Here is a 72,089-nt window from a genome sequence, read left to right on the forward strand (position 1 = left end):
ATAATATAATTTATTTAACGACGGTATTCGTCCAATTTTGGCTATTCAATATTCATAAATCGCTGTATAGATCTGCGTATATGTACTAGGGTGCTTGTCAAAGTGCAAGGTAATAAGTGTAATTCTAATGAAAATTAAATTGAGTAGGTGATGGACCGTGTTGCACAAATAAAAATAATATATATTGTTATTGACGGCGGAGACGCGACAATCGTGACGATAACGACCGTCGGATAACGCTAAATCTCGGATGCGGGGTGCAGTATGTGTGTGAATAAGATTCATCACGGATGCAGGATGCACCGCACCAAACTTGCAACGAACACAAACACACAAGTGCATAAATATTTACCATCACGCGATAAGTATATAATATCTATCATTACGTGCGTCCGCGCTTTTAGAGCAACACTGCAGTGGCGTTAAAGTCTCCAGAGCTATATGCTATAGGTACGCATATACCTTATAAATTATAATAATAATGAATATAATTGTAATAAAGTCGCGTCCGCTCGGGTTTGTGAGGTGGGGTGTCGAAAGTATGATACGTCGTCGTTTTTCTCGCGTATACACGAATAAATCGTCGTATATATATATACGTACTTTCACACGCCAAGCGGACTAACAAACCGTGAAAATACGAGAATAAATGCGGGTGATGACGATCATCTGTCGTCGCGGTGGACGTGCACGTCGTTAAACGCGTATAGATAGTGTGTCTCTGCAGCACACGCGTGAGTATCTTGCAGTATATATGCAAGTGGGTAAACTATATACCTACATATAGAGCGTGTGATGTACATACGACGTGGAGAGAAAATGGACGCGGAGAATGCTATATATATATATGATGATGATAATAATAATATTGCTGTAAACGCACACATATTATAATATTATATCGTATATAGGTTATTATAATATATTGTATAAAGCGATGCACGTCACACTCGGGCACGAGATCAAAACGCCAAAGACCAATAATAGGCAAGACGGTGTACGCATTATATATCCTGTGTATACATTTTATATATATTGTCAAATAGAATCTACAGTAATACGACGAGTCATCGCTTCTTTTCTCCTATGCACCCTGCGCTGCAGCTGATGACGGGCTGCATCGCGGTGACCGACTGATCTGGAGCGCCAAACTGCTGCCTGCTAATATACATATATAGTTATTGTAAAATATTGTCGTAAATGTTGCAGGCGAAGACATATTTAGAATCTGTGTGGTAACAACCGAAAAGGACGCCATTTCCAAGACTTATATAATATTATTATTAAATCAGATATCTATACCCTAACCTTTGATATCATATATATTATAGAACAAGCGAAATTAATTAATATAGGTCGTATCAGTAAGCCACGAAGGATCACTATAGGAGCCTATACATAGAACCAACTTTGGAAGGAACAATCCGATGACGTACGTCAATCGATGATCATATAGAGTAATACCAAGAGGTTAAAATCAAATGGTAAACTATAGATGCTAGTTTTATCTAGTCAGATAAAAATAGACATAGAATATTCAAAAAAAAAAAAATTTTCCCCGATGAATAAAATATACCTTCGATCGAACGACGGTGCATCGATTAATTTTCTATATGTAATATGTATATATCATAAAACCTATATACATTATCGTATTATATAATATTACAATAATATGTGTAATAGCAACGCAGACTTGCAATTATATCGATTTACATATTATTATTATTACAGCATTTACGCACACGTTGCGTTTATTCGAGTATATATGGTGTAATATTGCAGCAGCGTTGGGCTTATATTATGCGGTAATATACCTCATAGGTACGAAAAATCAAATTGATTGATTCGATTATTATAAATTACAATATTATAATATAATATACTAATTACGTTATAATGATATATAATATGTATCATAATCGTTCTCGGAGGCGGTCATAGTATAATACTAATTATTGTCCGTGTAAAACGCTAAATACCGGAAACCGAAATATAATCATATTTTTATATATAGGTATCTGCCAAAATCGTTTCATGTGTGTATGGTATATCACGCACTATTGCGCAAGACGTGTCAATACTTGTCCGAATAACAGGATGTCCCACGTCATATATCTGTTCCCGTTCTACTTCTACGGTGAACTTTGAACAATTTTTTTTGTACGGTTTGCAAGATTGCAGAGGCCAAATTTTAAAATTTTAGGTTAAATACGATAAATTTGAACGTTTAATACGTTTATAATTATTTATCGAAATTCAATTAATATTCTACTCATTGCAAAAATACGATTCATCGTCACATATACAATTATTATATTATTATTATTCATAATTTGGTAATTTCTTTACTTATTTTTTCTCAAAGCGTGTAAACGCACACAAAAATTAATAAAAATAAATATATATATATATATATATATAAACAACGTTATGACCGATTTAAAATTAATTTTCAAAAACCAGATTTAAAAATAATGAGTTGGGAAAAAGTTTTTGACGAGACACGTCAAGACAGCACACGTGAATATTACAACATAATATTACTGTGGATTACTTTGCAGGTGAGGTTAACAGAGTCGTTCACATTTGACGCACAAACGACGTAAAAACGCATACTTGATAATATGGATTCTCGTAGATCATTGCATAAGTTCGAAGAAACAGAAACCTAAGTTCAAAGAACTTTGTTCTTAAAAAAAAAAAAAAAAAAAAACGTGTACGTGAAGTATCGTGTACGAAACGAATAACGATGGTCATAGCGGTCTAAATAAATATTATAATTTTATTACTTCGGGGAAGTCGATAATCGTTATCTACCTATACGCGAGCTTATCTGCTGCACGAAACATATTATTTTGATTTCGTAACAAAACCATAATAATATTACGATATAGCTAGGTGTTATTCCTCAACGCCACCGCTCGTTATTGGCAAACGTTGTTCGTTTATCATAATATATTTTCATTTTTTAAATAAATCATCGCACTTTAATATTATTGTCGATTTTTTTCCACTTTATATTGGTAGGCAAAACGATTTGTATACGCTAAAACTTCACTTATTACCATACCCAATCGGTTTTTCTATTTAATTCACACGGATATAATAATAATAATAATAATAATAATAATACTCCACGCACGTTCCCATAGTGCCTATATTTGTCATAAACCACCGTTTTCGCTAGAACTGTCATCAATATCTTCCGGTTTTTTACGACGCTGCACAATACATTTTAGTGCATGTGATTTGATACACCGCAAAGTGCTATATAATTATATTCGTTTCTGTTTAAAATCCGTAAAATGTCTACACCGAGTTACTTTAATAGGTATATGCTATTAACAATAATAATCATAAAATCATTATTTACGTACACTAAATCCGTGTGCAGTTATAAAATAGTAATATTATAATTGTTTCGTGTACACAACGGCGATGATAACAACGTGAATATTGTGATAGTATCAATTATTTATCAATGTTAATAATTAGATTCAAATTCAAATTCAAAACTAAAAAAAATAGTTATAATGTTTCAACTTTACGGATAGTACTAAAATAATCAACACACTTTTTCATTTTGTATAACTGCACTATTCCTAGTTCGTACTACGACCGCACTATAACAGTGTCGTATAATGCACACTTTTTTGGGCTGTGACCCCGTGAATATTTCGAAATTTGACGTAACACTTTTTTCAACTCCGATAAATTATATTATTTCCATTTTGTTTTCATTAAATGTCGTACCCTTATATACATATAATAATATATAATTGAATTAAATCAAAACGCGTGTGTACACAAACAGATTGTACGTATGTGTGTGTGTGCGTGTGTGTGCGCGCACGCGCGTGTAGAAATATTAAACTAATTTGTGTATGGTCTGGATTAATTGTGTTACGGTGAGTAGTTTCAATGTTTATTCATTAAGCGTTACACAACAACGTCACTCTGTATATCCTTCATACTTGATTTAAAATAACATTTAGTAAGAAGTTATCGATGCGATAACTTATTATTGCACTACAACTATAGTGCTGAACGCAGACACACTGGGACGGATTTTCGCAACTGTAAGAATTACACAAACCGATATTGAACCGCAGCCGTCCGAACAAATGGTATAAAAAGAAAAATCGATAAATGTATTAATCACAATGTATAATAGGTACCTATCTATGTAGATATAAAATATAATACTTGCTACGACGGTGTCAACAACTCTGATGAAGATGAGTGTGGGTAAATGCCCGCCGCGGCACCGTGTTCAACTCCGTAAAGTGCCATATTTAATTGCGAATCGCACAACGAGTATGACCTAATTAAAAAAGAATTACACACGACGGTGTGTTTTAAATGTATCTATATACTTGCGTATATGTAACATGTATTGGAGCAACATGTGAAATACCGGAAATTTATTGTCATTTCGAATCGATTCGAATTGCGAATACAAACAATTGATGATTTTTGTGCAATAAATATCATAGTGAATAATTGTTAATAATAATTATACAATTACGATTATATAAAAAAAAAAGATAATGTAGGTAGGTATATTATTAATAATTTTATTCCCAATATCGTGTGACCTATAAGTTGCAGTGTTATAGGTATTATGAATATTTTCAAAACAAACATATGCAGTAATAATATTATAGTAATTTCATACTTATGCTGATGGTACAACGTATAGGCGTGCGCAAAGGGTGTGTCAGGTGTACCACGGCTGTGGCTATTTGTACGACTTTTATTCATTCTGGGGCTCTACAAAATAAACAGTACCTACAAATGAGAGTCCACAAGGATGAAATATAAACAAATTTAGATAACCAGTCAAATAAAACTGCAACCACCAATAATGATATAACTTATCATTTCCGCCCAATGCTTGAGATTAGAGTTGTTTACAACATTATTGTGATGATATTAATTTTTATTCTAAGGCGTGTATTTTAACTTAAACCAACAAAAAACTATAACTTTGAACATTCTATATTATTAAAAATTAATTTTATGTTAAGTGATGTAATTTAATATTCTAATGTACCTGCAACGGTGATATAGTTTACTATTAAAATAAATCCGTAAAATATGATGAAATATTATGATATACATTATGTTGTTTTTAATAACAATATCTATATTTGTTGCAACGTATACAAATATTTTCGTGAAACATTAGTAGATACGATAGTAGTTACTGATATCAATATGAGTTTTTGTGAATTTATATTGTGTATTTTTTTTTATTGATGGGAAGGGGGGATAAGGGTGAGTTTTTAAGGCCTATTTAAGGGAAAATGGCACAAGGTGCGCTTTATACTAAATTGAGTCTGATTACTGATTATGTAAGTACGTTTAGATTATTTAGAGTTGTATCGTTGACAGATGTTACTTATTACATATTTTATTTATTCAAGATTTACTTGGCTACACATATGATTGTAAATTCTATAGTCGTAATTTTGGTGAGAGGGGGCGAGGCAAAACTAAAAACCTAAAAGATATGTATGAATGAGGGTTGTAGTTATAATTACTTAAATACTGATAATAGAGAAAATTCAATCTATTCAAATATTTAAAAAAAAGTATAATACTTATACAAAGATTCAAAACATACAGGCACGTCCTAATAAAAAAAGTTTACGTAAAAAGGGTAATTTTTTTTCTATCATATATTATTATATACACAATCTGTAAATATGTATTATTTCACAATAAGCGTAGGTGATGGAGGTGACATGGCTTGAGTGTCAGGAGATAAGAAGCCGCCCATTGGAGGCACTTAAGGTTATGATGTTAGGCTAGGATTTTAATGTGCTAGCAAGAGAGAGAATACAAGATTAAGGGGAGGTAGAGGTATATACAATTTTAGATGAGTGGGTCACGAATCACGATACCAAGTACGTTTAAGACGCCTTCTGCAGGGGTCACTAGGAATAGCGTTGGTGGATAGCTCGGAAATCAGGGAATTACGATGGCTGTGGAACTTGTGTGTGCGTTTGTAGAAAGTTTTTGCGACGTTTTGGACTGTTGGAATGGCTAGATATCTATGTAGAGTATCGTTAGATACATAGTAGGAGGCTTTGGTTACTTGGCGGAGACATTTCGATTGGATAAGGCTTGGATTTTGTTTAAGTTGGACTTTTTGGCTGCACCCCTTGCAGAGTTGGATACCGTATATCCAGATCCGTTTGAGTAGGAGTTTTTATAATAGTACCTAGTTATTGTTTTTTAAGTTGTTGTGTTGAGATGTGAGGAGATAACTTAATTGGTGAGAGCGATTATTTAAGGCAAATCTTTTGTTGTGGGTGTGAGTTGCTCAAGTTAAACTTTAGATGTAGACCAAGGTATCGGACATTTTGGCTGGTTGGGAGAGGTACATTTTTGAGGTAGATGGAAGGGCAGACTATTTGCCTTAGTGTGAATGTACAGCGGATGAATTTTATTTCGTTGATTTTTATCCCCCATGCAATCTTTATACCAGCTTGATGAGAGATTGAGATGATTTTGAACGAGGTTCGAGGCTATTTCAGGGTCGGCATGGATCGCTATAGAAGCGTCTTTTGTCGGCAAAGTCGTCAGTTGTAGTGTTGGAGGGTGGTAGAGATTCTGTTACAGATCCTCGGAGTACCCCTGCGTGGATTGGTGGATACTTCAGATAAGGAGAAGCGAGATCGAACGGTAAAATATCAACAAAAAAAAAAGAAACAAAAACAGTAATAAATTTAATTTTAAATTTTAAACTTATGACATTGGGAGGGAAACGCCATTGCCCCCTCGGTTGATTATCTAATACTAATACTTCCTATTAACCGTTTAAAGTCTAAATAAGTATACGTGCGTATCGAACATTATATATATTATTGCAATTTATTGTGACGATGAGATATATATTTTGAACATTTAAATTGGATATAATAATTATTAATTTTTATAAAATTAGATTGATCTACAGTGCACGTAGTTCTCCGTGGAATAACGAAATGAAACTGAAGTATCATCAGTAAGCAGGAGTCTGTAAGTACTTATTATTACGTGAGCGCACTTATAAAAAAAAAAAAGAAAACGGAATTTAAAAATAATAATCGATAGTCGGACGTATAAAAAATATATATCTATTTAGTAATATAGGCATTCACGGAATAATCATATAATCATTATAACCTTTTAATTTTTAATTTTATAATTATTATAATTATTATTATTTGAGCCGAAAAAGCAATTACATTCAATTTCGTTTTGTACATCCGCATGCCGTTTATCCTTACCAACAACATCATATTATATAGGTACCCAAAATTATGTTTATATAATAACACCATTATCTATATATTATGTAGGTATAATAGGCACCGTATACTGTAGAGTATAAAGCATATAAAATCAATATTACAATAAGTGGACGGACATAATACGAGTGTATAGGTTATCAATGATTTGTATTACGTGATCAATCAAAATATGTTTATAGACGTGCAAGAGATATACACTATCTTATATTATCCTGAACAAGGATTTTGGGAATGAATAATAATTATTATTCTTTTTGTAAATGTACTCAAAACTAATAATCTGACAAAAAAAAATGATAATAATAATAATAACTATTGGACATGTCACAAGATAATTGCAATAAGTGTTATATATAATGTAGAATATGGTCATACTAAATAGACTTAGAATTGAACACACGCGATTCTCCCATGGATACCAGATGGGAAAATCCGAACCCCCCCATATGCCCGTCTTGCAATAACTTAATCGTCACCGTCAAACACGTACTTTTTACCCAGAGAAGTACACGCAATTCCAAACAACCTTTATGAAGCCATTGGACCTTATACAGATCCAGAAAAAAATAATTTCTTTCCAAAAAAAAATTGAAATGTACAACATAATATAATTTTAATCTATTTTAAATATATTATTTATTATATATACCTAATCTATAACTTAGGATATTACTACTGAAAGCTAACAATTTTGTAGTTAATGATGAAACCATAAAAAAAAAAAATCTATAATACATAATAACATATTATACACTCATTCACCGACGACCACATATATTATATATACAGGGTGATTCGCTAAGCATGCTCAGTTCTCATCCATTGTTTTTTCTTTAACAATGAAGTTATTCAAAATCTTATTTTTGAGATTTTTTGTGGCACTTAAGGAGTTTCTTGCGACCATACAAACATTTTTTTTTCAAAGAGTACTCACTCCCCCCCTCTTTTACTGTAAATCATTTGGTGAATATTTTTTTGTTTAGAATTTCGACGAATCGAAATCAAAATTTGAACGAGTAGTTTCCTAGTTATTAAAATGTTTGTACCAAGGATAATATAATCCTTAAAATCGTTTCACAAAAGTATAAAATATTCCTACTATTGGAACTTGTATATTTATGATACTTTAGTCGTTTTTACAAAATATTTATGTTGAAAGATTAATATTAATGACTAATATTTTCAAATCCACCATAGACCACATATCTTATAAGCCTAAACCTGCATAAACCTTTTATCCTTAGAACACAAAGTTAAATAACTCAAAAACTACTCATTAGGATTTTGATTTCAATACATCGAAATTCTCAAAAATATTATCCGCTAAATAATTTTCAGTCAAAAATCGGAGTTCTCATTTGAAAAACAAAAGTTTGTATCGCCACACGACACTATCCTTAAGTGATACAAAAAGTCACAAGAATTTGAAGTATGGTCTTGGAGTATAAAATTACAAAAATCCGGTTTTTTTAAATAATTTCATTATTAAAGAAAAAAAGTGGGTGACCATGCTTGGCGAATCACCCTGTATATTATAATATGCTCTATGTGCCAGTGTACATACCTATGATTTCCGTACTAGTGTATATACACGGCAAAAAAATACTCGATTGATGGTTCGACTATATTTATTATTTTTCTCTAAACCGATTTTCAATAACCCGAGCAGACGTCAGACATCGGCGCGAATCGAGTGTGCGCGACGTCATTATAATATTATCCGCCGTGACACCAAATTATAATTACCGTCTCGAGGTTTATACGCTTCAGCGCTGCGGCGGCGTACCTACTCATATACCTAACTATATATCATTAACTATTTAATATTATTATTATTATAATATAATATGTTCTCGTAATATTATTATACTCTCTCGGAACACATGTAGAGCACCGATGATTAAACGTATTGTACGTGCTATATTTATAGGTGCAGACCTGTGGTTTGCGTTATAATAATAACATACATGATGGAGGTAGGTACTTATAATTGAGTGGGTATATATATATATTATTATCTTTCACGCGGTCGTTCTCGCGAATCGTTCACTTGGATTTTCGACAAACATAATATTAAATTGTGCCCATTTAGGTACTTATACAATATATACGTATGCCAGGTCGCGTGAAAGACGGCGATTTATTCGATATGGTTCGATCAAATTTTTAATGGACCAATCACATGAGCCTCTTAAACACGTCCAAGCAGGGGACCATAATAATATTATTATAGTTCACTGGATCGGTTCATTAAATGTGTATGTTAATAATATTATGTCTTTAGTGCAGTTTGTTCGTGCGACCCGGTCGAGGTCATCACATACATATTCTATTTTGTGTATCCATTTTTGTATCAAACATCATCCATATACATACCAGCGCAATAATTATAATTATGGGGAGGGGAGTGATGTTCACGCCAAGAGATACCGTGCAGGTATATAAGTGCACTGGTTATTTCAGCTGGATAACCTGGAAATACTCAAGACGTTGTGTGCAATGGGCTACAGTGGCTAAGCCCCCCTCACAGAAACATTTGTAGTCACTTCATGGTAGGTATTTACCTACTTTCATTCAAAACATTTTATCCGAAACCATAGATTTTTCGATAATTTTTTTCTGAAATTCATTAAGGTGAAGCCTTCAATTATAGCGGTGAGATATTAATAAATTGACAATAATTAATATACTAACCTACATATTATACCAATTTCTTTGTATCATAGATCTGTTTATTTATAGATCAGATCAACAATTGTTTCAATTTTTATGTATCGTAAAATAAAATGCGAATTTAAGAAAGAGTTAAATATAATTAATAAATGGTTTTTTTTTTAATGCAGGTACTCTTTTTCCTTTAATTTTAATAAGTAGTTTTTTGAATTATTTTTTCTAGTCCTGTATAGCCTCCACAGTTAATTAAACCAAACTACGCCTATGATGTCTTTGAATGAAATTGATCAGGAGGTGAAATAAGAAGGACCGAAATACACTTTTTGAAAAATTTTTTAAATGTTTAACCATTTTTTGGCATACGAATTTCAAACGTTTTAATATTTTCTAGAGAAGAGCTCATTTTATAATACATGCAAATTCTCAATCATGCTATTTTCATAATTATCATAATTAATGATATTAATTACAAAATTGACATTAAGTATAAATAAAAAAATAAATTTTCTAATGAAATATTTAAAAAAAAATTTTATTGAGCAATTTTTTATATGAATAGAACGATGAACTTAATGTTGATCTAATATTAGAACGCACAGGAAACACAGGTCAGAAGAGATCAGTAGATCACTTGTTAAGTAGTACTTCGTTAAATTATTAAAAATTATATTATTTTTATTTTAGGTAAAGGTTTCGACAGCTTGAGGTTATTAGCCTACAATTGTAATAAATGAGAATAAGAATAAAATATTTACAAATATTTTTTACAGTTTGTGGTGAAAATTAGTGTAATGAAAAAATTCGTAGATTGCTTCAATGTTATCTTCTGCGTTGAGTTAAAAATGATCATATTTATAATATTTTGTACTATCCAATATACATTGTTAAAATAAATGGTTATTTATACACATGTAGAAAATAATATGATAAAACGATTTTTGTAATATTTTCAATACGTATAAGGTATCCTTGAAATTATTATTTATTTTATCTTTCAAGTAAAGTAAGGGTAAATTATGAAAACAAAGAAAGTGTTGAAAACGAATATCTAATAAATTAGCTTGATTATTTGTAAATTTAAATGTATTGTTTATTGATTTTGCAATAATTATACGAAAAAATATTCCATAAAAAAAAAAGTTTGAAAAACATAGTCTTCTATCTACTGGAGCCTTTCAAAAAAAAAAAAATTGTTCTGTATGTTGCACATGTACCGCGGGTGGGTTAACGATTCGAAATATTCTCAGAACGTGTATATTTTTGTACCTATATATATGCTCACCCTACGACCTCGTTTCGGTCCAATTTCGATTATAGCTGAAATATTATAGACGCGTAATATTCTAGTTTTGACTCTCGGACGCGAACACAGAACACACTGCAGCGACGACATTACGTGGGTAGGTATATATTATATTGTGCAGATGCACAATACATTATTACGTATATAATACAATACCGGCTGCAGTGTATTATTATTACTATTATATTATTATGTGGGGCGTAAAAATCAACCTTCGTCGTGAGAACTGCTACCGTCGTCGCTAAGAAAACCGTATTTTTTCCCCTTCGCGAATCGCGTCGTCTTTGTGTCGATGATATGTTTGCTTCTTCTTCTTCTTCTTCTTTTACGTATACAAACGATAGTAATTTATGAACTGGTTTGAGAGAGACGGCGACGGCAGCCGCGCGCAAAACTAGATCATTCCCTCAAAGTCGGCGCTGCTGTGTAGCAACAACGACAACAGCATCGGCAGCAGCAGTGGACATGTGCGCAATTTGTTGATGGAGACAAATAGTCCGCGTGCAAAACGACGGCGACGGACGTGAGCGGATCCAGCCGACGGCGGTGGCTGCCTAGTAAAAAAAAAAAAAAAAATATGAAAAAAGTAATAATATAATATATATACAACTATAACGATGATGATAATAATAATAAGTAAATAAAAAATAAAATAAAACACGGCATAAATCAATCTCGGACACACGGTGAACGGTCGCGTCTCTCAACGGTAATATCTCTTTACGTGTGCATATATATATATATATATACCAAAGCTGGATCGATTTGATCGATATATACAAATATGAGTGTGTCGTATATTGTATACGAGTCCAGTATGTGTGTGTGATATATAATAACGTGAAATAGAAGAAGAAGAAATAATACAACTTATATGTCAGTGTGTGTGCAACGCGCGCGTTTATAACGTGATTGCAATAACCTATGAGAGACCCGCAGAGATATTAAAGAACCATCTGCCCGGCGTAAACGACGCGATACGAATTCCTTCGCGCCGCCGTCGATGCGGGTCACTCTTCTTTATATATATAATATGTATTATTTATTGATTTTTTCCCCTCTTTGTACGCATATTTTTTTATTATTTTTTTTTCTGCCCGTTCGGAATAACGCGATAAATAACGAACGATATCAATTTGCTCGGCGACACGTCGTTTTGCTTTGACTAACGCCATACGCCAACTGGTTATCGCATCATATGTATCATACACACACACACACACACACACACACCCATAATCTGGTTGTGATACTCATATTATGTGTGTATATGGATTATATAACGGAGTGATATTCTAATAATAATAATAATATATTCTAATATGATATGGTAAATCGACGGATTCGCGTTTACCATCACCTGCAGCAGCATATTATTATAATACCTGTACATTATTATAATGTGTCGTGGACAATAACTATCCAGGGAAATTTGAATCTGCAAACATTTTATTGAATTATTTATTATTTAAATAAATTTATGATTGTTAATAATTTCATAATATTTATGAGAAAAAATGAATACGAAAAATAATTATTAATTATCTATACCTATACCTATATCTATTATTATATTATGATATGAATGCTATTTTTTCTTTTTTTATGAATCAGAAGGAAGCCTCGATAGCGTGACCATTGGCTTTTTTAACCTGAGTACTATCGTCTTAGGACGATAAAAAAAATAACGGTAGGCGCTTACATCTAATATATATATTATACCAAATTAAATATTGACGACACGACGCCATAAATGAAATAAATAAGTTATATTCTCATAGAGAGTATTTATAAAATTCAATTATGTATATCATATAGATTTTTCTATTTTATCATTATTTCTATATTCAATGGTTATAGGTACCTACACGATTTACTATAGAATATATCACATCAAAAAATATTGCAAATCTATTTATTTATGTGATTTATCTGATTTGTCGGCCTCTCTGATACATCGTTCGATGTGACTGAAATGCTATCTTTGTGAGTTATTTCACGTGGCAGGCGCAAAAGTGAATTGGATATAATTTTGCTGACAGAAACCTGTAAGTCCCGTGATATTTTATATATTATTATTATGTGTAAAACTTATGAGGCGTACATATCATATTATAGGTACATGTTTAGCTCTCCGGTATATACCACGATCGATGAACCTATATAATATAATAATAATCATAATAATGCACACCTGAATAATAGCAGCATACAACAATAAATACATATTATCTTTCTTTTGTTGTATCGTATCGTTATATTATACACGCGTTAATGCTTCTTTCGGTTATGTCCGCGAGCACGGTGGCACACATTGAAATTCGTCAATAATCGTTCTGTGGGTGTATACCGTGTAATATAGTTATCCAGAGTTAGTCCACTTTCTAGATGTAAATTATTTTTCGAAATAATCTAGAAAAAAAAATAGAATAAAAAAAATAATAAAATAAAAATAAAATAGAATATATATGCATGTAATTTTGGGACAAACAATATTTATAACATATTATATATGTTACGAAAGCTCACGTGAGCAAAGTACTTTGCTCGAGAGTGCTAAATTCTTGATTTCATGGTTAATATACAACGCAATAAATTACAATATATTTCTATATTAACCATTGAATTAAATTAATTGAACCCACGATTAAATATTGACTGGTGTGAATCTATATAATATTAAATATTCATATTTTGATATTAATTTTAGTATATTTATACTGGTGACTGATGCGAATATGACCGTTGTAAAACGTTTCATTTGTTCGAGTGCGTGATATGGCATTAAAATATTTGTATCAACGAGACTCGATAGTAAAGCTGCTTATCGCTAGTTTTTTGTTTTGAATCAATAATACTATGATGATATTGAAATGAAGACAATAATTAGTGTCTGTAACAATCGCGATATTATGTACTGCGCTTAAAAAACGGACCGACACAAGTACACTGCAGGGATGTATATAATATAAAGCGTATTTAAGTTGTTTTTGGAAACTTAATATGCATAATAGTTACCTACGCACTTAGAAAATTCATCCTAAAATATTGACTTTTTTACGTAAAAGGTGTAATTATTATTATCGTTTTCTGCTGATTACACTTATATAATGCGTACATCTCATTATTATTATTACAATATATCGTCTCATTTTTTTCTTGGAACTCTTTCAAAAATATACGTCATACTGCGGAGGTTAGATAAAATTTTACATTTAGTTGTTGTAATATTTGAAAAGTATCCAGAACATGTTACGCATAGATATGCATTGTATATATAGGGATATAGCATATACGATATATGCTATAATGTCGGAAATGTACATATGAATATTGAATATATTTCCACTAAATTAATAATAGGTTTTTGATGTACCTAGCTACTTGAAAATGAACCATCTATATAGGTACCCATATATAGTAAAATATAGCCATCATAGTCATAATATTTTCCTTCAAATTTTACCGACGTTTTCGAGTCTATTATATTACTCGTTGAAACAATTAACAAATAAATACAAAGTATAAATATTGTATAAAAGAGGATGAAACTCTTTTTATTTTTCCAAATAATATGATTTGTACTTCTCGTGAGTCACCATGCGTGCAGTTAGCCGGTTCGCGTTTTACTGCAGCAGATAGTATGCACATTGCACATTGCACATGATATGATATCTGTATAAATTGTTTATTTTTTCAATATTGTAATCTCTCTAGTTAATGCATTTAAGCTGCACCTTAGCGCGAGTTGGTTGCTTATATCGCATGTAAATAAATAAACGTTGATTACGACAGCACATTGTATTTTGTTATTATTTTTTTTGTAATTGTTTGTTTTTCCGACGTTTAGCTGTCGGATATAATAATACCATGACGTATAGGTTATACAGTAAGCATATATCGAACTTTGAATTGACAGAACTTACACCGATTAGTGTCTATCATAAAAAAATAATAATTATAACAGTTTCTAATAGTCGAGGCGTAGGTATATGTATAATATGTATATATGTATAGTGTATACCTACATATATATTTTATAGAGCCACGAATAGGCGTACGCTTCATTCAATATATACATCTATTGTAGGTATATTATAGTTGATACACGTGCATACACGTTTTGACGGTAATAAGTATTAACTAATAATGGTGACGTCTTATATCAATACGTGTACGATATTACATTGTTGCGTGCTGCAAAATACGTATAGTATATATCCTTGCAGTGAATGCAGGTCTTGTCAATTTATATGGTCATAAAACTTGAGCATTAACATTTTCCTTGATACATAAAACGTTTTGTTCTTATCATAACTCACTCGAAGCGAGTTAATTAGTACGACGTTGTGTGCAATACGTGTATCGTATATTTCTATACTTTAAAAAAAAAAAAAAGAATTTGAGTGGAATTATATGAATGATGCATTGGTTTTACAGTTATATATGTACCTAAATCTTGATCGCTCAATCTGAGGGTATATAGTTTCTAGTCGTACTAATATATTGGAAGTAGTCGGTGAATTAGAGGGAGGGGAGGGCTTGAAATGTATCATATTTTTTGAAAATATAATCTGGAAATAAAAAAAAAAAATACACTGAAAAAATCGGGAAATTTTACGCAAAACCAGTTTTCGATAAAATCAATTTCATTTTTCTGTCGTAAAAACTACTATCGATCTGATCACCAAACATTTATGTTCAGATCGCCTATAATTAACATTTTCTAGACCGGAACAAATACATTTTAAACATTTTTAGGGTGTACCAAATTGGAAAGCTTAACAATTTACAAAATATACAACATCCTTCATATGTTTTCCTTATAGAAATTAATTTTTTTTTTTTATCTGTGAAATATCGTTTTAATTTAATTTATTTGTTTTTTGTTTTTACAATGATATATTCAATTTGTTGTAAAAAAGAACAATAAGAATAACTGAGGTAATAGATATATTAGTAATAAAAAAAAATTTAGAAAAAAAAAACAAATAGATAGAGATAACATAGCATATAGAAGCCTCCCAGTAAAGGTATAATAATTTTAAAAAAAATGAATATTAAGATTGAATTAGTTTGTCAGTAGGTTTCTACACCACTTGCGCTTTAGCCGTTTGGGGGGTTTTCCAGGGATAGTCAAGGGAGAGATATAATGTATGAGTGAGTTTCTGTGGTTTAAGAGGCGGTTATTATGGAATCTTTTGTAGTGTGTTTTAGCCACGTCTGCAACAAAAGGAAGGGAGAGGTCGTGATGGAGTGTTCAGTGATTGGAAAAGTAATATGGTGCTTTATTGATTTATCTTAGAGTTTTGAATTGATAGGTCTGTATTCTATTGATATTAGTATGTTTTGCTGACCCCCAGAGCTGTATATTAAAATTTAAAAACGAAAAATAAATAGGCACAACTTTTTTTATCAGCGTTTGACGTTCAAATTTTGAAAAAATTTCAAAAATTATTTTTAATTCAAATATTAAAAAAATAAAGCTTGAAAAAGTTGTACATACCTATAGTTCGTCTTAAGTTTTTCTTACCTTAACTTAAAAATATCAAAAATAAATATTAAGACAATTTTTTTATTTTTCATGTTTCAAGTTAAAATGTTGATGAAAATAACTAAATGACTAATTGCTGTAATCAAAAAAATAGTATTCGCATAACGATTTCAATTTTTCACAATATTTAGTTTAATTTTTGAGCTATATATATATATATACCGAGAATCTCTTTACCCCGTTCTGTGGTACGTTGTTGTGTTGTAGACTTAAATATAATAATTAATAAAAAATAATTTCCCCCCTCCCCTTGGTACAGACGTCACTTCTGGGATAGCGCATTACTACAGAAAAGCTCATTACATCGACACAATAATTTGTAGTTTTTAATTATACTCATGCGATTTCGAGTAATTTTTGACAACAATTAGTTCAACGTTCAACCTATATATATATTGTGTACTACTATTTTAATGAAATCAAAACGAAAATTTTAATTAAAATAATTGCATAATATGAAATATCCTTAAGAGTATATATTTATAGGCAGCTGACAAACAGTCTCCGCGGTCAAAATTGCTTTTCGTACAGGTACCAGTGCAAAATATTTCAAGATTGAGTTCAAACTTAACACACCGTAATTTAAATGAAGAGGTGCACCCGATAGTAATTATTACTATATAGGTACAACAAAGCGACTTCTTCGTTTTTTTAATTTATTTTTTTAAATAATATTCATGTTTTTTTGTATATTAAAGACACTTTAGCTTCGTACTATAATAGCACATTATACGCATTGAGATATTTATAAATATTAATATACATTGTATGATGGGTATTATATGTAGCCATGTAGGTATAAGGTATATTATGATAAAAAAAATTTATAATTTTGTGTCTCACACACACACACACACACACACATATATATATATATAGTATAGGTATTATACATATTATATTATTTTCTTGAAGACTAAATGAACTTAATAATATGGGTGCATTGAATTACTCGGGTACTGTATAAGATTATTATTATTTTTTACGCATTCATGTTCGAACGATTTGTAATAATTTATGACCACCTATGTATGCATATAATATACCTATACCATACGGTGTCTGCCAAAATGTTGTCGTTCTTGATATGTTTATTTGGATCTGATATCATGGAAATGGATTTTACACTGAAACAGATTATAATATTGTCATAAATATATATTTGGAATTATCCATTAAACACGTTGCAGGGTTCGTATTAAAACAAGCAACAATTATAGTTTGAATGTTAATGACGGTATAGGAAAACGAGCATTGATTATGCAAATCGTAGTAATTTAAAAAACGCTACAGTGTATGTATTTGATATATTCAGAAAATGTCAAATAAAAATTATGAAACAATTTACGTTTCGTATATCATATATATACTGCAAGATATAAATAGACGCGCAATACCTATATACATATATTTTATGCATATAATATATAGGTATACCTATCTACCAGCTATATAAAGTAAAAATAAGACACTACACGTAGGTTAGGTACGGCGCTTATTATTATATTATTTTCTACGTTGCGTGACGCGCACTTTACTTATTTGTTTACCTACTGTATTGTTATATTTTTCCACATTGCGATTATTATGTAACATTGACCCCGTAACACATTAATTAATTACGCAACTCTATTTAATATTTTTAATTCACAATATAGATGTTCTAATAATTATATAAATTTATTTTTCTTACAACAGTCGTTTTGATTTATATATATGCACGTATAATAAACCATCACGTTTTATTTTATTTATTTATTTATTTTTTTTTTGGCAACAAAAAAAATAATATAATTATCAAATATCAAACTTCGTTTAATAAATTAAAAAAAAAAAAACTGCGTGTGTAATATTTGTATCACCACCACAGTATAGTGTAGCCAAAAAATACAAAAAGAGGTGTGGTGAAAACAACACAATTTAAATTTTAAACGATAGCATTTTTTTATTATAAACATATTATCATACTACAGCAGTTATAATAATAATAATAATAGTAACAACGAAGTAATCCGTGTAGGTATGTCTGCAGTGTATGTGAACACGTACAGGACAATTTAGATTAACGTATCTATTTGGCACGTCACGCGTATACACCGCGATTGTATTTGTACATGTTCTGTAGCTAAAGCTATATTTTAATATTTCAATATGATTTGAGATTTTTTTTTCAAAACATTTACCTACTCAAAACATTTATTGGTACTTTACCAAAAAAGAAAAAGAAGTTTTGATTACGCTTTCAGATTAATTGGTAACTACGATATTGCCGCCATTACGGCTGCAGCAGTGTGGGTATAAATAATTATGTTTTTGTATATTATTTATATACGTATATTATAGTGTAGTACGAACATATATCGATTTCTTTGCCCTTTCAATCACGCGGGTCACGCAAGATCTCAATAAATAGGTAGCGTAATATAATATAATATTGCATATGTCATCAACTGGGTCATGTCGCGCGTTGTGAGTTGCGTATAGTATAATGTTGAAAAAATCACTAAAGATTTCGATGTCGACCAATATAATATATTTATTCGGTTGTTGCAATCCGGTTCGGCAGTATGGAAAAAATTGAACGCTCACGAATAATAATAATGTACGCTTATAATATTATTATACGAAAACTGTCCATAATACGCGAGCGGGCGTTCAAGTCTCCGCAGATAAAATGTAGACAGTATATAATAATAATTTTATTATATTATATAAACTGCAGTAGACAATAACGGGCTCTGATCTAGGCTGTTAATTGCATCGAAGGGTCGTAATAAATATTATATTACCTATATGTATATATATTATACCTATAAATGTATATCCATCGAAAATTCACCGTGGCGGTGACGTTCCTTGAAGTGCATATAATAGGTACCTACATCGCGAGTAAAAGACTCGTCCGTATTACGATGACGACGATTTCTCTGTATATATAGGTAACTATACATAAATATTACAATATATATATATATATATATTTCGACATATTATTATTATTATTATAATATATGCGGATACGTGTGACGCCCCCCGGGATGATGGTTATAATACTGCACTTATATATATAAGTACATTTTATATACATATAATCGGAAAAAAACGCATCGCTAAAACAGCGGCCGGATTTCTTGGCTCACGTGACCTTTGCCGGAGGCGTACATCGCCGTTGGTGCGCTATCGCGAAGAAGCGACCATATATAATATGATATTTATATATATATATATATATATATATACCTATATGTAATAATAATCATAATGATAATACGCGGAGCTATAAAAATCTAACTCGGGCCAAACGTCGTGACATTCTTAACCACGTGAAAGAAAGTATTATATATATATATATATTCATGTATATATAATATAATAATATTATTAATATTATACACTCCTCCAGATCCGCAGACACACACACACACATACTTACGCACACATTCAACCTATCTATATATAGATATAAGTATGACACTTTTCGAGATATTAATATGTAAACGCATAGACATGTGTATAATAGGTGCTTTGGTTTATATATATATATGATGAATACATATGTATAATGTGTGCAGTACAATGTATAGACTTATCCGTAGTTAGCCATTATGCCCTGCGCGTTCGGATTGCGACCCGGTAAGAAAATAAAAATATAAAAATAAAACGGCAAACGATGTTCGTGGACGATAATTAAAAAAAAAAAAAGTAATAATAAAAATACGATGGAAGACCGGTGACGACAACGGCGGCGCTTAACCTTTTTCACCTATTCGCCCGGCATCTCTGCAGGGTCCAGTTTTAACGTCCCGCTCACGATTTCCCCGCGCTCTTCGCGGATTCCTCTCGGACACCCATCACCCACACCGCACCCAACGACGATGACCCCTCGGGATTAATATACATATATAATAATATACGACACAGCTGGCTGTGGCGGTGGTCAAGAGATGAATACCTAATATAATATAGGTATATGCACGCGCGCTTATAATATTATCAACTATATTATAGGTATATATTTATATAAATGTGCGTAATATCGTATATATACCGGACAAATATGTGTTTATTTATTTATGTATGTGTGTTATATAATATTATACATAATAGTACCTATATTAAAATATATATTATAGTGTCTCGCGGGATGCTCCAGCAGCGTATTATATGTGATTTCTAAATCGGCTGCGACGAGCACGTATTATATCGATTTTGACAATCTCGCGCGAGCTTATAATAATAGGCTTTCTCTTAAATACGAAAATGGTGTATTTTTGTTTTTATATTTATTATAACCACACGCGTTTGTACCTATATATACCCATTCTTTCTTTCGTCTGCGACACGTCGATAACCCTTTTTCGCTGTTGTTAAGGTGTTCATTTTTGCATAACGGCCTATACCGAAGACGGCGTATCAAAATTGATATGCGTGCGCAGGAGAGGTTATGCCGGATATGCCATAGCATCCCCTGCAGATTACTGTTATCAGTGTTATCACAATCATAGTTTTAATTTGAAAAGTTTTTGATCATTAACTACTTATAGATAAACTGATAGACTACTATATTAGTTCATGATTAGAACTTGAATATTTTAATTAATTAATTTTTTTTTTAAATTTTGAGCGGATGAACGATTAATGTATTGATTTTACCATGATGTGGGTGTGTTTTTTTTTTGTATCTGTCATCACGTTTTGGAGTAGTGCTTCGAATTTTCACTTCAGTACCTTGTTAGATCAAAAAGTGAATCTAGTTGGTACTTTGGGTCAAAAGTAAAAAATTCTCAATATTTTTCTAAATAATCGGGATGAACAAACTAAAAGTTAAGGGAAAAACGGGAAATTTTATGCACAATCTGCAGTTTTCGACAAAATCGATTTTGTCTTTTGATGTAACTTTAAAACAAATGTCCATAGATACATGATGAAATTTTTACCGAACGTTTATATGAGTATATTCTATCCACCATGCAATTTTCAAAAAATTTCGACATAAGTTGTACTATTTATAGGCATATGAAATTTTCGATCATTTTTAGTTTTTTTTAAAATTAATATCGATCAAAATGTATTTGTTGAGTAGAAAAGCTTGAAAATTTAATACAAGGCTTACAATAGCAGTTGAAAAATAAAAGAAATACATGTCACAACTTTTTTTTATAAGCATTAAAAGCTCGAAATATATATATATATATATGCATATATATAATATTAACAAAAATATGATTTAAAAATTGCAGTGCCTCCTATAAGGGAAGCTCGTACTGTGGGCAAGGTTAAATTAGGTTATTTAAAAACACTGTGGCATACCCTATAGTACCTATCAATAACAACAGTGAGCGTGATTATGAATAGTCGATATATATTATGCTATAATATAATAATATTATAATAATATATAATGTGAACTCATCATGGAATGTCACACCCGCAGCCTCGAGTTTTTTTCTGATATCTTTATGGACCGCTGAAATTATTGTTTCGACGATTTGTATGCATCATCGTCATAATATTATACAGGCAATGGAAAAATGTGCGTTTCGTACTGACGCCAGACGTATATAGCAATTTATATATAGATCGCCCCGATTTTATATTATTATTATTATATATTTATAATATGTGAAATGGAATTCGACGGTCGATAAAATCTCACCTAATGCACGTCTGCACGGTTTCTGTGACTGCTGCAGGTGCAGCATCGCTGTCGTCTCGAAATCGTAAACGACAACGCGGTCGATATATTATATACAGGGTGATTCAATGCAAGCATGCTCATTTGCTCACCCTCGTTTTTCAGTATACAAAGAATTTATACCCCGCGAATAGTTCTGATTTTTTTGAAAACGATAAACGATTTTTTATTTCTTTATTCATTGATATATTTTATGCATATTATATACAATACTTATGATAGTGCCAGCGAATATTTTTTATAGTTATTAATATGTTTTCATTAAGGATAATGTTATTAGTATAATACAGACTTCATTTATTAAAAATATATATTAAATATAATATGTAATACCGCCGGAACAAGCATTAGTTATACGAACTTGGACCAATTTTATGAATTTTAAACATTCATAAATTACTAAACTTTTCAAATTACCATGCCTATCCACCAAACCTATTATCTCAGGCCTAGTTCAAATTTTGATCTTATACTTAAAAATTATCAACTAAACAATTTACCGTGTAAAGGAGGGTTATTTGAGACTGTTGTAAAATCAGAAGGTCATATCTCCACTATAGAAGCTCCAAAGTGTTAAAAAGAAATCTCAAAAATTTGAAATTATTATGGTATTTTAAGATGCGTATACCTTTGACGACTCCGATAATTTATATTCGATCAACTGCGTAAAATCGAAGGAGAAAAATGGGATGGACACGATCGGTGAATCACACTGTATACTCGTATACAAGACATACCTATATAAATCCTAAAAGGGAAAGAAAAAAAAACACTCGAACACGCAATAATACATATAACGAAGATGTATCGCAGCCGATCTTCTGCGGGATATTTGGTGAGAAAACCGATGACTATACGTATAGAGACGGAATATATATATATCATTATTGCGACTCGTTATTCGTTTACATTATATGTATATATATGTATTATTGTATTATTATAATATATTTAAGACCATTGGAACAGTCACGTCCAATTCCGTATAATGTTTGTATATATATATATATATCCACCTTTTTCGTTTTTTCTTCGCCGAATGTATAATATATTATATTCACATCATTTATACATAATATGTATAGGTACGTATATATACCGAGTTTTCAGCGTATGTCGAATTGCCAAAAGCAATCCGTCCGTCTGTCCGTCTCGTTTAACGTATTACATATATTATTACGCGTGTGCGCTTCCATCTCGTTTAATAAAATATAATACAGCTATATAGGTTTATCCACGGCGCATGTCCATCGTTTGTTCAAAACCGAACGTTATTGTTATCGTTATTGTGGTATAATTACATACCTATAATAACACAACCATTATTCGCAATAACCCTACGACCCACAAATACCCATAGCCACTACTGCGGTATCTTCCACTTCACGACGAAAGTTTAAAAATGTAAACATTATGTACGTCAACGGCATATTGCCCCATATGGGTACATAACTCCAGATGATTCCACTCAAAATAATTATCAAAACATCCAAAAAACGATGATTAACCTAAACCTCTCGTGTATCTATAAGAATCGCTCATTGTAAAAATAGTTGATATTAAAAAAAAAAAAAATCTGTACAACATAATATTGATTTCCATCTTGTTATATGCATATCTATATTATATAATATAATATATACATAGCACAAATTGTTGTGAGAGTTATCTTTAAAAAATAAAAATAAATATTAAACAATATTAGTAATATTATATTACGAAGTCTCGAGGGCAACAAAAATAATATTCGCACTGTAGCTGAGAAATCGCTTTAAAAATAACTCAGTAAATTTAGTTGTAATTTGGTTATTGACTTTCAAAAATATTTCGTTGAACAGAAAATGTCAAATGGAAATTCGTCGTGATGTGATAGTACTACAACACATAACATGTGGAAAACGCGCGTTTAATGTTTACCTCGAGGAAACGGCGCAGCAGACGTTATTTAATATATTAATATTGTCATATTAAATTATAATAAAAGTAGGTAGGTTGAGATACTTACGGTATTTTGGCATTATTCGTTGTCGTTAAGTACTTGGACGGAATTTGTGTATAGGTAGTACTTACAGCGCGATTGCGTTTACGATGATCATCATCGATATTCGGTTGATTAATCGTCGTAATATTATTATATTTATAATAAAGACCGACGGAATATAAATATGCGTAGGTACATAATATTATTATGACGCTCGACGTTGAATATTATGATAAGATTTTACGATTAAATTAATTTTATGACTCGGTTTGAATGAGATGCACAACATACTATATGTAAACCTAAATATAGTATAATAATAGGAGCCACATACATATAATAACGTAATATATATTATATATATATATATACGCAGAGACATGAATATCAATGAATTATTTTTTTAGGTTCGTTTTTACGACTGTCTGGTGAATTTTCAATTATTCGATTTTTACACGAACTTTTCCAAAAAAATAATTGTAAATATTACCATTTTTTACCGCTAAATTACTTTGTTGTAGGTTCGGCTTTTAATGGCCATCGTATAATCGATGCACTATAAAAAAATAATAATAATAATTTCGTAAACGACAAATATCAAAATGTTAATTTGTTACATAAAACGTTTTAGACGGAACATAATATACATATTCTCGGGAAAAAACGTGTTCATTTTTTCGTGTTAAACTCCAATAAAATTGGTCAAAATACTTATCAGGCTTGGTATTGGCGCCATCAAATTTTTGTGAGTCTATAATTAGAATTTAATGATAAGATTCGAGTCTGTTCGCGTTGTATCCATTACACTGTATTATTATTATACTGACGGGTAAGTTAAATTTGTTGTATTTATATATGATTATATTCGTGGCGTCGAGAACTATACAATAAAGGTAATATATAATTTTCGAATTTTTGAATTTCAAATAGTAATTGATTATTAATACTATGTAGTTGAGATACCTTTACTATATTACTGCGAATGCGATGATGACGATCATGAATGATTTAATAGTAACTATAATCAAATTATTTAAATCGGTTTATTTTAATTTTTATATAATAACCAATATGACAAAATAAACAGTAAAATACAAGTAAATTAAAATATTACATCAAACGAACAATATTGATCTATATATTACATAAAAGAGGAATGACGGCGTTTTTTATTGGTGATTTTTATCGTGCAGTTTTTTAGAGAAATGCAATAGTTGTTATATTATTTAGGTGCAACTTGAACCTATTGATCGACCACACATTATATAACTAGAAACTAGATGGTCAAAATACACCGAAGCCTGGAATATCTACAAAAACACAACATATCTCCGTCTTGCTCTCAGTGAAGAAAACACTGAAGCAATGTACGCATTTTTCCATTTACACTCATTTAAACCATAAGTCGTAAACATCTGCAAACTCTTTATTTCTGATCGCATATTATGTTATACGATTGTATGCTAATAACTTCAAGATGTCGAAGCCTTTATCTCAATGTAAATTAAAATATCACATCAAACCAACAATGTTGATTTTATATATATATATATATAGGCGGCGTTCAACACTAACGATTCTCATCATCGGCCGCAGGTTTATATAGAGAAGTGCAATCATTATATATTATTTAGGTGTAATGCATACATAATAGTAAGTTATAAGTTATAAGTAGTTACCTATATTGATATTTGGTTCCCCTGTCATGACATTGCGGCGCAGCAGTCACATAATCCAATGCGGATACAATATAGTGTTGACAATATACGAGACTATTATTGGTTATATATAATAATATTATGTTACATTATATACTCCCCAAATCATATTACGAAACTGCCGCCGTATTGGTAGGTACAACATAATAATTAAAATGTGAAATATCATATTCATGTCGCGCCGACGCGTTTCGCCGGCCGACCGACCGATGTCATTGAACTTTAAATTGTACGCGTCTTCGGACTGATTTTTAATAGTTCCACATTGTAATATGTGACTGTGCATGTGTGTGTGTGTCTGCGTGTATGTATTTTATTTTATATTTTTTTATTCATATGAAATTTTCGTCGCATTAAGACAGGTTGTTTGGTGAAGACGAGAGAGAGAGAGAATAAGGAGAAGAAGAAAAAGAAAAAAAACTAGAACTGGAAATAATTTCAAAAGTACAAAACAGGATTTTGGGGCGAATCGAGATCGCGATAAACCCTGAAGATGATCCTAATTGAAAAACCGGTCGCCGCCGCGAGTGGGCCGTGAAACAAGAGTGACCCGAAAATTTGTCACCTAACAACCGGATTTCGTAAGAGCTGATTTCTCTAAAGCTTCTCTTCGGGATCGAGATCGATAAATAATATAGTCAACCTGTTGGTCGTCGCCACCACCACCGACGCCATTGAACAACACTCGGGTTTCAGACGCACGTTATCTATTTGTATTACAGCATAATACCATTATAATTATTATTCGCTCGGTCGTCTCAACGTACACTACTTTGTTATTATGTTCATTTTATTCGGTAGGTACCCCCCATTCGATATATAATATATAGGTACACTCGATCAGCCGACATTGACAGCAGTGGCGCATGTTTTTTTATATTTTTGTGATTGTTGTTTCATCTACGTATATACTCCGCGCGTCGTCGTCCGCTATTATAATGCCTACACGCCATATTATTATTATTATATATATGAGTTCCTCTTATCTATACACGCATGTATAGTGAATTCAGTGGCGGCGTTTGTGAATGATGTTTTTTTTTCTGAGGTCCGTGACCAAAATCGGTGGGCTATGGGTGGTCGAATGCGTAATACCTACTGCATGAAATCATGTCGGTAATTAGACGTCATTAGTGAATTTGAAGTAATAAACAAATAACCAAATAAAGCGTATATATTAGGCACATTAATTAATTATCGTACGATCTATAAAAGTTTATAGGTTATAGTGTAGCCATGATCCGTGACATAAGTAACAAACTATGAGTTATTACTTTATTAGTATAATAATATCCTTCTGAATTTTAGTCTATACATAGCTACAACAGTCATATGATACAGGTATAACTGAATTTATTTATTTATATATTTTACGGGCCCAACCCTTTTTGCATGGACATTGCAGTTTAATTAGGTATAAGACAGAGGTGATAAAAATACAAAAAAAGAAGAAGAATACGGAGAAAAATGACAAAATAACCATATTAAAAGAATGTGAAAAGCGCGGGTCCACATTGGCGTTTGAAATTAACCGTCTTGGTGGGTCGTTAGCTAAGTATAATTTGTGGTAGCTGCATGAGCGGGACAGAAAAAGGAATAACAGATCGGGTTGGACTCTCAGGTCCCTTAAAACAAATTAAAAAGACTATATGGCAAGAGAATCAACTTCCATTTAATACCCGTTATAGTGTAAGACAAAATATGGGCGCTCGACATAATTTCTCGACTCACGATTTGAATCCAAAACAATTCAATTTTGCAACTTTTATTTCGCATCGTCTTTGCTCATTTAGACATTTAACATTTTTCACTATTCCGGTTTCATATTTTGGCTTTTTTTTTAGTCATTTTAGATTCTGAGCGGTGCGATGTATGTATGAATAGTACTACAATATCGGTTTTTTTTTTTTTTTGATTTTCTTAATAGCATTGTTTTATGGTCTTAATAGAATTCTTCTAGTAGAAATCTTATCGAGTTAAATTTATAATATCTTAACTGTTAAATTTTAGCTCAACGATCGCCTCGTAGCTATAAGCTTAACTTGAGTTAATTATTTCAATTATCTTGCCCTCCTTTGAATTAATATTTTATAACTATAATATATATTATTATTATTGTAAGCTCGCGTCGTCGATTGTCGTCGTCGTCGAATCGTCGTCGGACGAGCGAGTGCAGTGTGGGTGTTCCGACGATGATTGGAGAAAGTGTGCCTATAATATACGTACCTATTCTAAAATGACGTACGCATATTATAATATGTTATTTATTTTGTATTTTTATCCGTTTCCGATTAGGTATTTGGCGGCGGTGCAGGTGGTGGGGGTGGGTACGCATCTCGCGCATGTGTATACACCTTTTACACGACGATTAATTATGATCATCGAATCAGCTATGTTATATATATTTATATATATGAATGTTATAAAATATATACGCTCGTCGTACAATAATATGTGCATATAATTAGAGGTGTCTCGCTCGTCCGTCGTGCAGCAGACAATATCATAACGGCAGCATCGTCGTGTGTTGCGTACGTCATATTATATGTATAGGTACAACTACAACTACAGTCGCGCATATATTTATGAATTTATGCATAATATAATGATATATATATATATATATATACAGTTATTAGTAATGTTATATATTACATACAAATGTATACACAAGTATATATATATATACGTGTATGATACATAATATTAATATGATATGATGGGCTCGCGTGAAGTCGCTGGGTGGCCTTTGTATAGAACAATCGCACAAAACGACGAGTCGTAAAACATAAATCCGTTCTAATATGATATTTTATTGCGGTCGTATGTCATTTAGCGCCCGGTCGGCTCCCGGCACAATAAAACACTGCAGTGTTGTAAAAGCGAAAAAAATATTTTGAAAAAAAAAACTCAGCTCGCACACACGCGAACCATATAATAATGTGTATGTGTATGTGTAATACTATGTGTACACACAACGTATTATATTTATATATATATACGCACGTCTTTACGCAGGTGTATGATAATATATAATAACAATATAATAAGAATATGAAATATAGTGGGAAAAGCAAAAAAAAAAAAAAACGGACCATGGCGAGAATCATATAATATAAAAAGGCGAAAAAGAAGACGAACGTCGTCGTGTGTATACAATAATAATATTATTATGATGGCGACCGAGGGGGGGAGAGAGATAGAGAAAAAATGTTGTACAATCAGCAACAGCACCACAGATTATTATTTTTATTATTATTATTAGGTATTATTATTATTCGCCACCTCGACGGCAGCGGCGGCGTTATAAACGCATCGGGTTTTCGGGAAAGGGAGCGCCTTGATAAATGTGGACAACACCCAAACCGAATGGCATGCGAGTGTGACTGTGTGCGCGAGTGTATGCCAGTGATGTGTACACACATACACACGCACATACTGGATCTTCTTCTCTCTGCGGGCGACTTTATAATGTGTTATATAGGACACACACACTCGTTCAAACACACTTAATACTATGCATATTCCGAGATGTGATGTTATATACGCTCGCGAGGTTGTGTGTGCGTGTGTGTGCAGACAAAACTCATTTATAAACCGTCAGAAAACCGCGCGCGGTCTATGAATAATTTCCATCTTCTAAACACACACACACATTTAGCTCGAGCGATCGCGATATTTTCGGAAACGGATCTGGTTCCAAAAACTGGATTTGTCGCCCGAAATCGATAGCAAAACGCGCACACATATGTATTATAGTATTATAATATCTCTCTCTCTCTCTATCTCTCTCACACACACACACACACACACACCGACCATGGATCATGTACAGTCCAGCCGATCGATCGTCCGCGATATATAAAAATAATAATAATAATGTACGAACGCCGCCGTGGCGGTTACGGTGGCGCGCGCGATCGGGCTCGAAGCAGTCTCGTAGAAAGTAAACCCGTCGCAGATTTGGCAACCGACCAGGAATAAAATAATATAATATATATAATAGTAATAATAATAATAATACGTACGCCGCGACCGCTCCGATACCATCTTCGGGCACACAATTTTCGGACGACAAAAACTGCAGGTAGAATAGAGAATAAAAATAAGTAGGTATTAAAATATAGTTTAAATAATCGTTATAATTATATGTATTATAATATATACTTATCTATATATAGGTTTGTACACAATACACCTTTGGTTCGTTATTTTTTTCAACGTGGCGATGGTCCGGCAATCTCGCCGCAATAACGCCTATATATGGATAACGGAAAATGTCGAATAGGCTTTTCGCTCTCCGCGGTGTCGCCCAAAAATAGTACAAAAAAGTAGTGAAAAAAATGAGAAATATTATATATTATAATGTATAGACCAAGTTGAAATGGTAAAAATCGATAGTGGACACTTTGTACGATATTTAATAAACAGGAAAATATATTTTACAAGAAATAAAATCAACTCAAATTGCTCAAAATTTTAGACTGCGTTTTGATGACACAATAGATCAGTAAACTTTAAAATACACCACCAAACCAAACTACAAAACTAAATCCAAAAATGTGTTCAAAAGTGACTTATACGAGTAAAATTACTATATACAAATCTGTATGAACCGACGAGTTATAACTTATATATCATATTTATCTTTCCATATTTACCATTTCTTTTAATTTAAATTTTTTTATTTATGTCGTATAGTATGAATTATTTAGAAAATGAACTGATTATACCACGATTCAAGCTATAAAATATTGGTGGGGGGGGGGGGGGGGTGTTCATGTGCCTGGTATTGTTTTTACGCTTAAACTTCTCCCGCTGAAGTGAATGGTATATGTTTACAGAAATGCATATTTTGATTTATAGCAGTTTCCGGTATTGTTTTTGAGACATCCTGCAGTACTTATAATATGTGCCAGTAATCATTGTTAGACACATTTTTTTTTCAAACTTACCGTTCCTGCAAGTGGACGGGGGCACGTCCCGCACAGTTCGATCGGCGCATGCGCCTGTAGTAGTAAAATATTATGTGCGTACAAATAGTTTATATTACATCGTTGCCTAAACGCGTTAAACGATAGCATTATTATCGATATAATATAATATATACCTACTTACGATGGAGTATTGAAACATGATATTATTGTTATTGTGTCGTCCTTCTTTGTTCAAAAATACGCATTATCTAACATTACATTATATCATTATATATCTACCTATATGCATAATAGTCCGGTCAATTTTGTAGTCATCATCATCACTCATTGTCAACGCAATTATAATAATAAATATAGGTATATAGATCCACCTGCATTCCCCTATAGATCGGTCGCCCGTACGTACGACGCAACTCTTCCCCTCGTCAATCGATTGTATTGTCCATGTCAGTTGTCGTCCATTCAAAGGTTTGTTTTTTTATTTTCTTTTTTATCTCTTCCAATTATATTATCGGTACCTATATTATTGTGCTTGTCGGCTAACGCTCTGCGTGTGTGTACGTACAAATAATCGTTTGAAATTATTATTGCCAGATTATATGAGATCGGTACACTTAAAGCGTGGAGCGGCGATTGTGCCTATTGCATGAACAATAATTGCTATTGTACCATATTATTATTATAGCTGAGCTTTGATAGTTTTTGAGGGCTTTGAACAACCTCCGCGCAATAAATCAGTACCGGCTAAAACGAATTGTACACGGCCAATAATAAGATTAACAGATGTAAAATAAATATGTGGCGTAGGTGCGATACGGTATCGCGACCGTGTACGGTTATTATCACGTGACTATACAGAGAACTGGAATGCCTATATATGTAGGAAAATATGCAAACGATGTTACCTGCGAGGTAATATCAACGCATAATATAAATGTAGAAAGTAAATGTCCAATACGTATTTCAATTATTTCTTTCATTATTATTATTGTTTATAACGTACGTTTAAGAAATTCCTAAGTTTCTAATTCATGTGAAGTTCCATAAATAATATTGTTGCCGACTTTCGTTAAAATTTTAAAAACCGTTATATTGTTTTGAGAAATGTAATTATATGCGACATCTATGAATTTCGATTAAAATAATAATAATAACTGTTATAATAATAGTGGGCACAATGAATATTTAGAATTCTCATTATTGCGTAAAAATTGAATTGAATTTTTTTAAATAATAAATATAACTTAAACTCAATAATTAAAAAACACATTTTGATTCATGTTGATTCGTGTCGTTTATTCACTGACACTTCTGATCTACACCGAGTTGATGATAACATTAAATTATATTTTACACTTAAGTTCATATCCTTGAACACACTTTTTTTTATATTAACAAATTGTTGTGAAATATTTTCTTACCTACCTATAAGTATATTATTATTATTTATAGTAGGTATTTAGATACACTTCTTACTTAGTACTTTTCTAGTGATTCACCAAACATAATCACCTAAATTTGATTCATTCGTAATATCCAGCAGGGACTTAAACTTTTTTTTTTCAAATGAGAATCATCAATTTGTTATTAGGCAAATATTTTTTTAGAAAATTTTGTTGCTTCCGTAATGAATCAAAATTTGAACGAGTATAGCTTCTGAGTTATTCAAATATATGTATCAAGGATACATATATTAATGATGAATTTACAAAAAAAATATATATATATATTAATATATATTATGTTTGTAATATATTTAAGTGTATAAAACAGATATGCAAATATTTTTAGGTATAAGTAACTAAAACAATTTTAAAATCATCAAAGCCCATATATTTTTTACAACAATGCAATGGATTCATATTTTATTCTTAATCTTAATACATACAAATCGTATTAGTTCAAATACTAGTCGTTCCAATTTCGATTTAAAAATACATCTAAATACCTACTCAAAAATAATTGTTACTTAACAATTTACAGCGGAAAAGAGTCATTCTAATTTTAAATATCATATCACCGGACACTCCTAGTACAACGTGTTTAATATACCTATATATATAAGAACTGATTACCTGATATTGAAATATATAATATATATAATATATATTATATAGCATATTAAGATGATAATCGATGAAAAAATGGGATGAGTATTGATAATGCCAAACATTTTTGTACCATTCAGTATATAACAGGTAGAATCCATGGCACGCAGGCCAAATGTAGCACATTTATCAAATTTCAATAGCACCTATAAATCAATAGTATTTATTCCTATATCATCACCTCCGTCGAATCCAATTGTCCAATGAGATTTTCTGTTCATGAGGTTCGTGTAAATTATTTAATACAAATATAAATTGCACGAAAATAAACCTCGCACGAACCAATATTACGGTCGGTAATGGTAAAAAATAATCATTGGTGTTCCTGCATATTCGATACACAATTATTATGCGCACAGCAAGTTATATTTCCTGGACAACAGACTGAAATATGCAAATGAAGCATGTGGTCGGTATACTTTTTTCCAAGCAGAATATATTATATTTTAATTAGCTATAAATATAGGTTCTTCATAACAATTTTCCGGATATCTATATACAACGTTTAAACTTTCAATCAATGTGTATATTTTTGTACCAGTGAATGGTCAATATGAAACGCTGATGAAACGTAAATTAGAAATTTTCTGAGACACGCAAAGGGAATTCTATTGTCGTCTGCATTTAGCACCAAAACGACGACAACCGTAAAGATATTATGGAGGTTATATTATTTGGATTACACTTTTTCTCATAATATGCAACACAAAAACAAACTGATTTTTTAAAAATTATTAGCCACATCAACCAAATTTTATTGTTATTACTTACAAATTATGATTATCATTGTAACATTATACTAACACTAAACATATATATATATATATATATATATATATATATATATATATATATATGTATAATTATAAACGAATTTATACGTTTACACGTATAAAATGCTATGTATGTAAGTGGAATATAAGAATAGTGAGTTGCAAAAAATTAAAATTAAATAAATAACGCTGTAACGTGCTAAAATATATTCTCGAGTTATTATTAATTACAAAAAAAAAAAAAAAATGATTGAATCAATTACAATATTATCTTTCACTTTGAAATCTTAACACGCATCAGCCGAAAAACCGTGAACGTAGCTTAGAGTAAAAATAACTACCAAGCTACCAACAATACATATCTTAACAATGAACACGATGCAGATTTTGCAATAATTATTTATTACTATAGATATTGCAGAATTTTTATTTATATTAATTTTAAAAACAAAACGACGAATTGAATTTTTTTGTTTAGAGATATTTTTTAAAGTGAATAATTTTACGTTTAAATTTTGATTTCAAAATAATTCTAATTACTATATTATAATATTATATCATTATAATATAATGACTATAATCAAAATTATAGACGCCTGCAGTAAGTACCTATACACATAATATATTCTACAACTATGCATATTATTGTGATGTTAATAATGTTTTCAAATGTTAACAGAAGGATACATAAATCATTGAAAAACATAAGTATATGGGTACAAGCACTTGTCATAACCAATCTGCTGATAAATTATTTATGAACGCCGCCGCAGAACGTAACCAGACGAAATATTATATTGTTGTCGTATGTGTGGGGGCTAAACGAGGGCATCGGTTATTTAGGCGCCAGGGTTCGAAGCATTTGGACTGGTAGCTGCGGTAAGGTGGAGGTGGTGTACACCCACACTTAATTATTTTTTTCAAACTATATGGAAACTATTGAAGCAACTATGCCAAAAATCAAATACGTACTATTATAATAATATATTTCCGGTTTAAATGGTTTTTTTCCTACGAAGATCATCATTCTTCTTTTATAACATGTCTCCTCGTGTAATTTAATGAAAAAGTCGAAGGGAGAGAGAAACAAAAATAGTAAGAATCTTTTTTTTTTTTTATAAATAGCGATCATATTATAGTTCCGAAACGCAATTTGCCATAAGGCACAATAATATAACGTTCAATATTCGTGTATAATAAAAACCTATATCATATCGATTGGAATTCTTGTAAACCTATATATATATCTATATTATAATATATAAGCAATATAATATAATGATGGTAATAATAAATAAGACAAAATACCAGTAACAATGATCGATAAAATAAATTAAAGTGAAAACTTCACGAGATCGCTTGACCACATCGATACGTATATAAATGGCATAATGAATTGAGCCAAGAATGTATATTGCCTACTCTATACGATTTTAAGATATTTTTTAACGAGTATTACATTCATGATATAAATAAGCAAGACGCAACCATCGTGGTAAATGGTAATCCAGCACTTAAAATCTCACTGCTTTATCATCACGTGAATTTAGTCTACTTTATATTATTACATCACGAAGTCGCCCTATAAAATATGGGTATACAAAGAATTCCGCAGCCGCAGCGTTAGAGTAAATGTCTGCGATAAAAAAAACAATTTAATATCGAAGAGCTGCAATTATAAATTATGTATCAATTACACACTCTAAGTGAAAAACAAGGAAAAAAAATGTAAATTTTGTACGAATTTTAAATTCTCGTAAAATGTTAATTATACTCTTCTCGTACGACGCATAAGCCAGTTATATAATAATATTATCGTTACTATTATCATTAGCAACTCACTTCTCGCGTTAATTGTATTCCCGAGAGTTTTCGTATTTACATGTCGGTACATATATATATATACAGTACATAATAATATGTATATATTATAATGCAATGCGGTTACTATGATTTTTAATATTATCATTATTATTATTATGTCATGTATATTTATGTTATGAGCTGTTGCATAGGTCATAGAGGTAAGAACTTTTTATTTTTATCTACGCGAACAATGCCGCGCGTATACGGTATAATAATGATCTATCTATCTATATAACAATGAAGACGCTTTATTATAAATTACGGACTAGAAATGATTTCATGTATCGCATTTGCTAGAATAATAGTAATAATGATTATATTATTATTATTATATTATACTACCTATGTATAATATACGCCGCCCGTTATGCGTACAAACAATAAACGCGTTACATATATGATGATGTTTTTTTTATTTTTATATTCGCTAGAAGACATCGCCAGTCGTAGGGTATAGTGATTTCGTAATGAGTGTTTTTTATTATTAAATTATATATATATATATATATATTTTCCGTATTCCGAACGCGTCGACAGAGAGAAAAAAAATTGCGCCCGTACCATAGACTGCTGCAAGAGTATACAATAAATACTAATAACAATAACGTGCGCACACATCGGCTACATTATGACGTATAGTGATATGGCGGTGAGTGCGCGGGGAAGATTTTTCACGTCAACCGGCGGCGTGGCGGAAGGAAATCGTTTATTCTATTAGCGCGTGTAATATAATTATCGCGATGCACCTGCACGTGCCATCGCCGCCGCGACGTTTCCTCGCACAGGACCGCTTACACGACCGAGGAAGTGTCGTGGACGGTTTAGCAAACCGAACCTACATATATAGTGTTATATAATAATATTGTCGTACGCGTTTTATCACATTAAATTAAATTATATTTTATAAGTAGTACCGAATTATAGTTTTGTGTACCGATGACGATGCCGGCGGTGCAGTCGCAGGGCTGCAGGATTAGCCCGGAAAGTTACCGAGTGAAATTCGGCGGGCTGCAACAATTTTGCAGGGCCGTTTAGGTCACTGGGCTGCTGACCGAAAACGTCTGTTATTAAAAGTTGAAAGTTGAAGCAAAAAAATGGAGTCCAAGTGTTTGACTTGCACAGACCATATTATACATGTGTATAACCTATATTATATGATTATATATATGTGTTATTCATATATATAATGTTTGTAAGTGAGCTGATAGAGCACGAAAAACTCGGTGAGCTGAATTTGTGCAATCCAGTCCTGGGTGCAGGTGGAGGTGGAGGAGCGAATCGCTAACCGAGACATTTCGTATGCCAACAACCCGCGACAAAACGTATGACGTCTAAATATTCCGTCAGCTTCTTGCGAGAGATCGCAATGACGGTATATATGGTAACAATAATAATAATAATGGGTACCTAGTGAAAAGTGGCACGTGATGTGCGTCCAGTTTCGATATGTTTACCTAATAATTAGGGCTGGGATTTCGATGCATTGTTTTCCAAAATCGTATTTACGCGGGCGACGTTGTATAACATATTATATTATAATCTATTATTTCGTGCAATTCTCAATCGGAATATAAGAAGTTTTGAGGTTTTTCTTATGATTTTCAATTCCAAAGTCTTTTTTTTTAATTTTTTAAGGCATTTTAAGGTTTTTATTTTATACATATATGTATATATATATATATATTTTTTTTTTATACTAATACTAACACTAAGATTCGGGTTTTTTTTTTAAATTTAATTTTAAGATTTAGAATATATTTTGCTTTGAACGAATTATTTTTTTTATAATACAAATCATTAGTACCTAAATAATTGCAAATTTTATTTATAGATAATGTTAAATAATACAGAAAGTTTTTGTCGACATTCATCTCGATAGCCTGTACAATACCCTACACGAATAATTTGGTTTTCTAAGGAAACTTATTTCCCGTACAAAATTGTTTATACAAGAAGCATAAGTAACAAGTGATTGCTTACCAAACCCTATACCTAACGACCTATTACCTGTATAATTTGATGTCGTAACGGATCTGAAACAAAGTTATGTGTTTTCGTCAGTCTTATTTGATATGACATAATTATTGAGAATTATAATATATAGTGTCCAAGTGTTCATTTATGCATCTATCATCGAATCGATGCACTGAACTTTGAAGATGATATTTATAAACCCGATGGGAGACAGTAAGGGAATTATAGTAAAAAGATTAGTAGTACAGTCATAGAAAAGGATGAATCGGTTGATTTAAAAATAAACCAATCAAAAAATCAAAAGTAATGGATCTGTTGGCAAATGAGGGATTGAAAACACGAAAGTTGGGGATTATGTCTTTGAAAGGATTACAAACAGTTCAATTACCAATAGAGTCGATTATAAACAATGCATTTTTAGAGTCTTAAAGTCATAAGTCACATAGTCGCAATTTAGTGATGGCATATTTCACAGTAGACTAATATTTCAAATTCAAATTGTTTTCTTAAGAGTCTATTGAGTTGTTACAGGTGCAAAATATTAAATTTGTACGAGTTAATGTTTTCTTGTCAACCGTTCGTAAGGCGTATTTTAAACTAGCAAATTCAAATTTATAAATGTCAAACAAATTTTTACCTACAGTAATAATAATATTAATTTTTACACAGCAAATAAGAAAACATAAACGGCAAAAACAATAGATTCTTTATATTAGTAAGATTTTTGAGTCGTTCAAAGTCACGATCTACAGACTTCGAAAATAAAAACGGAATGTGGTCAACTAAGTTTCACGATATACTAATGATAGATTTGTCGAATATAATATTCCTCGCTCCTCCATCTCCTTCTCGGCGAATAATATTGCTGTAATAGCCAAATCTGTCATTCGCAAAATGCGCGATGAGACATAATTTATAATAAACGTTGTAATAATTTATTTTACCGAACGTTGAACGGCGCAGATCGGCCAACTAGGTACGTATGCTGCAGGAAACCAATAAATTTTCATTTCTAACGTCACTATATATAATACCAAGCCTGCAGTGTTTGGTAAACTGAGTGACGTCCCACGAAAGTGCAGTGATCATGATATAATATTTGGACGATTTGTCGTGCTGTTGCGGGCTGTGCCGCGTCGTAACAGTGTGAATCGGGCTTTATGATGTACGTGTATATTATCCACGACAACGACGACGACGTCTACCCCGAATAATTTATTCAGCATTAGCGCTTTTAGGATTTCCGTTTACGACTCAGAAACAACAAAAAAAAAATAATAATAATAATGATAATAAAAATACACTGTACAGTGTATAATATATAATAATAGTAATAATAATAAAATCTTACCGGCTCGTATTGTATTGTAGGTACATAATATGTATATATATATACACTCACCGCACATTATAACATATACCTGGTATGTGTGCGCGAGTGATGCCGCGCGCGCGAGGATACGTGACTGCTTTGGGGCCATAAACGGTATACCGCAGACAAAAATATTGACACTTCCTGTTTGTGTGGGCCGGATTTCGTTTTTTTTTCTTATTTTTTTTTTTTTTTTTATTATTCGTTTAGTTTTGACGACGGATACGTTCGACTATCATAATATTATACACACCCGCAATATATCGTGGCAGGCAGTGCCTATATTATATATATATATATATATATATATAATACCGATGAGACTCGTCCGAAAACCATAAAGACCGGCCAAGTATATACATTTATCGTATATTTTATTTACAATAATATATTGTTATAGGTAAGCCTAATATTATTACAGTGTAGGGTAACCTTGCAATCAATCTGCACGTTGTGACCAAATGCCCAAAATACACCTATATGAGCGAAGAAACCTTACTAAAACGGCCTCACTAAAACAGTCAAACAACCGTAGTTAACGATAATCAACGAGCAATCATTATAGGTATTTATTTTTCCATACAGTATTATAATACGCGTACATGGTTAAAAAATTGTAAATAATTGTAAATAATGTTATTTTATTGTATCCACAACCTGCAATTATCTAATCTTAGAGCAGGCTAATCGCCGTCAAACCATTAACAAATAATTAAGATAAAATTTAAAATAACTCGTAATATTTTTGAATAGAAAAATTTTTGTACGTTTGCTAATCTCCGGAACCACAACCACTTATCCAAGTAGCACAGAATTTTGCATAATAATTCGTTGAGACTCGGCCACTCGGGAATTATTTTGTACCTTCGTTTTTCAATCTTAATACAGGTTGCTATTATGAGTGGCTCATAAAAGATTCGTTTGGCTTACGGAAATCGAATATTTTTTGGGGGACAAACCTATATGTATATATTCAAGATTATCAATGGTAGCAGAAATAATAGAAACTTTTTCATATTCCATTATACGAACGTATGTTTGTAGTTCATATAGTACTCAAAAACTACTCAACAGATTTTGACCACAATTGTTTTCTTAATAAGGTACTTTTTCCCTGCAGCGTCAATGCAACAGTGGAACAGCAGACGTCGTGACGCTATGTCCGGACCGGTAGTTGACGCTAGACGCTGCAGGGAAAACGTACCTTTGGAAAGAGATATTAGGAAAGTTTAGAGAGTAGTTTTATCCTCGTTCGGAAATATTCCCAAGTTAAACATATGCAATCCACGACAGGTGGTTGCCCATCGAATTAATTCATAAAGCGAAAGGTATACACCGATGATGAACTACGCTTTTGTGCCATATTATTTATATTTTGTTTATTTTTTCTGGCGTCAAGTCGAGTTTTACAAATGTATTATATATGTATGTACCTATAGGTATGTAAAGAAATTTACCTCTTATAGTATATTTTATTTTTCTGTTATCGCTGTTGTTCTTATCAACCTTACTGTGGCCAATTATTGTAATTACAGCAAGTGCGAATAACAAAGAAGACGAGCTGATTGAAAAGTTTTGTATAAGTATATTATGTATACATAATATGTTACAATTTAAATATTATATAATTATATTACATTAAATTAAGACTAAGCAATATTACTAAAAGAATAGACTTTAAATTGTCGTTTCTCGTTTATTTATTTACAAGAAAAAATTGTGTACATACTAAATTAATCATCATGTTAATAAAATAAATTACTTATTTACAGATCAACACTATTTGTTTATTTCTGTTTAAAAAAAACCAATCATATAAACATATATGAATATTTTCACGCTTTTATAAATACCTAGTGCGTAAGAAATCCAAAGGAGGGTTGAATCTCGTGTTCCGAATCTCCTTCTGATATAAATAATGATAATTATAATACCTACTCATTGGCCATTGCACGATATGGCTGCGGGTATATATATATACGTATATGGTATTTAATGTTACACGAGACATTGTTATCGTCGGTTTTTTTATTTACTATATACATGCATGCAGGTATTGGTTTTATTTTTTTTTTTGAGATTTTTTTCTCCGCTTGACGGTCGAATTGGTCTAATTAAGTTGTTTAGCGCTCGGACCGATATTGCGCTCGTCGTGACCGGTCTTCCGATCCGCGTCGCGGACACGAAAAAAAGTAAATAATATGTGTACGTGTGGGTATAGGTAGGCACTATTATAACATATATTTTTGTGTACACGGTTACGCGAGACTGGCGGGCGAGTAAACAACGCGAAAGAAGCCAAAAATTAAATTAGAAAAAAAAAACCCGTATACGGATCATTTCATTTCAGCGCAATAATATAGAGACCTCTGATTGAATAATTACGACCATTAAAAGCAATCAGAAAAGACCGCGTGCACAACGCGGCGGCGGACATACCGACCACGCTATGAACTAGTTATTTTTCTCCGCGCGTTGCTCTTTTAATAATAAGAAAACGGTTTTTTAAAAGAGGATAACACACATATCATTAGCCGTTTAAAAGATTTCTATATAATAACGACGATCGAGCCCTGCGCCGCGGACGGTTCCCACGTTTGTAAGGTCACAGACCCACCGCTCCAAGGTTCAAACGCGCATCATCCAAGCTAGTTTCAATATATACACACACAATATGATACGTACATGTTCATATAAGCGCATATTATATAATATATATATATATATATATATATACACGCAGGCGTACACACACACGCATGATATACGTAGGTACATAAACATATAATAATAATAATAATAATAACATTGTGTAGTATATACTGTATATATGTGTGTGATGCAGCGTATATAGTGTACCACGCGCGGCGCTTATATACCGTTTAGCCCGCCGCCGCCGCCGCCGCCGCACAGATCGATTTGATTCGAACCAATTATTATACATGCCTGTTAAAATAATATTATCATAATATTATATGCATATTACAATATAGAATATTACGTCGTCGGTTGACTTAGCGTTGCGTAGGTATATTGAATACATGATGTATATATGTATATATACATATATATAGGCTATATACCTGCATAACAATATTTAAATATACGAGAAGATGGACCGCGACTATGTTTCTGGTAGGAACGTCATACCCACCGCCGCGTGTTATAATATTGTAACAAATGTGTTACCTACTTATGTGAAAAACTTTTCCTCCCGCCGCACTATAATATATAGCGGGTGGTGGTCAAACGGTTTCGTTGCGCGGTGGTGGTGGTGTCGAGTGGGGGGGGGGGGGTTGGCGGAGATCTGATTTTAAACGTCCACTCCGATCATTAAAAAAGTAATGCTTAACGAGTGTGTCCTGTTGTATACTCTGATCACTCAAAAGTATTCAATATAAGAACAACCAAAGAATGTTGTAAGATACTTTATTAATCGCGAAATCTGGTGATAATCGAGTCACACGATCATCACCACCGACCCTTTTGTTGTCCTCACATATTTCTTAAATACTAATCTTGCAGAAATCGAATAATGTCTAGGCTAATTGTTTTCTTAATCTAGTTTTTAAGTGCTAATATTTCACTGTGTAGGTATGACGGATAATAGGTGTAAAAAGAAATTAAACAGTTGGTTAATTTAATATTGTTTGTGTTCTTCAACGAATTCTCTTTAATAATTTTGGCGATGTCCATCCTTCTTGTTCTCCAAGGAAATGGTCATAGCTGAAATTAAATAATGTTATGTATTTATCGATGAAAAAGATAGAAATTAATAAATATCGTAAATAACCATACCCATAAAAATAATTTAGGGCCATAATGCTTTAAAAAATTTGCTTCACTTCCAAAAAAATTACTGATAATTTGAAATTAACTTGAACTTATTATTGTAATATATTGTAAAAAAATACAGATATTAGTGCAGCATATATTATATTCAATTAAAATCTCTAAATCATAATTCTAGCTGGAAAAATGCAGCAACAGACTTCTCATTAAAAACTAATTTTTGTATTTAAAAAAATTATGTGTTTATATTAATATGTAATAGTATTAATAGTAAATGCTGTTAAGTTTAAATATATTATATACTTAACAACAAATAAAATCATGTTTCTATGTTTAATTGAATTATTTTTTAAGCAAAACAAGGCCTGAAGCTTTTGACACTCAAGGTAAATAAAATCAAACCAAACATTTTTATTTGACACGCACTTATCAAAAGGTTCACCATCCGTGATATAGGATATTTTTACTCCCCTGCAAAAATGTGTTTTGATCGGGGGTTAAAATATTCTAGCGTATAATTAACGACCTTTTTAAATTATACTATAATTATTATAGTATATAGTCATAGCCCCCGGGTCTGTTTGATTTATATTTGGATAGTCCCCCCCCAAGTCAAAAGCTGAAATTGCGTCTGTATGTGCCTCTTAGATCTAGATTTATATCCTAGTATATTTTTACCGTGGAGGGTAAAAATATCCGGGGGTAAAAATTGCCTGTTACACCAAAACATTAAAATATGAAATAATTGTAGTTCTGATCCCTGTGAGTCTTATTGCAAAACCAGAATTTCGATATCACTATTATTTCGGGAGATATCGCAATGGGTAAATCCTCACGGGACACCCTGCATATATAGCTGGTAAGGTACACTGTGATACAACGACAGCAGAGAAGCTATATGGTTGTCAATTTTAGGCATTATATAGCGTATTATAATATAACGATGAAAAGACTGTGTCAATAATAGTCGATAACACTGATCGTACATACCGGCCGCAGTTGCTAGCTCCCGGATGGGTGACCACCCGGGATTTTAAGCAACATATCCTTGCCACACATACACAAACACGTGTTTATAACCCTACCCACTTAAAAACCTACAAACAAATATACAAAAAATAACCCCTACCGTACCACCCCACACCAAATGGCCTTTGTTGCCGCGGGTTCCCCTTAAAAAAAAATAGTCGATAAGAATTCTAAACTTTATAATTTCACCTATTATAATTATTGTCAACGAGCTATTCGACTGCGACAATATTTTATATTTAGGTTGCAACTGCAGCTAACATGCCACAGCTGCCTAAAAATATATTTTTCTAACCTATGCTAGGAAGACGTATACCGATGGTGGTATATCTTGGTGAAGTGAATCAACTGGTAAATAATATCACTAAATCGTCGAGAGTTTATTGTCAAAAGAATATAATGTCGCAGACGTAAAAAAAAAGTGGAAAAACATTTAACAACCGATCTGTTATTATATACAGTTGTAGAGTCGAGTGTACTTCTTCGTTGAGTAGGCACTGTAGTGGGTGTGTTGAATTTTAAATCAATGGTAAATCAGTGTATCCATGAGAAACGATTCTAAGCGAATACAGTGGAACTTTTTGGTAACCAAGGTTATCAAGATATTATTTTAATATAGTAATTATTGTCTTGTAAAATCAAATAACAAAACGTTCGTTGCATATTATATATACGATCTAAAATTTTAATAATTTTATCAGTTTTTGAAAAATTATCATTGTTTGCAATATTGTGTATACAAATCGTATTAAAATATAGAAAAAAAAAATTACGATAGTGATACCTATATATTACATCCTCTTCCTCTTCTTCCTATACAATAATTGATCACCACCACTGGCCACTGTGCGCCGTGTTTTTCATCGACATTAAATATCTAGGTAGTACGTAGTAGGTATACGTAGTTATATATTATTGATGGATGGATGGACAACAAGTAAACTCAAATGATCAGAGAAACTCTTTCAGAATTCAAACATATTGTTAAATATGAACCAAAACTCCTACTTTGGATTATACTATTGCGGGTCACGCCTGGCGTAGTCAGAACCCACCCACCCATTACACAGGGTATATTGACAGAGAATACACGATAGGGAAAATACTTCTTATACTACCACTACGTTTAACATGAGAAGACATGGAAAAGAGAGTAGTAGATCACTAAATGGTGGTCTACTAGATTGTAAAACAAGAGCAGAGGACAGAGACACTTGGAGGACTAAATTGTTGATCGATTGGCGGGGTGGTTCTATAATGGTCGCTAATACACAAGAAGAAGAATATAATATGATGCGTAGTGCTCCTGCACTGCACCAGTCGTATATTTTATATGCATATTTAGAAATATGATATGTTTTTTATTTTACACATATCAAAATTATTTTTTCATGATATCATTACTACGCCAGATCCGGTCGTGGGATGCTCGAAAAATATTATTATATCGATACTCACACGTTTTGTCAAACATGCGTGGCAATTATATATTACTACATTATGTGGTGATGTATAATAATATGTGCAGCATATATATAATAATATATTATCACGTATTATCGTGAGAAAACGAATTTCGTTAAAAAAAAATTCGAGCAAAATAAATCGGTTCGTGTTAATGCCGACTGGACGATTTCACGTTAATCGCGGCGGCGGCGTCGGTCAGCTATATACAGATCAGCTTTTTTTTCATTTATTTATTTTTTTTTATTCAAAATGTTTTTATTATTTTTTTTTTTTTTTTTTTTTTTTTTTTAATTATAATACATTGTCGACTCCGCGAAAATAAATTGAAATCACAAATGCACATCCTATCTCGCGCATCGTGCACACACAATGACAAAATTAATTTTCCGAATTTCGTGTGTGTGTGTGTATTTGTGCGTATAACACGGACAGCCCGATTAAATTTATGTCACTTTGTAAACGAGTTTAGCGAGAAAACTCATCGGAACAAAAAAAAAAAAAAAACAAAAATCCATTAGATTATCAAATATATAATAAAAGCCAAATTATTCTTAAGACACGCCGTTGTGTATAATATAATTTTTGAATATATTTATTATAATTTAATCACTCGGAGCGTTCCGATTCCGTGATCTTAATGTCGTTTTAAACAACGCTCGTAATACGTTATTATTAATATGTATATATAATAAACCGTGTATAGGTATGGTGTATACCATATACCGGATTATGTATAATAGAACGTACACCTATTATACGTCCTAACCGAATATAATACTTTTTGAATAAAATCTACTCGCGCGCGCACACTCACCAGCCGACAAAGAATGGTTTATTTGTTAAAAAAATTTACTACTGCTGTCATTCCAAAATGAAAAATTAAGCTGTACTCAATGACACAAAAGAATAACACGGATTAAGGTCTGTTGCGAAACACTTACACCGGATAACTGACGGGGATGGTCTTTTTCTTCGATATATAACTAGCTATAGCAGATTGTGTGTATAGGTATGTAATTATTGGTATGTGCCACCGATAAAACTCGATGAATTCCAACGACTCGGCGCAATAAATGTCAGAGAAGTATTTTGAACTTTGAATTTGAAATACAGTTAGTCGTACAGGAGTCTTTATAAAAAAAAAAATTAAAAAAATACAATCGATCGTTACTCCCATTAAATATTATTATTTGGATTATTTGATATGTACTAATCATCATCATTAGAGTAGTCCTTATTCATATAGGTAAGAAATTTATTTTTTATTTTAGCTCTCAGTACCCTTTTATGTTGTTGTATATAAAAAATAAAATACATCTTCAAAATGTGGACTCGATGGCTCTCGTGCGGGGGGGTTGAAAATAGAGATAAAAGTATACATTTTTCATTTATATTTGTTCAATAAAAATTAAAACTACTAATGAATCCATTACTTCCACAGTAAAATAAATAATAGATAATGAAATAATACAAAAATGTAATGTCAATTAATTATATACCTATAAATGATAATCGCATCTTCATACTTCAATATATTTAAACGCTTATGTTGTTATAATTTTGTAGATTTTGAAGTTTCTAACAAAATTAAATTCCACACACGTACACATTTACGATAAGCAAAAAAAAAAAGGTCATCTAATCAAGTGGTACATATATGACATCTTTCAAATTGTGTATAAGTGGTACGCGGTTAAAATAAGGATGAGAACCATTGTCATAATCAATGAGAAATTTGAATCTTCGGGTACACAATTTTTTTTTATATTTGCATTCCCTTTCTATATATTTTATTTTCCAACTCAAACACTGGACTACCTATATCTGCAGTAGCTATCTGCTCAAAATAATAGCATATAGTTACTCATAAAGTTATTAACTATATCTAAATCTCATACTATTTTTATTTATAATTTTGTTTTGTGCAAAAACGATTTCCGATACTCTGAATGCGTCGTTGTTATAAAATACATGTAATTTACGTTGAAAATCGATTTTGACGTTTGAAAAATGTTCAACTAGTATCCATAACGCGTTTTTAAAACTGTCTTATCGACCACCAAGATCGCTGTCATGCAATTCACACATATTATTATTATTATTGTAAGTATTAGTCCGACCTACGCAATCAGGTGTCCGAATACTGCTATAATAATGACTCTCTTCAACTCGAACGAGTCCAGCGCCGGAACATTCGCTCTGCTGTGGTTTCTTGACAGGCATTGAACATCCTCTACTCTCTAGTTTTCATACTCAATTTTGTTTCCTGCCGTCAATAAATTGAGGACTTTAATCTTTAGACGAAAGCAGGATTTACTACCCTTCATCTATTTCAACGCCCCTCTTCGTTAATTCCGCGTTCTTCTGTTCCTTTCTATGGCCCTATATGATATTACATAATATTTTACCCCTATATACATATCTAACTATATACCACATTATATATACCTAAGTTAATTTTTTAAATATACGAGTAGTTTAAAGATTACATTTCACCAAACGTCTTATTATAATTTTTAAAAGCGTTTAGTTAAATTCACTATAGTCAATAGGTATTACGAGTATTATTGTGGTTATTGTAACTTTTATGTAATAAATTTTAAAATGTTCGAAAAGGTTTCAAACCCGTTTATTACAATAAAATAAAAATAATAATATTTCGCATCCAGACGAGTTATCTCATCATATAGAGAAACTCAGTAATCTATACAAATATAAGTATAATATAATAAAAATAATAATTTATCTATATAGACATAGTCATAGGTATATACAGCAGGCGAGACATCGAATAATGATTTCTGTCGATATAATAATACATTATATTTATACATTATAGCTATTATTTTCGTTGTAGTCTCTTCGCAACGTATAAGTTTATAATATAATATAATATAATATATATATATATACCATACAAGTCGTATGTATATATAATGGTGTATATATTACGCATGCGGAACGTATCAACGATGTCCGACACGTTGCCGGATGCCTTAGCCCAGGCGTGATCTGTTACAAAATACACTGTTTACCATTCGGCGCACATATCCGTTATCGGTTCATGCTTTGATTTATATATTTCGAAAAACAATAACAATGGGCCCGTCTTCTTGCCGCAGGTCTCTCTCGCGACGGTCGTCACCGTATAGTCGTCTATGTCGCTTTTACCCGGTCACGTCTTATACATTATTATTATTATTATTATATGCCACGTATAAGTCGTAACCGGTCGGCGACGATCGATCGGACGCGTCTCGGCTACTGTAGTGCGCGCGTGTTTCGTCATCATTCCTGCTATGTTACAAGTACAACGGCAAACGTCGCGCATCGCACACGCCAACATCTCAATTTTTGTCCAGTGATTTTTTGCCTCTCTTCATCGCCATTACACCTACCCCTTTTAATTTAAACATTCGCCGCTGACGATTCGAAGTAATAATAACGATAAAATGTAAGACACGCATCACATCGCGACCCACCCGTCTTAAACGCCATCGTATTGTGTGTGCAGTAATAATAACACAGTTGGGGCCATGATATACATTTATAAGTCTACGGTATTACGATACGTCGGCGGCGGCGACGGCGGTCGATTAATCAATCAAAAATATATTATATTGCATATACAATACCATACCGTAAAGCACAAGGTACGACGGCGGTCCGGTTCGGAAGATAAGTGTTGTAGGTGTGAAAGGTTAATAGGATTGTCATTCACGATCGAGTGGTGTGTATATAGTAATATTACCTATCTATATATATCGGCGGCACGGTGCAGACGAAAATGCCCAAGACGGACGACGACGCGATCGACGGACCAACAATAACAACGCCAAATAATAATAATAATAACATAAACGACAGCCAGGTCGGTCGCCTACAAATATAGGTACTTATCTGAACATATGCGTGTGTGTGTACACGATACACGAGTTTAGACTTATCGTATAGTGCGCATGCGCGTCGGCACCAAACCAGAGTACTTAGGCTAATTAGATTGATATGTATATATATATACACGACGACGGAGGCGTATAGTGGAATGAGTGAGCGACGAGTACCCCAGTGTGTGTGTGTGTGTGTGTGTGTGTGTGTGTGTGTGTGTGTGTGTGTGTGTGTGTGTGTGTGTGTGTGTGTGTGTGTGTGTGTGTGTGTGTGTGTGTGTGTGTGTGTGTGTGTGTGTTTCGATTAATTCATAGTTGTTATAATAATTTATGCGGTCGTCTTTAGAAAACTTAAGGGCGACGTGGAGAGACTGTTTTTAACGAATCCGACAGCGTGTTATTATACAGGCTACATGATATACAGTGCACGTTAATGGAAAGCAAACAGGACGCGCGTGTGTGAGTGGGTAAAATCGAAATTCGTTGTTATTACGATAGCTGAAGCGTAGCACGAGGCGGTGGAGATGAGTGGACACTCGAAGAAATGTTAAAAAAAAAAAAAAAAAAACGTGAACGAGATTTAAATCTTAAATAGTTATATCGATCAGACACGGGCTGTCCTTTTAGAAAATGAAAAATGATAATTGATAATGTCCTTTTTGAACTCGTCTCTATAGCATTGGAAAAATCTTAAATATATCAACTTATATGCATCGTCTATTCAGGTCTATGTATATATTATAATAATTATAGCTCGATACGAATAGATCCGAGACAATATTTTCGAATTGTATCGTTCAAGTCTGTTCTCTGCATATTATAGTAGGCCTGAAGCCTGGAGACGGGAAAATCTCACCTATGCTAAATTGCAATCCATCACCTAAGACCAAACCCTTTGATCGATACTCCTTTCAGACCACCCAGAAAGCCGACTAAATTTGATATACCTTCATATACATCACGACATCAATAAAATAATAAAGCTATAGGTATACCTCCTTATATATAACATCACACCCCTAATGTAGGTTTAAGAATATTATCATTATTACTATTATTATTGTTGGTACCTATATATACCTCTAAACTTTATAGGATCACGTAATGAAGGTATAAATTACACTTCATATCAATTGTACAAATAATGTTCGTGCAACAGCACGTTTTATAGTAACACTTTTTTTCGCTCATAGTTTTGTGGCGCAGTAAACATTGATGGGTATACGGCAATCCTACCCACAATAAAGTCATAATAATAATATATACCTACCTAATGCAATTTCCCAACGGGTCTAGTTCAGTAGGTATTATACTGCATCGATCGAAAACCGATTCAACAAAAACGTTTTCGACACTGCTGCAGGGTTATTCAGTGGCGCCCAACCCTATCACTAGAGGTGTAGTGACCGCTACACCCTGAAAATAAGGGGTGGGTGAGAATTATAACATAAAATAATTAACTTTAAATATTTCATAATTGATTATCATATTGGTTGGTACTTATTTACTAATATTATCAATTAAAATATGATAAAATGAATAAAATAATATGATTTTGAGTTTGTGAAGGGTTGACATTTTTTTTTGAGGCTATTGATTTATACCTCGTAGTTTTTGGAGAATAATCATCAGCGGTCATTATATAAATACTAGAATTATGACTTTTTAACCTAAAAAAAACATTTACGTCAACATTACAGGTACACCACATGCAGTTAAGTATAAAATATCATATTATATTACACGCAAAACAATATTATTCAGTTGCCTGCTTATAACGCAATATTTTCTTTTCGCTTTTATCACTGTAGTAAAATATTGCATAATATATGCACGACATTATGCGTTTGTTTTGTTCTGACGTTTGTGACTATTGTCCGTAAAAAACGAAGAAAACCATCTTTTTATTCACTACTACACGATCGTAAAAAAAAAATAAATGATACGAATTTACAACACATATATAAACGGCGCACTAATAATGAATGTACTAAAAGTAAGTAAAAAAGTTTATGTATTTTTTTTTTGCCCCTGCCGATGAACGGTTTTAATTATATGATTTAGATGTTATCGTCTATAGGGAAGTATAAATAAAACGTAAAAAAAAATCAAACGACTTCTGGGAAACATTGAACAAACTCACACACACACACATATTATATACAATATAATATATATCATGTACCGCGCGCGTGGTCGAGGAACACGAAAAACGTGTGTTCAGCAAAACAGTAGGACACACGCGGCAGACGAGTCCGCAGACATTGCAATTCGATCCCAATATTCTCCGTTTCTATATTATATTATTATGCGCGTGCACATAGTATTATTATGTGTGTTTATAATAATAATAATAATATAAAATAACCATCCGGTTCACGACATAATAATTTCGACGTAATTAAAACGAACGCGCGCTTATAGGTATTATCCGATTTCGCATCGTATATTTCCCCGCTTCGGGGCGACGAGGGTTTTAATTTAGACGGACTCGTCCGATAACACCGTATCATATGTTATTATATTATTATTATTATTATTATATACAAGCGCACAACAATCGCGGACACGCGTGGGAGTTTTTCGAACTTGCGTTTCTGCAGCATTTGGATTTTTCGAATATACGCGACTCATAATGGAGGGTTTCGGATATTTTCAGTTGATAATAATAATTATAATATAGTTTAACAATCGTGACGACAATTATTTCACGCATAGTTACCTCCTGTATCTATACATACGGTGCGAAAGAGAGCGCACTGAAATATTAACAAGTTACATATTATTATTATTATCAACATCATCATCAATGTAGTTTTTTTTAATCTGCTTTTGATCTGATTACATACTCCGTATGATATATATAATGATTATTAATATGGTATTATACTATATATAGGGTGATTTTTTTACGCATGCTCACCCCCATTGTTCTCCTTTAATAGTACATTTATTCAAATTCTGATTTTTAGAATTTTTAAGTACCAATAATCTTAAAGACCATTTTTTTTTTAAATTTCTGATATTTTTGTACTACTTTAAGAGTATCCTCTGGCGTTAACAACTTCTGTTTTTCAAAAAGACCTTTCCCTCCTTTTTTTACTAAAAATTATTTAGTGGATAACTTATTTGAAAATTTTGATGTAACTAAATGAAAATTCTATTAAGTAGTTTCTGAGTTAATAAAATGTTTATAATAAGGAAAAAAATCTTTAAAAATGGTTTTATAAAAATAAAAACTATAAGTAATGTTAGAAGTAGTATTTATTATACTTGAATTATTTTTACAAATTATTCATATTGATAAATCAATAGTGCTAACTTTTTCAAATTTTCTAAGCTCCCTATTTACTTAACCCATTACCATTGTAGACATCATATCATCCTTAAAACACAAAGTCACATAACTCAAAAACTACTAGCTTGAGTTTTGATTTAAATGCATGAAAATTCTCAACGAAAAAATCTCCTTATTAATAAAAAAATAAACAGGTTGGTTCCTATTTGAAAAACTAAAGTTTGTTTTGTCCTTAAGTGGTACAAAAAATTTCAATGTATCGAATAAAGATGGTCTTCAAGTTTAGAAGTTCCAAAAATCTGAATTTTAATATACATACAAAATTCAGTCATAAAAATAGGATGAACATGCTTAAAAAATCGCCCTGTACAAATAGCGATAATGACCGGCGAGTAGTCAAATATACGCGTGATCTACCGAATCTACCGTTTTATTTCGACATGCAATCTACTATACATAGCTATACCTTACCAAAAAATATCACGATTTAATAATCTTATGCAATATTTATACAATGATAATGGTAATCAATATATATGTATTTGCCTGATCACATTTGGTCAAAAATCATGGCTTTAGTCATATTATTTTCTCACAGTGAAAAAAAACCCAAGTAGAGGTATACTCGTGAGACTCTAGACCCAATTTTTCCAAATAATACGCCTCTATATATACCTAGTTACAGTGTCGTAGTGCGATATTGTAAATTAACTAAATCGATAGGTAGATTAATGTTTGTGATTTAGTTTATATTTATCATGGATCTATTGATTCCTGATTTTTATGATCGTTAACAATATTAATAGAAATAGAAAACCATAAGAACAGCGACTATGATATTATTATATCGTATCATCGTGTAAATATAATATTACGACGTCAAGTGATGTGCCACACGCATTTTCACACCCGCCACCGCCATTTTTCTTTTTCTCTTCTTATTTTTTGTGCATCACACATATTATTGTAGTATTATACGACTATAATATATATCGTGTAGTTAGATATATATATATAATATCACATCACATTCTAGTGGAGTAAAATTAGTGTGTTAAAATGATAGTATATGTTGAAAGGTTTGAATTTAAACCTTCGCCGTCGCTTATAACGCTGCAGCTCAGACGACGATTGACGAACGATTTCGAAACTATTCCCGTCGAAACAATATAATATTAGGCATAGAAATTATACACTACATAATTTATGACCCAAATCGTCGTCGTCGTTGTCGCTGTAATACAAATCGGCATCGGCGCGGCGCGGCGCTGCAGAGGTGTGAGCATTATATTATTATTTTATTATTATATTATTATATTATATTGTTGTATTATAATAATATTTCTCGTTGATACCGAAACGTCGTCGATTTCTACGATATTATTATCATTATTATTATGCGTGTGCACATAATATAATAAGTATAACACAACTCGGTCGCCGGCGTCACGCCGAGTGAAACCTCTCCGCCACGGGAGCGCAATGCGCCGATGTACGCCGCCGTCGAAGAGAGCGCATAATAATAATATAACGCAATATTATTGTTTTCGCGACCGCGTGTATGGTTCGGGTACCTACCGCGGTATATACCAACCTACGTACCACTATCTATCTATATCTATTATACACGTATAATACATACAACTCGTATTATTATTATTGTTGTTGTTGTATCGACGGCGGCGCGTTCTTCGATTAGTCGGCGCGCGCCGCGGGAATCTATCGCGTTCGTATCCCCCCGGATGAATGGAGGCCGCCTGCACGACAATAATACAACATCGTATAGAGGTGTACCTCCACGCGTATAGGTATACATAATAATAATATAACATTGTGATAATTTGCTTTTATTATTATATCGTACATTTCCGTCGGGCCACCGCTGTCGAGCGCGGCGATAAACAACAACAATAATTCACCGTTAAACCGCGAGTGTTATTTATTTTTTATTTTTTCCCGCCGTCTTTCGTTTTCGCGCATACCCAACCCGTTCAACGGAAAATAATCGAAACGACGGTCTACCGCTGTTAAATGTAATTTACGCTCACCCGTCCGCCCGTGTGTGGGTATACAGTTATATGTATTAACGCACGCGGGCATCAAGCCGCAATATACATCACACTTATTGCATCCCATCGAGATCGTCGGTCGTCGTTGTTGCGACGATAACTATACGCGTGCTGCAGCAGCATTATTGTAATATGTTGTTGTCGTTAAGAGGATATTATCATCAGCGCACTGTTTGTTTTCTCTCTCCGGCAGCGAATTATAACAATTTTTCTACGTTTAATACCCCTTCAGGACCTACCCGGCCGACGTGTCGTTTATTTTAATTTTTAATATATTTGCAGGATTGAATTCGCCTATTATATATCGCAGTATACTATATTATCAAACTTTAATAGTCGAGAACAACAAATTCCTACAATGTATACTATGGCCAACAATGTCCAACTACGAGTCTAGATTTGAACATTTTCGGTACGTTTTCGAAAGGTTTGGATAACTTCTTGGCCCTACTTCGAGCATGTGTCCATGTGTCGACTATTTGATGATAGAGTTTATGCAAGTTATGAGCTTGTACCTAAATTGTATTGACAAAGACGGAGACAACACTATATGCAGAATATGTATAGCGTCTTGATCTTATAATTAGATCACTTTGTACAACATGAAAATTACCGATTTAAATATGCGGCCGAACTGTTGAATGAGATATAAACATATAATGTAAGACATTATACTAATAATAATATCGTGGTTTGACAATCACGTTGAAAAACAAAAATCGAACAAAGTGATTGTTATTACGTACAGCCACTCGTTTAGTAGATATACCTATACTCACCGATGAATGCTGAGGTGGAAAAATATTCAAAAAACAAAACAATTATTAAAAAAACCACGATAATCGGTCACGAAAATTTTACAATTAATAGTATGCACACAACTGTATATACTTTACACGAACATACAGTTTAATAGTGATGTATCATGTATTGCAGTATCGGTACAATACCTACTCGGCGTTATAGTGTTTGAGTGGTTCTTGTCTCTGGACAACCGAAACGCCGAATTAAAAATAGTAAAAATAATAATCGTTTTATCCGCTACGTACGATTTTTTTTATTCAAATCCTCTACTTAAATTTAACCGTAAATAATTTTTTAATAATTTCATTCTTGACAGGTTATTTCCGATTACTGTTATTATTATTATTACCGCATCGTACACGCAGTGTTTCTCTCGTGAGGTAGAATTAAATACAAAACGTTATATATATGTAAATGCGACGACGCGTTCACACAAATATTGTGTTTAAATAGTAAATGATAACTTAATGGTATACATTGGTATACCCATGCAAAACACAACACCTGGTAACCAAAACTCGGACCGCTATATGTGTATATATATATATTATAATACAGTACCTGTTGCTAAAACTTTCAATGTTGTGACATTTAACTTCATTACAGCGTTATTCAACGTCTTGATCACGTTTTATTAAATAAAAACGTTTTGATTTTCTCGTATAAAACACGCGTGGTAAATGGTAATAATAATAATAATGATTTGCATCATCTGAATCGTTTTTAAACGTATATATTATGAATTATGATTATGTATACGGCTATGTTATAATAATATGATATTATATATACCTAGCTTACGCGCGTCTCGATCGAATTTTAGTTATAATAATAATAATAATAATAATAGATTAACAAAATATTCTAGGTAGGTATACATGCAAAACAAATTATCACAATATGAACGCTGCAGGTCGACGCAATAGTCGCTTCTTAAAAAAAAAAGCATCTTCTGCAGCAGCAACCGTATGTACATAGCTAGGTACCCATTATTAATATTATGTATATACATGTACCTATAGTATTAGTAATAGTTCTGTGAACGACGTTTTTTAATAGATAAAAAAAAGCGAATACCACATAGTTCATGTACACATACACAAACATGAGCACACGTGTGTAAACCTATACGCATGTGTGGAGTTATTTCGTAAGTCCGTATAATGTATATTAGAAAAAAAATGAATATTTCAGCCGTCGTCGTTACGATCTCGGTGTTTACCCATTATGATTTGCATAATACGCGCGCGTGTACAAATACAATAAATATAATATATTATATATATATATATATACACATATGAAATAGGTACGTCATATTATTATATATTATTGACTATTTTTGACCATCTCGCGTGATTTAAAAATGTGATAGAACCCGCGCGCGTATGTCCTTCTATATTATTATTATTATTATTATATATCATTGGGAAATCGTATGTGTATATATTATGTTGTATATTGTACACAATGTAGGTACGCTCGTCTTATTATCGAGTTTAATATAATAATAATAATAATAATAATCACGCCTAATTATTATTGTTATTATATTGTTTGACTTGACATGGCGAATATTACAACAAATCATCATTCATTTCGCAATGTCGGCGGCGCCGCCGTCGTTATTACTGAACACGATGGTCGACAGGATGGGTGCACGACTGCTGTATAATAGTATGAGCACTACTTATTATTAGCTGAATTTCTGCAGTGCAACAGCAGCAAACAGTGCAACGTAGGTTACATCGTATTTATATTATTATGGTATAATAACTGCAGCAACGTGTACGCCGATGCGCTCTGCAGATATGATGGTGAATTTTCACGAAGTCATTCACGAGAGCGTCGAAGAAAAAATACACTTTTTACGTATGCATTTATTATATAATATTATTGGTAGTATAGACCAGCGTATAGTATATACTCGCGGGCATAAATATTATTCAAATTATGTTATATGTGTGGGGGGTGGGGCTAAAAATATATCAATCAACACGTAGATATTATAATATGAGGTGATATTTTTAGGTGCCAGTTAAAATCGTGAAAATCGCGAAATGTTTTAACAGCGAAAACATTAATAGCGAAAAGTAAGAAATTATTTTCGTTAGTGAGTATACCTTTATAATAATATAATCAGTAATAATAAACATTAAAATATCATAAAAATCAAAATACTGTATAAAATAAAATGGTATGATCACAATAGGAAAAAAAAAATTGAAAAATTAAATTAAAAACAATATACTAGCTATACACAATTAAATTTAAATTTGGTATGATAAATTATAGGCAACACCTCTTAGGTATTCCAGTCTGTCCCTATATTCGTATTCGTTGACTAATTCTTTAAGTGTATCCCTTTTTCGTTTCCTGGATGGTTCGATCGTACCCGCTATTATGTATTGATTTATTTTCATGTTGTTTAAACTCTGTTCCTTTTGAATTGCTTCAATAAATTTCCATATTGTTGGATAACATGAACTCAATAAATTATTGAAGTCCCTATGCCACCCTTCAACATAATTATTTGTTCTAGGTAAACCAGATATAGTAAGCGTAAAGCAGTTCCACAGTGAAATAGGAAATCTGAGGTTCCTTCTTCTACGTCTATTTGGACGACCGATCGATGTATCCTCAAAGTAGGAAATAAGTAGTTCTAACACGTCTTCATCCTACCTACGTACTTTCACATAATGTCTCAAATGCGTCAATTACGTCATATTCTGGAAAAAAGGCCGAGGCAGACAAGTAACGGACTTGCAATCAAAATTCTGAGTCTGCTTTATATTTTTCTACAATTCCGGAAATAGTTTGGATTTTTCACCAAAGACATTGTGTTTGAGGATGCGGCTTCTGTTACTCTCCAAAAATATATTTTGTGTTTGTGGACATTAAATTATTATTATATAATATAAGATGTATTTGTCATTAATTTTTATGACGTTGTTAAAAGAATGTTTTATACAAAATATTTAATTTAATTTAAATGTTTTGTATAGTTGAACGATATAGATTTAAAAACTTCGTTTTGTCTTCGTTTTGTAGTTGTCGTTTTTTAACTTTCCTATCTTTAGGAAAATGTTGTAAATATATACTATTTAATTTAATATATACATCAATTTGGACTTCTTGTATAACAGCCAACCACGTACCAATTGATGGAGAAATACAATAAAAACTTTTGTTAAAGTATGTATCAGTCATCCTGATTAATTGTGACGAGTTAGCTGTGTGACAGTGCTTTCCAAAATTTTGATCATGAAAGATGGGCAAAAACAATGCGATTATTTTTAGGCAAAAAGAGGAAACTATTTAATGGTATTTGGTCGAAAAGAGGAAGATCGTTTTTGGGCGAAAGGAATTGCGCCCGTTTGAATATGGCAATGGACGACTCGGTAATGGTTATAGGTTATAAGACTGATTAATATTGTTATTTACTACCTAATAGAAAAAAATAGACGGGAACCTCCGTCCCCCTGCGCACCACCACCCCTCCACCCCACACAAACATAATTCGAGCACTGCAGACTATATGACGTAATAATCGGGTAGATATGGCGCGATGCTGAATACAATATGTAGGTATCTATATGACTATATGTACCCGTATTCAACGCCAATTGACGTTATAATATTATTGTTGCTTGTATGTATTTTATGTAGGATAATAATGTTATGTGTATTACGTCGAAAAACGGTATTTATTTTTTTTTCACAGTCTCGCACGAAAATGTACGCACTAACGAAGGGAAAACGGACCACGTGTCGCGCGCAAACTGGTTTACATGTATATATATTATATATATATTATTTAAAATAAAAAAAAAATAAAGAATCAATGCCAACTCTTTATTATGTATAAACGATAACGTGTGTGTGTGTGTCTGTCTGTAAGTGTGCATCGAGAAGACAAGAAAGAGTGGAAAAAATTATACAATTGCGTGTGTGTTACAACGATATAGGTAGTGTATATATTTTCGTGAGTTCTAATGGGTCCAGTTTTTTTCTCCGTTCTTATTTCTTATTATTTTCCTGACGCCCTCCCTCCTACTCCTTTCTCCTACACCCTTCACCCACCCCCGCGGTACTGACAAATATTTTCCAAGAGGGTTTCTAACAGTAGAGTATATATTCCCATTAATATCGCCCGGTCGTGACATCTCGAGCATTATTATAATACGTTCCCGATACACACGTACACACACACGCACAAGCGCGTGAGTATAACATATGAGCCAAATAAAAACGTGGTAACTTCATTATCGTGTGTATATAATAGTAGGTGAACGCGCCGGCGTGATTTGTAAGCCTTATAGGAGAGCGTACGCAGCGGGACGCAAATTCAAATTTTATTTTACATTTTTTTTTTTTTTTTTTTTTTTTTTTAACACCGAGGCAAACGCGCGCTCGGATTGTTTATTGTTATTTTTTGGTAATTTAACGAACAGTCGAGATATTTATTAATACATATATATATTCTCGTGCGTGTTTATTACTATACATTTAAAACCCGCGTAATATAATATATGATAATAATAATAATAATGATTCTAATTTCAGACCTGCTGCACCGTTGACCGTGAGTGATCTTGTTTTTCTCGGGTCGCGCATTGCTCTTGTATTATGTTATTATTTCGTCGGCGTGGGGAGCGAAGGGAATACGGTATTACATTAAAATATAATTTATTTTTTATATTATTTAAAAAAAAAAAATAGAAGAGCACACGTGTAGCACTATAACACGTCGTTAAACTGTCCATCACGACGACGCATGCGCTTAGGTATATTGTTTGTGCGCATACGTCTTTTCTCCCGTTGTCGTCACCGACACTTCACGTACCACACAACATTATTATCATAATATTATAATATACAAACGACATTGTATTATACAAACAACATTATTCGTCCGCGAACAATTATTATATCACGCGAAAATTCACGCGTCCGTCGCTTACGACGTATTATATTATAGTAACTACAATGATGTCGCCATTGTATAATATTGCAGTAGCATTCTAAAAACGTGGCGGAAACCACTGCAAACATAACCCGCGCGTATCAAAATTACTGTTTAAAATATCGTGAAGCGAATGATGGTTGTCCGCACTGTTATATTAATTATTTTACCTGCGCGCAACTGCGGTAGATGCGACGGGAAATGGTCACTTTGCAAACTATAATATGTACTCTCCTCGCATAAACCAAAATGTCACAAATTGTCAGTATTTTCATTGCTGTTAGGGTCCAACAAAAATAATTTTTAAATCGCCAGCAATCCGATCGTTCCATTTTTTGTAGAATCTGTTATACATATTGATTTAAATTGATAATTGATTGTGAGTCGAACGTATCAATCGATTCAGTACTCTTAAATTACACATAATTTTTTCAAATATTCTTAGAAGACATAATAAATATATTGTAGGATTAAGTAAATAATATAACACGAGTTACATAATTTGAGGAATGAAGCCACCCAGAGTGATATTACAATTTCATTTGATTTACAACTGTAGTGTTTTTTTATTTAACTTTTTTATTTTTTGCAATAAATCTGTGAACCATGTGCAGCGTTTAAGTCTCCTTGGAAAAATATTTGGAATTTTGATAGATGATACGTTCTTAATGAGTGGATTTGTAAAGGGAGTCATCAATGGTTATGAATTTTTCTTAGGAAACATTTAGCTTATTCATTGTGAATTGTTTTTAATATATATTATATATATTATATATATATCTATATATATATATATATATATATATATATAGATAGATAGATAGATAAATAGATAGATAGATAGATAGATATATAGATAGATAGAGAGAGAGAGAGAGAGAGAGAGAGAGAGAGAGAGAGAGAGAAGAGGCGTTTACTATAGTTTTCTTAAAGTCATATTTCGAAAAACTTGTATTTTATTTGGACTGGACTTTTTTGAGTTTTTTCATACCTAGCTGAAGTCCGTATGTCCAGATGGGTTTTAACAAAGTTTTGTAAACGAAGAGTTTGATATTTGACTTTAATTATTATTACCAACACGACATAACTAATTTTGAAATTAATGTAAAACGTGAGGAGAGGACGATTGTTGACGACGAACATGCAACTCTGTATATCGTCGACAGTTTTTACAACGATATTGATGCGTGATATGAAATAACTCAGCGTATCGTCTCTATTGTGTTAAGAAGTATTTATAATTTAAGTATACACAAATATATATTCTTCAGCCCACTTTATTATTCCATCTCTGTGTGAGCAGATGAATATAATAATATCGTCAAGTAATTTTTAAAATCGTTAAAAATGATTGTGTGTGACCACCGCGGTGGTGGTTTGATTTAATTTTACAATATAAAAACTTAACATTTTATCAAAAAATAACGTGTATTTATATAAGACGTACTTATATATGGAATTCAAATGCGTGCTGCAGTTTGAAAATTTCTATTTTAAAGCCCAAGTGAGATTATTCGGCAGTTGTAGTTGCATTCCGTCGTCCCCGAGATAGTGCAACTCGGCAACAATATAAGTGCGATTCGACCTTACCCGGTTACCTATCACGCGATTAGTAGGTATACTTTCAGAACACGATTGTGAATGGTTTTCCGTCGACATGGCCTCATATTAATCTGCACGCAGAGTTCGGGGTGTGTGTGTGTGTATGATGTGTTTGACTAGTAATGGTTTATATTATGCATCGCAATACATATTATATGTTATAATTACGTGTATCATAATTTTTAAGTTTTGTGACCGTCAATATGGTAGTCACCACGACGTAGGTATCATTATATCGACGATGGCTGTACAATATCACCGATGCGCATCTGCGACCAACGTGTGATATGGAGCAAATAATAATAATAAAACGAGCGAAAACACGAGATCATCGAAGCGATAGGTACCTATATTATATAGGTTTACAACAATATGATATGTGCAGTGTATAACCCATCACACAATAAATCGTCTATCGGACTCTTCGTAGCGCACACGTGGTGGTGTAATTATTGTAGGGGATATGGGAATATATATCCTCCCCGCGCCAGAACCTTTATTTTTAAATATAACCATAATTAAACTCCAGTAAACACTTGAATTTTAAATATCTTGAGATTTTAAAATAAAGAATAAGAAATTATGGACATTATCGCGTAGTTTTTATTTTACTAGTTTAAAACTACGACACCTCAACAATTATGATATATTATATTACAAATTGACAAGAAATAAAGAAAATTGTACGGCTCATACTTAAAACATAACTTTGAAAACCATTATTATACCATTTAACTCATTTAATTTATCATAAAAAATTAATATAAACACTATGGTGATGTATACAATTTAATGGTCAAGGGTGGGGGGGGGGCGACTTATGAAAGTTAGCAGCTGTTATATATACACCACCTCGTGCGTATTATTTTATATTACTTACCTGGCTATACCACCTATATATTATAATAAAGAGGCGGCATAGGTAAGGTATACCTACGCGTATTATTGTTTTTATTATTATTATTATTATTATTATTATTATTATTATTATTATTATGTGCTTATATTATATTGTCATATATGTTGTGCTGCACTCGTCGGCGGAAACGCGTCAACGCAGTCAACACACGTCCGCATATTTGGATTGAATATGAAATCTATGTATGGTAAATTGAAAATCGTACACACACACACACACACACACACTACGAATATCTACACGATTGAATCGTTATCCCGGACCGGGAACGCAAACGCGTCCGTGTATATATTATATGTATATACCGCAATGCAGCTATTTACAGCGCGACATTGTATAATATTATTAAAATATTATATTGTGCACGTTTTATTGTCATCGTCGTCGATGGCCGCAAGCCCCCGCGCGCGTGGTGACTTTAACGAAACATCCAAAACGATCTGCTGTCGCGCGCATCATGAGCTATAATTTATGAACAACACTACCAAATCGGTAGATGTGGAGGTATATATATTATACAAATATATGTAGGTATATATGTAAAATAAATAAATAGGTACCTTGTATGTGGTAACAACGGTTTTACACCGGTGTTCCTCGTTCGGACGATATAACGAAACAACGATTTTTACACAGCGTTATTGCAGGTTGTAACAAAATAATCGAACTCGAACACGGATCGAACTAATCAAGTTTGGTTTTTTTGTTTTTTGTCCGTTTGAGCACCTACCTACGACGACGATGGTATATATTACATTATACATTATATTAGTTGTAAATGCGTGCGTTAAGGTTTTATATTATATGTATTATATACCTACTTTTGGTGCAACACATCATCAAACCTGTTATTAAAGGGTTTAAGGAAATAAACATCGTTAAACAACACATATTTTCATTAAAAAGTATTCCGATAATTACGATAAAAAAAAAAGTACATTTATACTCGGAACAGATAGCATGTAGGTATAGGTATGTTGCAGGCGTGGGAGTGGTTTTACATCTTTAAAACAACATTTAGAGCCAAACAATCGCAATGCGTGTGTTCACGTTTATTATATAGGTACGTACATTCATAAAAGGAATAGAATTTTTATGACTCGGGCTCAGCGACACTCGAATAATAAATACGAAAACGTTCGACTAAGTGTTTTTGTTGTCGGTGTACAAATTTGGTCCGAATAACACGATATTATTACTATTATTATTATTCTTTGCTACAGTAAGTGAATGTTTTCAAATTCGCCTACTGGATATGAATGTATGATAATACCTATGATCTAAAATTTACAATTTTTTTTTTGAAATCGAGTCGTGTAAGATGGTCGTATTGAGTTAACATAAGGTACCTACCTACCATGTTTTTACTTCAAAAGTTGTATTGAGTGTATGTGATTTGATATAAAAATGATTTTTTTCAACTTTATCAATTTTGATTATTTCTAGGTAAGTCATTACTTATCTAAGAGATTTATTTGTATTTTTTATTGTTTGGATAATAAAAAAAAACCTGTTTTATATGTAAACAAAATAATAAATAACGGAGGAGTAACAAATATTACACTCATGCTGCAGTTTCATATGAAAAATATATGCTAAGTCAAATTAAAATTAAAAACATCAAAAGCACATTTAATCACCATGAAATCCGCCAGGAATAATAGTTTTTTCGTTTTTGATATTGCAGTCCATTCGATTTCCATAAACTCGACGAGGTGAACGTGAATCTTCGAAATTATTAAATTTTAAACACCTACTCAATAAAACAAATGCTAAAACACCGAAATTAAAAAACTTTAAACCATAAATACAATTGTGCAAACATGAATTAAATATGTTTTATATAATATTACATTATTGCAAAAGGTATTTTACATATTTATTATATAAGGCAATTTTTATAAATGACCGGACTTTCAATATTGTACTGCATTGTTACTTTGTATTACACTCTTCTATCATTGAAAAATAAATTTAAAAAAGGCGGGTAAGTCGTGTATGTCGCTCGGCTGTACAGTAGGTTACAAGTGGGTTACTGTAATGGATGGAATTAAATTTGAATCCAATGATATTATATCATTGTATACAAAAACCGATACTGAGCGAAGACGGTTTATCTGTCTAGGATATATTATAGCTTATTAAAAATTTTAAAATCTTAGATTTAAAAAGAAAATTTATTATGAATTTCTAGTTTGAAATAATTTGCGAATTTTCGTGATTTTTACATATGTTGTCAAAATTCAAACTTTGAATGCTTGTAAAAAAAAAATTGTGACTACGCATTTCTTTTATTTTTCAATTTTTATTGTAAAAATATATTATGAGTCTGTATTAAATTTTCAAATCTTAGATATAAAAAGAAAATTTTTTATGAATTTCTAGCATAAAATAATTTACGAATTTTCGTGATTTTTACATAATATGTTGTCAAAACTCAAACATTGAATGCTTAAAAAAAAATTGTGACCTTGTATTCCTTTTATTTTGCAACTGCTATTGTAAAAATATGTTAGGAGCCTTGTATTAAATTTTCAAATCTTAGAATTAAAAAGGAAAACTTTTATGAATTTCTATCTAAGATAATTTGAACATTGCCGTAATTTTTACGTATTTAGTCAAAATTTGAACTTTAAATGCTTATAAAAAAAATCGTGCCTACGAATTTTTAATATTTTTTAACTTCTATTGTTACAATGTGTTAGAAGGCTTGTATTAAATTTTCAAGCTTTTCTACCGAACAAATAAATTTTTATCGATATTTATAGAAAAAAAACTAAACAAGTTGAAAAATTAAAATGTCAGTAAACAGCTCAAAACAAATCTAAATATTTTGAAAATTTTATCAAATATATAAAACGCCTATATAAACATTCAGTCAAAATTTCAAGTATCTGCGGTAATTTGTTTTAGAGTTACACCAAAATAAGGAAATCGCTAAAAGTGAAAATCCAATGTTGTAAAAATTTAAATTTCAAATCCTCATAAAAATTTAATTTGAATTTCCGGTGGAATTTTTATTTGTGATAAAGATTGAAAAACTAGTAAGGAATCTTGTATTAAATTTTAAAATCTTAGATTTAAAAAGAAAATTTTTTATGAATTTCTAGCTTAAAATAATTTGTGAATTTTCGTGATTCTTACGTATTTTGTCAAAATTTAAACTTTGAATGCTTATAAAAAAAATTGTGACTATGAATTTCTTTTATTTTTCAACTGCTATTGTAACAATATGTTAAGAGCCTTGTATTCAATTTTAAAGCTTTTCTGCCTAACAAATAAATTTTTATCGATATTAATTTAAAAAAAACTAATAATGATCGAAAATTTGAAATGCCTATGAATAGTTCAACTTAAGTCGAAATTTTTTGAAAATTGCATGGTGGATAGAATATACTTATATAAACATTAGGTGAAAATTTCATGTATCTATGGTCATTTGTTTTAAAGTTACATCAAAAACCAAAATCGATTTTGTCGAAAAATGAGTGTGCGTAAAATTTCCCGTTTTTCCCTTAATTTTTAGTTTGTTTTTCTCAATTATTTAGAAAAGTATTAAGAATTTTTTACTTTTGACCTCCCAAAGTACCAACTAGATTCACTTTCTGATCGAACGAGGTACTGAAGTCAAAACTCGAAGCATTTTTACTGCCCCAAAACGTGATGACAGACACAAAAAAAAAAAAAAAAAAAAAAACACACATCATGGTAAAATCAATACATTCATCGCTCCGCTCAGAATCTAAAAAAATAATAGGATGCATATGTTTTTAATTTAGTTTTAAATGTATTTTTATTGTTTTGACAATGGATATACTCGTACTTTTTGATCATTGATCATAATTAATAATTTGAAATAATACTCAACTGTTTTTCTTAATTCCAGTAATAATTATTAGATAATTAAGAACATTGATCAACTTTGGCGTTCCAAACGAAAACTGTTATAACGGGTTATGGGTATAATAAAATTGTTATAATACAAATATACAATAATAAATCTTTACACAAGTGTAGTTGGTATATTAATAGATAATAATAATAATTATGTTTGAAAAAATAAACGGTCTCAAAATCCAACTGATGCTGGCCAATTATAATAATATTATTGCGTACTAGCTGGCCACTAATAAACAACGGTTTGTTTGAAATTATCGGCTTTGGTCTACTACGAAATCCGGAAATGGTTCATTTTATTTTTTTCTGTCTACCTACACGCGCATAATACACCTGCAAAATGGCTGCATCTTATAATATCGAGAAATCCGACCACATTGAAAAGACCACCATAAGAAAAGTTATCGACAAAACAAATAGCAACATCGAATACGATGAAATGGAAACCAAGCTACACAGATTCGATAACTACAACGAGGAAATAACTTATGACGATTTGGCGGGTCTACTGAGTTATGCAAAGCAGTTCACAGGCGACGACGCGTCGACTGCCATAATCGCTCAACCGGACGAATCCTCCAACATTGGACCGGCTGAGATAAACATTATTGCAGACGACGTGATTGCGACGTCGTCAACCAAGCAGGTCGCGGCCGTAGAAGAACATATTAAGCAAAATGACGATGCGTTGGACGTCACGCCGACCAGGGGAAAGGAGGTCACATTCCCTTTTTGGGGCTTGTTCGTCTGGCTGGACCCGGGAAACACTCCAGCGATACGCGCACCTCCACGCCCGGGCATCTTGATGAGAATCATTAGCGCGGTGTGGAGAGGCGTAACAAGAGCCGTACGCGGAATTCGTTGTTTTTTATTGAGTTTTTTCCCGAAGTGAAACCGTACGAAAGTTCCCCCCCTGGTTGAGGGCAGCAGACAAAGGCGTGGCGATGTGAGGACGAGGAAGGTACGTGACAGAGCACTGCAGGGTGATCGGCGGTAAGTCGCCAATACGTGTTATTCGACCACCAGCTGTGGCGCAACGGGATCGCAGACGTCGGGTGCTCGGGATCGCCGACACGCGAGACCCTCTGACGGCGCGGTGGACGCCTAGCTGCTTCGGTTGCGATCGACGACGACGACACGACGACGGTGAGGCTAGCCATATCGACGCGGGCATCGACGCCGCCCCGTCGATACCAATAACGACTGCAATGCACGAATACGACTCGTTGCGACGGTGACGACGGATTTCCGTAGAGCTCAAAGTGTTCGGGTAGTAGATGATTATAATTTATGTAGGGTAGATAGGAACACGGATGTCAGTATAGCGCTGATGGACTCGAAGAAACTAAACGTTTCAGAGTTACGGCGGTGCGCGACTCCACGGCGGGACCATTGGCAGCGGCAGACTGCACGGCGCCGACGGATGTGGCCAGGGCGAAAATCACGGAGAGTCTCACTACTGATTCTCTCCCCTTTTCGCCTAGTGGTCTGACACTGTCGGCCTAGTCACGACGCCTCGGTTAGGTCACCGCCCATTCCACAGTACCCATCATATTTTATAGTCTTCGTCGCTCGCTCCGGGAGCTTAGGTAACCGTCGTCACCGGCACAACGATCATCGTATTAAACATCTGCAGAATCGTCAAGCGCACAACATCGCGCACTAGCCACTTGTCGTCAATCGTTGTTCGTCTCGCAACCGTCGTGGTCGGGCTCCATCCGCTGCCATGGTCGTCTTCGCGGCCCGGGCAAACGCGCCAACGATTCTCGAACGCCCCTCAGGACCGACCGAATAACGTTGTAGAGGTGACCAGTAGCCTTACTAGCATCTTCTGCGATTATCACTCAATCGCCATTACGTACCACTCACATCGCCACGTCTTCTCTGATGCCTTTTTTTTGTTTTTGTTAAAATTATTAGTTATTGTTTTTTTTCAATTTGCATTGTATTATATATTATACTTCATCTTTTCGACATAATCTGTTCAAAATGTTAAAGCACACATTTGTTATGTTCACTAAATTGTTCATTAAATTTTTCAATAAAATATATTTTGTTTATATACAGTAAAATTTTGTTTTTTATTTTTAGCATTAAAAAGTACGATTTTTTAATTTAACAGAACGATGGTCTCACTGTGAAAAATCATGGTGTCGCGTGGGACCCATAAGGAATACTAAAAATTTGTTTTTTTGTTACGTATCAATTCGACCAAATCTCAATAAAATATATTATAATATATATTTTTGACACGTCATACTTAAAATTATAAGTTTATCGGTGTGGTAAGATTAAGCGTGATTACAGAAAAAAGAAAAGAAAAAATTAAAACACCACGCACACAATATCATAGTAAAATCAATACATTAATTATTAGTCGGCTTAGAATCTAAAATATCAATAACTACTTTTTTGTTATTGTTCTATGAATACCGCATTGTCATTATTGTTTACGTAAAAGTAGATATTGCTCCGATCCACAAGTCAGACGATGAAATCCGTGTTGAAATCCACACACGCTGTCTAGTAGTCTAGTTGATGATGTTGATAATACTTGTTGTGGACATAAAAAAAATGCCATTAAATAACTCAAAACAAGTAAAAATATTTTGAAAATGTTATCAAGTATAGGTTAGGTTAGGTTCCATCTGCGTTCTCTCGCCGTGGTGAACGGTCGTGTGTTGTTTTTAGTGCATTGCTGATAAGGCCTGCCCTGTGTAATATATTTCGTATATTGCTAGTTAGTTCGTTTTATCTATGTCGTCGTCTTCGGGCGGCGGCTCTCGCGCCGGCCGGAATTCGTCTACGAACAGACTAAAATCGACTTCTCAAAATGGAAGTTCGGGGCTCGGCTCCGAATTTACACTCGTCTCGTACCAACGTAAGTCTAAAACTAAACCAAACCCAACCAGTCCCGTCTCTCCAGGTTTACAACAAAATTATGGATAATCCACCGGTTCTTGATACATCAAACACTACTTTCAATTATAACATTCCCGATAACGCGCACGAGCCAATTATGGTCGATGATGCTATTAACGGCTACGACCGTTCTAATGAGTCTGCCTCAGCCACCACGTTATCTACAGATATCACTATGCCATTAACAAACCAAAATCCAGCTATCGATAATAATAACATTAACACTCGTCTCAGATATTTTTCGCCGGATTATAATGGTCCTATAGTTATACTCGCCGAATGCACCGATCAAAACAAAAATTTAGGGAATTTGCATACGTTTAAAATAGCAAAATTCTTTTCTACCAACTTCACTGGCATTACCAATATTAAACCAGTCGGCTCAAAAAAAGTTAAAATTACTTTCAATTCGATCACCAACGGCAATATATGCCTAAGTTCTAAAATCCCGAGTGATAACGGTTTCCAGGTAAACACACCTGTCTCGCTTATTTTTCGCTTATGAATTTCTAGCATAAAATAATTTACGAATTTTCGTGATTTTTACATAATATGTTGTAAAAATTCAAACTTTGAATGCTTATAAAAAAAAATTGTGACTATGTATTTCTTTTATTTTTCAACTTCTATTGTAAAAATATGTTAGGAGCCTTGTATTAAATTTTCAAATCTTAGAATTAAAAAGAAAAACTTTTATGAATTTCTATTTAAGATAATTTGAACATTGCCGTAATTTTTACGTATTTAGTCAAAATTTGAACTTTAAATGCTTATAAAAAAAAATCGTGCCTACGAATTTTTAATATTTTTTAACTTCTATTGTTAAAATGTGTTAGAAGCCTTGTATTAAATTTTCAAGCTTTTCTACCGAACAAATAAATTTTTATCGATATTTATAGAAAAAAAAACTAAAAAAGTTGAAAAATTAAAATGTCAGTAAACAGCTCAAAACTCGAAGCATTTTTACTGCCCCAAAACGTGATGACAGACACAAAAAAAAAAAAAAAAAAAACACACACATCATGGTAAGATCAATACATTCATCGCTCCGCTCAGAATCTAAAATTTTTTTTTGATCATCTTCACATTGATAACTTCAAAATTATTAAAGTTCACCTTATTTCATATTTTTGGTATATATAATAGCATTATGTATATTATTACTGTTCCTATTATTTTTTTAACTTTAATACAAAAAACGTATTGTCATTTTAAAGAAGACTGCAGTTTTATTGAATCCTCGAAAAAAAATAATGTAGGTATTTTAATATGTATTTTGAACGACTTTATTATATCTAACCGAATAAATTATGTACAAACATCTGCACGTTACCATATATAATATAGTGTGTGTGTGTGTGTATTACATTCAACCCAATACCACATATTATTATATTATTACTTTTCTATTATAATTTGTCCGTCGCCGGTCGTCGTTTTCTGGTTCTCGTGTGCAATTGTTTAGCACGGCACAAAAATATTATACAGCAATGAATTTGTTCGAAATAAGTTATTCAAAACGATTCATCCAGAAAATTTTTAAACAGGGTTGTAAACTACTAGTAATATATTCATAAATAACGCATAGTATAATATATTACAAACATATTATAACATTACTTCGCGGCGAACCATTCAAAACCCTTTTTTTTATTTTAATTTATAGCCGTTTCTTCTATTTATTTATTTATCTATATAATATGTATACGTACTGCGGTGCAGATAAACCCGCATAATATGACAAACATTGCTGTTCCTTATAATAATTTTTAAAACGCAACTAACGCTTTTAATAAAATTCTATTAGGTAACGTCCGTTCGATATTTATTACGTCGAGTTACAAAGTCAGTCGAGAAACACAAACACACGTCATGTGAAACGAATCTGATTTATGTATTATATATGAACTGTATATATTATTATTTTTATTATTACTATTATCATTATAACGGCGCGTAGGGGAAAAATCGTGGTAATATTCGTTTAAATTAAAACCACAATAGCTTTTCTTTGCGATATCCGTGATGTCGTATAGAGGTATTTGAGAGTGTATCTGCTCTCGAAAGTATCTGTATCTGTATATTATAAATTGAGAAAATTTTGGTTGCATTTGCGTACTTTTTTAAAATAAATATTCGATTTATTATAAAGTATTGTAGTGCATATTTATATTTT

General features: G+C 32.3%; 1 long non-coding RNA gene across 2 annotated transcripts; it reads right to left on the reverse strand.

The window, feature by feature from the left end:
- Positions 1–10,994: 10,994 nt before the first annotated feature.
- LOC149057155 (uncharacterized) lies at positions 10,995–60,529 on the reverse strand. Of its 2 annotated transcripts, none has more exons than XR_016191010.1 (4): positions 60,176–60,529; positions 17,884–17,964; positions 13,478–13,695; positions 10,995–11,837 (listed from the first exon to the last, which is right to left on the reverse strand). It is a non-coding gene; the product is annotated as an uncharacterized LOC149057155 (long non-coding RNA). The 2 variants fall into 2 exon arrangements; XR_016191011.1 differs by lacking the exon at positions 10,995–11,837 and adding an exon at positions 13,229–13,329.
- Positions 60,530–72,089: the final 11,560 nt, after the last annotated feature.

This window comes from Diuraphis noxia, unplaced genomic scaffold, assembly GCF_037042655.1.
Source record: "Diuraphis noxia isolate RWA-SAM2 unplaced genomic scaffold, SU_Dnox_SAM2 contig0003, whole genome shotgun sequence".
Lineage (NCBI taxonomy): Eukaryota > Metazoa > Arthropoda > Insecta > Hemiptera > Aphididae > Diuraphis > Diuraphis noxia.